Source organism: Mobula hypostoma, unplaced genomic scaffold (genome assembly GCF_963921235.1).
Source record: "Mobula hypostoma unplaced genomic scaffold, sMobHyp1.1 scaffold_36, whole genome shotgun sequence".
Taxonomy (NCBI): Eukaryota; Metazoa; Chordata; class Chondrichthyes; order Myliobatiformes; family Myliobatidae; genus Mobula; species Mobula hypostoma.
In genome coordinates, this window is record NW_026948187.1 from 4,686,889 (window position 1) to 4,758,977 (window position 72,089).

Sequence of the window (72,089 nt, forward strand, 5' to 3'; positions counted from 1 at the left end):
TGACCCTCAGCATCCGGGTCATGCCCTCTTCTCATTACTGCCACAAGGGAAAAGGTACAGTAGCCAGAAATCCCCTTCTTTGTTTAATATTTTCTCTTGATATACAACTTCCTTAGATTTTCCTTAATTTCTTCTGCCAAATCAATATCATTCCCTTTTATGCCCTTCTGATTACCTTTCAGAGTACACTTCTCCAGTAACGCAGCTGTTCCAAGTCGTCGAAGATTTATCAAAATAGTTAAAAAGGTATTGAAAAGACAAACTGAGCAACAATTATGTATTTAAATGAAATACAGAACAAATTGAAACACTACCAATACTTCTGAAGTACTCCCGAACTCTCTATTAATTCCCCTAATACTTAAGGCGGCTAACATTGGTTTGCCATCGTTACCTCCGACTGAACTTGCAAGCTAACATTTAGAAATTCTGCAAGAGGAAGACTGTAAAGTCACTTTGTAACTTTGCCTTTTTTTTGAATTTTCACCTTACTTCGAGAATAGCTCGCGCCATTACTGCTTATGTATTAATACTTGATCATACACTTCTTGCACGATATTACATCTGTTGCTTCTGCGTCCCCAGCAGTTTTGTAAAAGTGTAATTTTTGTGAGGGGAGCGGCCACTGAGGGGCCGTGCACTGTCTGACTCTCCCCTGGTCGCTCCTGGTGCTCACCAACCGTATCACCCCCTGCACCTTATCTGGCTGAAGCGTCCTGGGTAATCTGCCTTGTGTTAACCTCCACCTCCATTTCTTTCACACAGTCAGTCAGGAGCGGCAGCAGGTGCAATTCCTTCATGTGAGGTTATTGGGAACACGGACCAACTCTCTGATGTCCTATATTCTGAGGCAGAGTATGTTACTGCCGTGACTGACCTTACAGTTACTCCAATAGGGAGAGGGATTCTGAAGGAAACCTCTGAAATTCGACATTCCAGAGTACAACACATTATTTCCTATTTCACTGCCCACATTTCCAGTTAGTCTGTGTTCTGCTGAATCCTTTGGAACCTTCTTCGCTATTCACAACTGCACCAAATTTTTGTCTCAGCGCAGTACTTAACTGTTTTTGGTCTCGAGAGCACTTTGATAACAGGAGAGCAATATTGGCTCATTCCCAGTCCTCTGCAACATCATGTGTAATTAAATAAGACTAACGAGGTCTCTGTGAAGGCGCCAGCTCTCTGATTTCTTGGCACACTCACTCAATAACCTGGGATATATCCCATCTACTCCTGGTGATCCGTCCATCTTATTATTCTTTGAGTGTCTCATCACTCCCATTACCTTGTTAGCAACTTGCCATGAGATATCAACATATGCTTCCTGATCTCTCTATCCTCGGTGACAGTCTTCTTAATGAATACTGACGGGAATTGTTCACTTGGTGCTTTCCCCACTTCCTCTGTCTCCAGACATACGTTCCCTCCTCTGTCCTTCTGTTGTCCTATCTTCCTACGTTCTCTGTGGTGCCCCTTATTTTAAAAGTTTCTACAAAGTACTTCGGTACTCCTTCAGGTCTCAATCAGCAAAATAATTTCCCCTCACTCCGCCATCATTCAGCACTGCTGAATCTCTGTCTAATTTGCACATTGCAGCATACTTATCAGCGGCTTTGCTGAATTACAACCTGCTTTCCCACCAAAATAAAGTCCTGATCTTACTCACCCTAACCTCACAAGGCATGCTTTATGAAGTTCAATGTTCCAGGTAAGTTTATTGTCAAAGTACATGTGTGTCAACGTTTACTACCGAGATTCATTTTCTTGCGGGCATGCACATTAAAACAAGGAAACACAACTGAATCAATGAGGAACAGCACACATCAAAGTCGGATAAAACGCCGATGTGCAAACGACAAAGAACAAAACAAATTATGTAAATAAGAAATAAGATAACAATTAATATGAAGTAAATATCAATCACTTGAGTTGTGGAGACCTTTGATGTGAGCTCATGGTTCGGGTGAGTGCAATTATTCCCCTCTAATTCAAAAGCCTGATCATTTAGGAGGAAAAGCTATTCCTAAACCCGGTGCTGTGGGAATTGACGTCCCTGAAACTCCTTCCTGAAGACAGCGTCCCTAAACAAGCATCACCTGGACAATGGGCGTCTTTCATGATGAATGCTGCTTTCCTGTGACATCTCTCCTTGTAGGTGTTCTTAGTGGTGGGGAGGACTTTACCTGTGATGGACTATCTTTATTGTCACGTACCCCGTGACGGGTTAAAGAACCAGCAGAAATAGAAAACACTTTGGAGTCCGGTATTGCTATTAACTAATGATGTTTGTTAATAACTACGCAATACTGTAATATAAATGCAGATAAATCAAACAGGTTAGCAATGATTACATATAAGTAAGTGTGCAATGTATATGAAAACAAAGCTTCTTCAAGTCTAGTGGTAAATAAATAGTCTTACGATAATGAGTAAAGTTCAGTTCAGTTCGAGGTATTGAGTTGAGTAGTGATGGAGAGAGAGAGAGAAACAGGGAGAGATTTGAATTGTCAGGCGAGCTGACGCCGTCGATCTTCCCGTTGTCCTCCGAAATCCTTTAAAAGTCATCGACTGTGACCGCAACAAAGGGGGCCGTTCTTCTGTGGTGGAATCATCAACCCAGGAAAGAGTTGGCCACATGGACAACTCCCCACCAGTCACTCCCTTTTCACACTGTAAGAGCCACCAATCGATCCGCCTGATCGATCCTCCAAAAAATTAAAAAAAAACAATTTCTTTCTCTGAGCACAACGACAAAAAAATAGATACGTGGTGAGGCTTTAATCTCTTCCAGGGAAGATGGCCGTTGGCTCTCAAAGAGCTCATCCGCTCTTTGTAAGGTCTTGTTTTTTTCAGTCCTGCTGAGTGTTCGCACACCCTTCTCACCAGACTAAGTCCGGTGGTGGAGCCAGCCAAGTCGCCGACAACTCGACCACGGCCCCTGGCCGAGCGCCGGGCGCCCGCACCCGCCGAATCTCTCCGAGCGTGATGACAAGTTAAACTACATCTTTCCCTGCATGTGGTCTGTGACATCCAGTGAACAAAACCCAACGAGTGATTTACGACCTTAATGCTCGTTGATCTCATTCCCTAACTATCATCCCTTTGAGAATATCACCATGCACACTTCTTCCTCCATGTCCTTCTTCTTCATGAAGTCGAATGAATGAAAAGTATTTATTTGGTGCCTCGCACGCCAATTCTGGCTCCGGGCATAAACTCCCATTTTTATCATTGAGTGGTCCTGCGCTCTCTCCAGTATAATGTTAATTACAGAGTATGCATAAAATGCCTTGGGATTTCCGTTAATCCTCCTCACTCTAGTCATTTCCTCGTCACTATTCAATCTCCCGAATCACAGAGTGATTGTATTGTTGGTTCCCTATGTTCCTTCGAGACGTAACATCAGCTTTTCATAATTTCAGATGTCCACAGCATCTTCCTCTCTCTCTCTCTCTCTCTCTCTCTCTCTCTGTCTCTCTCAGTCTCTGAAGTAAAGTCAATGGAATTGTGTCTTTTTATGTAAATCAGTAAAATTATGCTACTGGAAATAGTTCATGATGTCAGATAGGAGAACCTACAAGTTGAGAAGGAGGAGAAAACGAGGGTCAAAGAAAGGACGGGTAATGAGGGGTGCAATGGTGGTTATTATCGACGAAAGTATACTCCATGATGAGGCAGTTCTGTTTGAACCAGGAAACAGGGGTAAATGATTCGCCACGACATTCAATGCAATCGGGGCGTGAGGTAAGGTGCAAAGTGGATCCCTCTGGGACGCTGAAGCCAGTGATGCCGTCGAAATCAGCAGTAAACAGTTGGGTTGTTACTCTAAGGCAACACACAAAGATCTTAATGGAGCTCAGCACACCAGAGAGCAAATGTAGAAAAGAGTAAACTCTGATTGTGTGTGTTGTTTTCTATTTCAAGCATCTGCAGGTTTTCTCGTGTTTTAGTTTTATAGCACAATGCATAACATGGTTTAAATTTACCCACAAGTGGCGGTACAGAATAAGAAACATGAAGGCAACATTTATTTCTAACGTCTAATGAGTTTCATAATCGGAATCAATGGGTATTTCAGAATATTCCTGAGCTCCTTTCGAAACTTGCTCTGCGTTAAGGCGTAAATAAAAGTGTTGGTGCAGGAACTCATAATCTGCAGCATTCCCGATATCTCGTCTGTGATGTAACGGGGGTCAGTGACAGAATAATAAACAAACCTCTTTGAAACCCGTTGATAGATGTAAAATACCACTCGTGTTACCCATAAGAATATAAAACTACCGGTTATACTAAAGAGCAAAATGATGGATTTGCGTCGGTTCTCCATCTCCTGGTCCTTGTCATTCTCTGCACACTTTCGTTCCCGGAGCCTCCTGCGGGCTCGACCGGCCGCTAGAATCCGCCTGACAGTCTGAATATTGAACAGCAAAATCAGAAAAAAAGGAACACAAGGAGTTAAAAAATGGTAAATCATAGCAAATGCCGCCCATGAGGGAGACTTTTTGTAGCTCGATGTATAAACACAATACCAGGGAACACCATCAATTATTACCAAAGGCTCGTATGTAAAGCCCCAGGGAACACACTCCAAACAGGCCAGCACACTCACTGTCCCGATAACCACAGCCGCAGTTCTGTCGGTGCAATATTTTGTTTTCAGCTTCTCATAGCAAATAGCCACAAATCGATCGACGGTGAAGGCTACAGTCAGCCAGACAGAGGTCGCAGTGCTCGAGAAAATTAACCATGCACCGAGTCTGCACACGGGAGTGATGAACAGGAATGATCGGGGAAAATAAATCCAAGTAGTCCACGTCAGCAGCGGTTGCGAGATAACGACCAGGAGATCGGCCGCGGCCATTCCCACCAGGTAGCGAGTGACACATTTGGACAGACCGCACTTTCCCCGGGACACTATCACAACCGCCAGCAGGTTCGCTGGAAGAGAGACACAGAACAGCAAGTTTGAAAAATACTGAGCAGAAGCCAATGCAGCAGTGGGAGGGGATCCTGTAATATTTCTATTTCATTGTTGCATTTATTGGTGGAACGGTCTAAAGAGGGCACAGATCTATAGGAGCAGAGAAGGATTTCACACAGTAAAATAAAACCACTGTTATCTGTTTACGGATCCCTTACTGATGACCGAAATGTGAAGTGGCAACGGAAAACTAAAGCTGTTCAATTATCTCCACAGAGTCCACACTGGATGGAGAATTTTCTCCTCATCTCATTAGCATGAAATGAATAAATCCGGACTCTGATTGCGGGATTCTTCCATTAGACAATCATCAACTTCCATGGCTCTCCCTGCCAGCGACAGGACAGCTGAAGGACAGAAACAATCTGGAAATGCTAGAAATACTCAACCAGGAAGAACAGAATATGTGGAAAACCGCAAAAAGTGTCTCGTCTCAGAAATGCTCTGAGAGAGGCCACTGACACCTCTGTTAAGTTATCTCTTTCCATTCCAGCTGAATGAGGCTTAGTGCTTCCAGCTTTCTCCGTATTTCCTATTCCAGCATCTGCCACCTCCCTGACTTCACAACAAAACATTGGCTGATGCCATAATTACAGCGCGATCTGAAAGAACCTAAAAGACAGATGTGAAACCTCCGATTGAAACCAGCACAGAGAACAGGGGAAAGGAATTCATCGTCAAGTAACTGACGCTGTAGATATAACAGAATACATTTCGCAGAATTAATAACTATGAAGAGACAAGTCGGTTATGGTAAATGGGTCAGCAACGACTTCATAGTGTTGTCCATCAACTGTTTCACATTCAGTCACAGCGCACACTTTAATTAAAAATCCATAAGTTTGAAGCTACAACATGGAACTGCTCGCAAGTGTTACAACCAGTCGATGGTTTAATTATTATACCTCACGCAACCGCTCACATACAAATGCACACAATCGATCTTTTTAACCTCCTGCGGTTGTTACAAACACAATATTTGCAATATTACTGTAACCGCTACCAAACCAAAAGCATAGAAACGCGAACAGTAACACTGTTGAACAAAAGCAGCTGAGAAAACTCTGCCTGACCCGTGAATTCCATAGATATTAGCGGAACCGCTGAATTCCAGCAGCGGTTTGTTTATAGATCCAGATCGCAAAATCCACATTTCCTCTGTTTCCATTCCATTCCAGAAATGCGGCAGACTTGGACTGCACATGTGGCGGCGGAATCCAGCGACAGAAAGAATTACAGCATTGGAATTCAACTTTAGTTCCCACCTACAGCAGCTGATACGGCGGCTTACCGGGAATTCCAAAGGCTGAAATAAAAGGATAGTAAATTTCCCCTATCCGTAAGATGACAGGATACCCCATTTGAGTGACAGTCTCATTCCTGCTGCACGGGAATTCACAGCTCCTCCAGAAACTTTGAGCTGTTGCATTCAAAATGTCCTTGATGTATACGACGAATCACTCTCCAGGGATGCGGTTATACCCCTGAACAACATCATTAGTCACAATTACCTGAACAAACACTTTAATTCAACACCAATGCCTCTGATGTAAATATTAGGCCATTTTCAGAGAAATATAGCAAATTTCTTGAGCACTACGTCAGCAGTAACTCATTTGGTGAAAATAATGCCGGATTTTCCTGAATAACGATTCTGCTACGTCGTGTCATCGCCTCAGAATGGAGGAACATATATTCAGGACGGAGAGGAAAAGAGAATTTCTTTATTCAGTGATTCTTTCTCTAGTTAGAAGCTATAACAGTGCAGGACAGGAAGACACCCTTTGGTCTGTGATGTTGGGCTGACATAATCAAGATAGTGGTGCCAATTAAACTAATCCATCTGCCTACATGTTGTCTGCAACCCCCCCCCCCCGCCCCACACTCCCATTCCCTGTGTGCTTCTTTGCCTGTCTAAGGGCCTCATGAATGCCACTGTTTTATCCACCTGCAGCACCACCCCAGAAATACATTTCAGACGCCCTTAACCCATTGTTTTTTTTTATTTTGTTTTTAGTAACTTCCTACACATGTCGTTGGTACGTTTTCCCCTCTCACCTTCACTGCATGCCCTTTATTTTCTGTCTTGAGAAAGATACCGGCTCTGACATATCAGTGTGATGCTGGAGACCTGGATGGTTACTGATTGGTGTTTACAAATGGAAGCACACAGATTAAGTTATTATAGCAAGTCATCATCCCCGCAGTGCTCTGCATCTGAAGTGGAAAGGTTGGAAACGGTTTGATTGTTTGCCAGAAGATTTGATGAAGAAAGTGAAATTTCATTCCGGCAAGTGTGAGGTTTTGCAATTTGATATGACTTTGAACAGCATTGATGTACTGAGTGATCAACGGACAGAAGTTGTAACACAGTTAGACACAATTGCAAAGGGCATCTGTGGGAAGTTTTTCTTCATTGTTCCGAACACAGAGTAGTAAGAGTCGAGAAATCCAACTTGAGCAAATGTAAAAGCGAGGGGCAAAACAAAGCGCCAATTAGTACGAAGAAAGATGAATGAGAAGCTATAAAAACCCTACAGAGAGCAAGTAAAAAAAAAAGGTGGGAAAAACTCAGGCTGCAAACTGCATCAATGTGGATAGCAAAACATTTTTTCAAGCATGTCAGAAAATAAAATCGAGATGATATTGGATACAGGAACGCAAGAAAATGAGGATAAAATGATAAGGGGCAAGGCGATGGCAGATGCACTAAATGAGCATTTTGCACTAGCCTTCACTGTCAAAACACCAGCAGTGCGCCGGATGTTCAAGGGTGTGAGGTGAGGGAAGTGAGTACAGTTAAGATAACATGGGAGGGTGTGCACAGGAAGCTGAAAGACCTAAGGGTACATAACTCTACTGGACCAGATGAACCCCACCTCAGGGTTCTGAAAAATGAAGCGCTGGAGATTGTGTAGGCATTAGTAACGTTCAGCAGAGAGAAACTTATAGATCAGTTAGGCTTCATTAGTATTTGGGAAGATCTCGGTGTCAATTGTTAACATGAGATTATGGAGTACTTAGACACACAGTGCAAGGTAGGACAAAGTCGGCATGGTTTCCTTTAGGGAAAATCTTGCCCGTCGAACCTGTTGGAATTTGTTGAGGATATTAAGCATTCGGTACCTAAAGGTGACACAATGAATTTGTGGAAGGCAGCGAGTGCCCATCCTCCTAATCTGTCTGAGTGCCTCTGCAGCCTACCGGGTTCCTGAACACTACCCTTCCCTCCACCGATCTCTGTATCATCTACCGTCTCAATCATTGAGATACAACATAAAAAAGGTCCCAACCCCAGCCCCTGTTGAACGCGCACTCGCTGCCTCCTACAAATCAGTTAATGCTGAAACATGCCAGTAACTTTCCTATAGTATAATCGGACCTTAACCTGCTAAGCAGCCTCATTTTCCCTATCTTGTTTTGTGTGTCCAAGGACTTCATTACCTCATCCTTAACAAATGACTCCAAAATATTAGCAGCCACTACTGTCCAGCTAACTGATCTACAATTTCCTTACTGCTGCCATAGAAACCATAGAAACTACAGCACAGAAACAGGCCTGTTGGCCCTTCTTGGCTGTGCCGAACCATTTTCTGCCGAGTCCCACTGACCTGCACACAGACCATATCCCTCCATACACCTCCCATCCATGTATCTCTCTAATTTATTCTTAAGTGTTAAAAAAGAACCCGCATTTACCACCTCCTCTGGCAGCTCATTCCATACTCCCACCACTCTGTGTGAAGAAGCCCCCGTTAATGTTCCCTTTAAGCTTCCCCGCCCCCCTCCCCATGTCCAACATGTCCTCTGTTTTTTTTCCCCGTTGCCTCAGTGGGAAAAGCCTGCTTGCATTCACTCTATCTATACCCATCATAATTGTATCTACCTCCATCAAATCTCCCCTCATTCTTCTACGCTCCAGGGAATAAAGTCCTAACCTATTCAACCTTTCTCTGTAACTGAGTTTCTCAAGTCCCGGCAAAATCCTTGTAAACCTTCTCTGCACTCTATCAACCTTATTAATACCACTCCTTGGCTTCTTCCATTGAGCCAATGTCTAATCCAATTTACCACCTCTCCATGTATCTGTAGCAACTGAAATTTCCTAACTAACCTCCCATGCGGGACCTTGTCAAAGGCCTTACCGAAGTCCATGTAGACAATATCCACTGCCTTCCCTCCATCCACTTTCCTGGTAACCTCGAAAAACTTCGATAGATTAGTCAAACATGACCTACCACGCACAAAGACATGTTGACTCTCCCTCATAATTCCCTGTCTATCCAAATGCTTGTAGATTCTGTCTCTTAGTACTCCCTCCAGTAACTTACCTACTACTGACGTTAAACTTACTGGCCTATAATTTCCTAGATTACTTTTCGATCCTTTTTTTAACCAACGGAACAACATGAGCCACCCTCCAATCCTCCAGCACCTCACCTGTAGACAGCGACATTTTAAATATTTCTGCCAGGGCCCCTGCAATTTCAACACTAGTCTTCTTCAAGATCTGAGGGAACACCTTGTCAGGTCCCGGGGATTTATCCACTTTAATTTCCCTCAAGACAGCAAAGACCTCTTCCTTTTCGATCTGTACAGTTTCCATGATCTCACTACTTGTTTCCCTTAATTCCATAGACTTCATACCAGTTTCCTTAGTAAATGCAGACGCAAAAAAAAACTATTTAAGATCTCCCCCATTTCCTTTGGTTCCGCACATAGCCGACCACTCTGATCTTCAAGAGGACCAATTTTATCCCTTACAATCCTTTTGCTCTTAATATACCTGTAAAAGCTCTTTGGATTATCCTTCACTTTGACTGCCAAGGCAACCTCATGTCCTCTTTTAGTCCTCCTGATTTCTTTCTTAAGTATTTTCTTGCACTTCTTATACTCCTCAAGCACCTTATTTACTCCCTGCTTCCTATACATGTCATCTAACTCCCTCTTCTTCTTTAACAGAGTTGCAATATCCCTTGAGAACGAAGTTTCCTTATTCCTATTCACTTTGCCTTTAATCCTGACAGGAACATACAAATTCTGCACTCTCAAAATTTCTCCTTTAAATGTCTTCCCACCTACCGATCACATCCTTGCCAGAGAACAACCTGTCCCAATCGACGCTTTTTAGATCCTTTCTCATTTCTTCAAATTTGCCTTCTTCCAGTTAAGAATTTCAACGCTAGGACCAGATCTATCCTTGTCCATGATAAAATTGAAACTAATGGTGTTATGATCACTGGAACCAAAGTGCTCCCCTACACAGACCTCCGTCACTTGTCCTAACTCGTTTCCTGACAGGAGATCCAATATTGCATCCCCTCTAGTTGGTCCCTCTATATATTCATTTAGAAAACTTTCCTGAACAGATTTTACAAACTCTAAACCATCTAGACCCCTAACAGTATGGGAGTCCCAATCAATATATGGAAAAATTAAAATCGCTTACCACCACAACTTTATGTTTCCTGCAGTTGCTTGCTATCTCTCTGCAGATTTGCTCTTCCAATTCTCGTTGATTATTGGGTGGTCTGTAATACAATCCCACTTATGTGGCCATACCTTTCCTGTTTCTCAACTCCACCCATAAGGACTCAGTAGACAAGCCCTCTAATCTGTCCTGCCTGAGCAATGCTGTAATATTTTCCCTAACAAGCAATGCTACTCCCCCACCTTTCATTCCTCTGCCTCGATCACATCTGAAACATCGGAACCCTGGAATATTAAGCTGCCAGTCCTGCCCCTCCTGTTCACTAATTGCTATAACTTCATAATTCCACTTGTCAATCCACGCCCTCAACTCATCTGCCTTCCCCGCAATACTCCTAGCATTGAAATATATACACCTCAAAAGATTTTTACCACCACTCACAACCTTTCTATTAGTGGATTTGCTTGAACTTTTAACATTTTCACCCCAGCCACACTGTCAGCTCTGGCACTCTGGTTCCCATTCCCCTGCAAATCTAGTTTAAGCCTCCCCAACAGCACTAACAAACCTCCCTGAAAGGATATTGGTCCCCCTGTAGTTCAAGTGTAACCCGTCTCTCTTGTACAGGTCCCACCTGCCCCAGAAGAGGTCCCAATTATCCTGAAATCTGAAACCCTGCCCCCTACACCAGTTCATCCTCCAGAGCATCCTATTCCTACACTCACTGGCATGTAGCACAGGTAACAATCCTGAGATTACCAACCTCGAGGTCCTGCTTTTCAACTTCCTACGAAGCTCTGTATACTCACTGTCCAGGACCTCCTAACTCTTCCTCGCTATGTCATTGGTACCGATGTGCACCACGACATCTGACTGATCACCCTCCCACTTCAGAATGTCATGCAATCGATCAGAGACATCCTTGACCCTGGCACCCGGGAAGGAATAAGCCATCCTGGATTCTCTGTCACGACCACAGAACCTCCTATCTGCACCTCTAACTATCGAGTCCCCTATCACTACCGCTCTCCTCTTTTCCACCCTCCCTTCTGCACTGCAGAGCCAGACTCAGTGTCAGAGTTCCGGCTACTGCAGCTTGTCCCAGGTAAGTCATCCCCCCCAACAGTATCCAATGCGGTATACTTGTTGTTGAGGGGAATGGCCACAGGGGAACCCTGCTCTGCCTGCCCTTTCCTCTTCCCTCGCCTGACAGTGACTCAATTTCCTGCCCTCTGCTCCTTTGGCGTAACTACCTCCCTGTAGCTGCTATCTATAATCTCCTCATTCTCCCAAATGATCCGCAGGTCATCCAGCTCCTGCTCCAGTTCCCTAACGCGGTTTGTTAGGAGCTGCAAACAACAGGAATTCTGCAGATGCTGGAAGTTCAAGCAACACGCATCAAAGTTGCTAGTGAACGCAGCAGGCCAGGCAGCATCTCTAGGAAGAGGTGCAGTCGACGTTTCAGGCCGAGACCCTTCGTCAGGACTAACTGAAGGAAGAGTGAGTAAGGGATTTGAAAGCTGGAGGGGGAGGGGGAGATCCGAAATGATAGGAGAAGACAGGAGGGGGAGGGATGGAGCCAAGAGCTGGACAGGTGATAGGCAAAGGGGACATGAGAGGATCATGGGACAGGAGGTCTGTGGAGAAAGACAAGCGGGGGTGGGGGGGGGGGATGCCAAGAGGATGGACAAGGAGTATAGTCAGAGGGACAGAGGGAGAAGGAGAGTGAGAGAAATAATGTGTGCATAAAATTAAATATCGGATGGGGTACGAGGGGGAGATGGGGTATTAGCGGAAGTTAGAGAAGTCGATGTTCATGCCATCAGGTTGGAGGCTACCCAGACGGAATAGAAGGTGTTGCTCCTCCAACCTGAGTGTGGCTTCATCTTTACAGTAGAGGAGTCCGTGGATAGACATATCAGAATGGGAATGGGATGTGGAATTAAAAGGTGTGGCCACTGGGAGATCCTGCTTTCTCTGGCGGACAGAGCGTAGGTGTTCAGCAAAGCGGTCTCATGTCTGCGTCGGGTCTCGCCAATATATAGAAGGCCACATCGGGAGCACCGGACGCCGTATATCACCCCAGCCGACTGACAGGTGAAGTGTCGCCTCACCTGGAAGGACTGTCTGGGGCCCTGAATGTTGGTAAGGGAGGAAGTGTAAGGGCATGTGTAGCACTTGTTCCGCTTACAAGGATGACTGCCAGGAGGGAGATCAGTAGGGAGGGATAGGGGGGACGAATGGACAAGGGAGTCGCGTAGGGAGCGCTCCCTGGGGAAAGCAGAGAGAGAGCGGGGAGGGAAAGATGTGCTTAGTGGTGGGATCCCGTTGGAGGTGGTGGAAGGTACGGAGAATAATATGTTGGACACGGAGGCTGGTGGGGTGGTAGGTGAGGACCAGGAGGACCCTATTCCTAGTGGGTAGGTGGGAGGATGGAGTGAGAGCAGATGTACGTGAAATGGGGGAAATGCGTTTGAGAGCAGAGTTGATAGTGGAGGAATGGAAGGCCCTTCTTTTAAAAAAGGAGGACATCTCCCTCGTCTCCTTGTCAGGAGCTGCAGCTGGATGCACTTCTTGCAGGTGTCGTTGTCAGGGACACCGGAGGGCTCCCTGACTTCCCACATCATGCAAGAGGAGCATTCCAACATCCTGCCTGGCATACTCTCTACTCTAAAGAATCTGAACAGAAAAAAAAACTTACCGGAACCTACCCTGGCCTCTGCCTGTTGAGCCAAAGCTGTTCCACTCTGACTCATCCACTCCGACGATGGCCGCTGTCTGTCTGTCTGTCTGTATCTTGTTTTACGGCGGTTGGCATCCAGCTTAATGGTGCATTACCGCCACCCTCTGCTCCGGGATGTGCACTTGAGATGACCGCTGTATATGGTGGTCTGCTTTTAAACCTTGGTCCGCTACGTCACGCACCTGCGCAGTGCAGACCCTTCTCCCCGAGCAGTGTTTAAAACAGACACGACTTTTTCTACCCGATTTCTTCCACTCCCTTCTTCAGCTGCTTGCTTCGACTGAAACAAGAACCGTTGAAATGTTCTCTTTTTAAACCTTGGCGCGCTACGTCACGCGACTACGCAGTGCAGACCCCTCTCCCCGAGCAGTGTTTAAAAATAAGCACAACTTTTTTCTACCCGATTTCTTCCACTCCCTTCTTTAGTTGCTTGCTTCGACTGAAACAAGAACCGTTGTAATTTTAACGCAAACAACAGGAATTCTGCAGGTGCTGGAAATTCAAGCAACATACATCAAAGTTGCTGGTGAACGCAGCAGGCCAAGCAGCATCTGTAGGAAGAGGTGCAGTCGACGTTTCAGGCCGAGATCCTTCGTCAGGACTAACTGAAGGAAGAGTAAGGGATTTGAAAGTTGGAGGGGGAGGGGGAGATCCAAAATGATAGGAGAAGACAGGAGGGGGAGGGATAGAGCCGAGAGCTGGACATGTGATTGGCAAAGGGGATATGAGGGGATCATGGGACAGGAGGTCCGGGAAGAAAGACAAAGGGGGGGGGGGTGACCCAGAGGATGAGGAAGAGGTATATTCAGAGGGACAGAGGGAGAAAAAGGAGAGTGAGAGAAAGAATGTGTGCATAACAATGAGTAACAGATGGGGTACGAGGGGGAGGTGGGGCCTTAGCGGAAGTTAGAGAAGTCGATGTTCCTATAGATGCTGCTTGGCCTGCTGCGTTCACCAGCAACTTTGATGTGTGTTGCGGAGACTGAGATGTTTATCCGAGCAGACAGCCGGTATCTTTCTCAGAGCATCAAATACCGAATACCAGAGGGCATGCAGTTAAGGTGAGAGGGGAAAATATTCAAAGGACATGTGCAGGAAGTAATTAGAAGAAAACAAAACAAAGAGTTGTGGGGTTCTGGAGTGGAGTTCGGGGTGGTGCTGGAGGCAGGTGAAACAGTGGCATTTATGAGGTTCTTAGGCAAAGAAACACACAGAGAACGAAGCGATGTAGACAACATGCAGGGAGATGGATTAATTTAATTAGGCATCACTGGCTCAATTACGTCAGCCCAACATCACAGACCAAAGGGTGTCTTCCTGTCCGGCACTGTTATAGATTCTAACTCGATGAACAATCACAGATCAAGGACATTTTCTTTTCCTCTCCGTCCTGAATTTCTATTTCTTCATGATGAAACTATGACTCATGGTAACAGAATCCTATTTCTGGGGAATCATCACTCGAACCGGTCTGAATAACCTCAAAGAATCAATCAATTCTCCTCATAAATTCCAGAGAATACAGGCCCGGCTCACTCAATTTCTCCTCACACGACACCCTGCCATCCCTGGAGCCAGTGCAGACAGTGTGAGGAATAATCCGGCTCACTCAATTTCTCCTCACACGACACCCTGCCATCCCTGGAGCCAGTGCAGACAGTGTGAGGAATAATCCCTGCACTCTCAGTGCTACCGGGATGTCTTTACTGAGGAAATGCGACGGGACAAGCAAATAATATTCAAGATGCATTCTCACCAGAACCCAATTAGACACCTTCTCTTCCCCAGTCATTCTGCTTCATAGGACAAAAAGAGGCTTGTTTCCCTTAATATTTGTTGTACCTGAATGTTAACTCTCAGTGAATTGTTCAAAATGCTCCTCACGCCCCTCTGAAAGATGACTTCCGTCCCCATGTAAAAATGGCTTTTTCTACCTTGTTCCTCTCGGAATAGTTGGCCTTGGGTCACCCCGCAATTTGTTCATCTACCAGGTCCTCACTCATTCACTTCTGCCTGCGTCCCCAGACCCAATCTGTATCCTTCTCACTACTGATCCTGCCGCACAGCTCTGTAACACCAGCAGACATTGATAACATCGCACATCCAAATGAGTGATGTAGACTGTGAACAGCTGGGGTCTCAGCTCCAATCCCTGATTCACCCTACTCGTCACAGCTTCCCAAACCGAAAGTGGCCCATTTGTTCCCTCTCTCTGTCTTTGAACTGCTGACTAATTCTAAGTCTACGCAAGCATACTAGAACCTTACTTGCTGATCAGAAACTTTGTAAAATTCCACCAACACCACATTCATCAGTTCCTAATGTTTCAACTGTTTGTCATGTTCTGAACCCACACCGTCTCTGACACCGCTACTGCTGCAGTCCTCCCAGCACCGTGTGTGGACGTTAAGGATCAGGGTCAGTCTCTCTACCTGTAGGACACTGTGGTACAGAATACAATGAAAACAATGAACAGATGTGGTTCAGTGTAACAAAGGAATGTGTATCCGGCTTGGGCTCAGTATGGGACTGAATGCCTTCGGTCTGAGTCTGTGGAACTGATGAGTTGTCAGTATCCCTTTGCTCTGAAACACACCTTTGATGTGAGAGATTCTCTTTACTTTGTGTATCGGCAGGGAGGAATATTTTAGTCTTTCACTGAGGGAAGAAGAAGGAAATTGGTCGGTGGGAGAGAGGCAAAATTTAGACGGTTCTATGAAGTGGATGGCTTATGAAAGTCAACCTCTCCAGCAACATATCAGAATGTTTGAGGAACTCAGCGAAGTTTCTCCAGCACTTAGTGTGTGTTCACTATCATTCCCGGGATCTATTCGTATCTGTGTTTCTGTGTGTGTGTGTGTGTGTGTGTGTGTGTGTGTGTGTGTGTGTGTATGTGTGTGTTGTGTGTTTGTTTGTTGTGTGTGTGGGTAGCCAGGCGGGAGTTGAAACACTGAAAATGGGAAACCGCAGGGACAGAAATTAGGGGTCGTACGGTGTCGGTGAAATCTGATTGCAGATTACAGGACAGATGTCAACAAAATAGAGATAACACAGAGAAGGATTACTAGAATGTTGCCAGGGTTTCATCACCTAAGTTACAGAGAAAGGTTGAACAGGTTGGGTCTTTATTCTTTGGAACGTATAAGATTGATGGGAGACTTGATATATATATTTAAAATTACATGAGGGATAGATAGAGTTGACGTGGATAGGCTTTTTTCCATTGAGAGTTGGGGAGATTCAAAAAAGAGGACTTGAGTTGAGAGTTAAAGGGCAGAAGTTCTGGGGGTAACATGAGGGGGAACTTCTTTACTCCGGGAGTGGTGGCTGTGTGATACGAGCTTCCAGCAGAAGTGGTAGAGGCAGGTTCGATGTTGTCGTTTAAAGTTAAACTGGACAGCTATACGGACAGGAAAGGAATGGAGGGTTATGGGCTGAGCGCAGGTCGGCGGGACTAGGCGAGAGTAAGAGTTCGGCACGGACTAGAATGGCCGAGATGACCTGTTTCCGTGCTGTAATTTTTATATGGTTATATGGTTTTATTAATAATTAACCAACAAAAACATGAACCCTGTAAATATGGCTGCTCCAACAGAAAGCTCAGATTTTGTCATAATTTCCACTCCTGACGCAATACCAAATAATTTTGATATATGTCTCTTCAATCTACTCAATATTTACATCAGAGTCAATGGTGTTGAATAAAAATGTATGTCCAAGTAATTGTAACTAATGACGTTAGTCAGGGGTATAACTGTATCTCTCGAGACTGCTCCTTTGTATAAATCAGGGACGTTTTGAAAGCACCAGCTCAGAGTTTCTGCCGGCGCTGTGAATTGAAAAGCAACAGAAATCAAATTCTCACTGAAATGGGTTATCCAGTCATCCTGAGAATAGGGAGAGTGTACTATCCTTTTATTTCAGCCTTTGGAATTCCCGGTAAGCCGCCGTATCGGCTGCTGTAGATGGGAACTGAAGTTGAATTCCATTGTTGTAATCGTTTCTGTCGCTGGATTCCACTGACACATGTCCAGTCCCAGTCTGCCGCATTTCAGGAATGAAATGGAAACATCGGGAATGTGGATTTCAGGATCTCAATCTAAAAACAAACCGATGCTGGAATTCAGCGATTCTGGATTTCAACGGATCAGGCAGAGTTCTCCCAGTTGCTTCTGCTGAATAATGTGATGTTCGGGATTACCTGCTTTTGGTCCGGTAGTGGCTGCACTGAAATCGCAAATAGTCTGTGCTGCTCCCGGTGTTTATACCGATGGATTGTCTGCATTTGTATGTGAGCGGTCGTGTGAGGTGCAATAATCAAACTATTGACTGGTAGTAACTCTTTGGTAAATGTGAGGAAACTCGAGGGTTTTTAATAAATGTTTGCGCTGTGACTGAATGTGAAGCAGTTGAAGAACAATTCAATGAAGTCGTTGTTGAGCCAATTATCACAGCGGACGTGTAATCAACATTATAAAATCTATTATATTATATCTACATCTCACACTGATTCAGTTATCTAAAAGCGACATTGAGTTGGCTACTGGACGATGAATTCCTCTCCCCTGCTTCCCTGCGATGGTTTCAATGGGAGGTGTCATATCCATATCTCTCTCTCTCACGTTGTGTGAGATTGCGTTTTAATTGTGGTAACAGTCAATGTTCTGTTGTAAAGTCACTGATGGCAGATGCTGGATTAGGAAGCAAACGTGGGAAATACTTTAAACACTTAACCCCAATCGGTTTGAATGGAAAGAGAAATCTTAACAGGTTTGCAGGGACCTCTCTGAGTACATTTATGAGAAGAGACACTTTAACTGTTTTTTTTCGACAAATTTTCTTTTGTCTGGATGAGTGTTTCCAGAATATTCCGTTCTTTTGTACCGTCCTTCGATTGTCCTGTCAGGGAACACCATAGAAGCTGATGATTGTCTGTTGGAACTATCCCGCAATTAAAGTGCTGATGTATTCATTTTATGTCACGAAATGCGGAGGCGCCAGTAGAAAATGTTCCATCCAGTATGGACTCTGAGGAGATAATTCCCCAGTTTTCACATCCCGCTGCCACTTCGCATTTCGGTCATCAGTAAGGAATCCGTACACAAAATATATTGATTTTATTTTACTGTGTAACGTCCTTCTTTGTCTCCTCCAGATCTGCGCCCTCTTTGGAATCTTCCTTCACTAAACGCGTCAATGACATGGAAGTATGACGGTATCCGCTCACATTGCTGTACTAGCCTCTGCTCAGTGTTTTTTCAGCTTGCTGTTCCCTGTCTCTCTTTCAGCGAACCTGCTGGCGGTTGTGATTGTGTCTCGGGGAAAGTGCGGTCTGTCCAAATGCGTCAATCGTTACATGATGGGAATGGCCGCCGCCGATCTCTTGATGGTTATCTCCTATCCGCTGCTGACGTGGACTGCTTGGATTTATTTTCCCCGATCATTCCTGTTCATCACTCCTGTGTGCAGATTTTCTGGATGGTTAATTTTTGCGAGCACTGCGACCTCAGTCTGGCTGACTGTCGCTTTCACCGTCGATCGATTTGTGGCTATTTTCTGTGAGAAGCTGAAAACAAAATATTGGACCGAGCGGACGGCGGCTGTGGTTATCGGGACAGTGAGTGTGCTGGCCTGTTTGGAGACTGTCCCCTGGGGCTTTGTATACGAGCCCTTAGTAATAATGGATAATGTTCCCTGGTATTGTGTTCATACATCGAGCTACAAAAGTTCTCCCTCATGGGCGGCATTTGCAATGTTTCACCGCATTTTAACCCCTTGTGTCCCATTCTTTCTGATTTTGCTGCTCAATATACGAACTGTTAGGAAGATTCTAGCAGCCAGCCGAGCCCGCCGGGGGCTCCGGGGAAGAAGGAATGGAGAGAATGACAAGGACCGGGAGATGGAGAACCGACGCAAATCCATCGTTTTCCTCTTCAGCATATCCGGTAGTTTTAAACTGTGCTGGGTAACACGGCAGGCATTTTATATCTATCAGCGGATTTCAATGAGTTTTGTTTATTATTCTGTAACAGATCCCCGCTACCTTACTGAAGACATATCGGGAATGTTGCAGATTCTCAGTTCCTGAACCAACATTTTTATTTACGCCCTGACCCAGAACAAATTCCGAGAAGAACTCAGGGATATGCTGAAATACCCAATGAATCGGATTGTGGACCAAATTAAACGTTGGAAATAAATACTGTAATTTATTACAATCAAGCTGCATTCATGATCCTTATTTTGTAAACCCACTTGTGTATAAATGGAAACAATGTGATGAACAGAGTTATAGAACTAAGACGGGAGAAAATCTGCTGATGCTCGAAGTAGAAAACACCGCACACTATTCGGATTTACGCTTTTTCTCTATTTGCTGTCTGGTCTGCTGAGTTCCTTTAACATTTTGTGTGTGTTGCCTCGGAGTAATAAACCAGTTTCTTACAGCTGATTCTGAAGGCATCACTGACTTCAGCGTCCCAGTGAAATCCACTTTGCACCTTACCTCACGCCCCGATTACATTGAACGTTGTGGCGAATCTGTTACCTCTGTTTCCCGGTTCTAACACAACTGCCTGATCATGTGGTATACTTTCGTCAGGAATAACCACTGCTTTTCCCGTCATAACCCGTCCTTTCTTTCACCCTTGTTTTCTCCCCTTTCTCAACCTGTAGGTTCTCCTCTCAGTTATCATGAACTATCTTCCAGTAGCACAATTGTAACTGTCTTACATATGACAACAAAATACCATTGTCTTTACCACAGCGAGAGAGAGAGAGAGAGAGAGAGAGAGAGAGAGAGAGAGAGATAGAGAGATGTGGGGGGACGGATAGGAGGGAGATATCCTGAATGCGAGAAATATGTGAAGATAATGTAAAGTTTGGGGTGCTGATATTGTACTGGGTCTCGGGGGAACACGAGGAATCAAGAAGCAAGTTAAATTGTGAATTGGGAGAGTGAATAATGACGAGGAAATGACTAGAGTGAAGAGTATTAACGGGAATCCCAAGGTATTTTATACATTGTAAACACCATAAACATTGTAAACACTGTAAACACTGTAAACACACCACGATTAAATTGAAGCTTGTGGTGAATCTGTTACCCCGGCTTCCCGGTTCTGACAAGAAGGCCCGATCTCGGAGTACATTTTCATCTGTAGCTATAATATCCCTCAAATTAACTGGGATCCTTAGTGTAGAAGCTCAGAGGAGAAGAATTTGTTCGTTATTATCGTGTAAAGACTTAGCGATATTTACCGTCTGTACGACGTCAGTCTGTGCAGATTTAGCATGTCACCTGAAACTTAGGCCAACTTCTAGAGTAGTATAGTGGAGAGTACCCTGACTTGTTGCTTCGTTGTCTGGTATGGAAACACCGAGTTCCTTGAATAGAATAAACAATGAAAAGTTGTGGATGCAGCCAGTCCATCAGATTTACATCCCTCCCCACCGATGAAAACATCGGCAAGGAGCGAAATCACAGGAAAGCAGCATTCATCATCAGGGACGCCCGTCACCCAGGTGATGCTCACTTCTCGATGCTGTTATCCAGAAGGAGTGACAGGAGCGTCAGGTCCCATAGCAACAGGTTCATCAATACTTCTACTCGTAAATGATCAGGCTCCTCCAGCAGAAGGGATAATTTAACTTACCCCAGCAATGAACTCACATGGGAGTTCCTTGCCCTTCCATTCGTCTATTGTTGTAGAAGGTACTTCACAACGCCCATAGTCTCACCAGTGCCCTCTTTGTCCTATCCCTCCTCTTCCTCCCAAGCCCATCGGTGCCCCCCCCCACCCCCGCGAGGAACATATGTACACATGTGGATTCTATATATATAGTTCATTCAATGAGTCAGCCTTTAGAATTAAATCATACATAAACAAGACGATATAAAACAGTCCGTCTACTGTTTCAAGGTTAAATACCGCTATTGCCATCTAGATCACAGTCGATCCCTGGATTGTGTCCGTGGACATTGGATGTCCTTTCGCAGCCATTCTGTGTCCGGCAGTAGCCACTGTCTCACCGCATCCCTGACGCTCACATTAACCAGGGATTCGCCCATTTTAAGTCAGTACGTCACTCCCAACTTTGTGCTCATTTCTACCATCACTCCCTTTCCAGCAGCCACTTCAAGTGACGCCGCGGGCATTTGGAGTCAATCTGGGCTTCTTCTCGTCCCTAGAAGTCAAATGTGATTGTTAACCGCAGTGGTTCTGAGATCCACCTGTAGCCTCTCTGTGTCACAGCCACAGATTCGGCAGCGCAGTAGATACGGCAACTGCGCTTGTGGACATGCACGTGTCAACTAATTATTAACTCATTGTGGTAATATTTAACACCATACCCGTCTTCGTAGTGCTTGTTCGAGACTTGGACATAGCTAGGCTTTGATATCTGCATTCCACCTTGGCTGTAAAATCGGACTGTGGATTCAACTGAATCTGAAGACGAGCGGTGCTGTATTCGTTTTATTCTTGGTTGTTCTTTCGAGCCGCAGTGTAGGCTTCGTTTTCCGTTTGAGCATTTTGGTCAATGATCCTGTTTGGCCGAGCGGTTATTGTTTTCCTTTTCCCTTTAACACTGTTCGCATTAAGGTCTGTGAAATATCGACCGGCTCCAGTGTCTCTCACTCCGCACTTGGGTCATATCCGAACCGGGTGACGCTCTGTCTCTTCCGCGTCCCTCCTTCCCCTGCGTCCCCGCCTGTCTCAGCGACTCTCCCTCTTCCACACCGCTCTACGTCTCCGCTGACTTTTCGATGTGTCATTCACTCATTCACTCCGTCTCTGCCGCTCACCTTTCTAAGGCGTCACTAACTCCTTGATGCCCCTGTCTACACATCCGACGGGTTCTCTTTCAGCCAGCACACCTCTCCCTTTGCCTCGACAAAACTAACCGTAGTGACGGTCGTTTTCAATCGATGTCTTACTCCTTTCTTTCCAGGCGCTCTTTTTAACCAAGTGATCATTAACCCAACCAGCCCATCAGACACTTTCGGTCAGTCCGTCACTCCTTCCCAATTGATCATTTTACACCGACCCGTTACCCTCTCTTTCTTCTCAATGTGTCACTCCGTCTCCTCTGGCCATTTTACCCGGTGGGCCTCTCCTTCCCTTTTTGCTCGTCACTCTCTCCTTTCGACCATAATAACAAAGGCGTCAGTGATCATTTCATGGCGGCCCGCCACTCCCTTTGGATTTCAGTGAGTCGCCGCTTTCTTGACATCCGTTTTCTGTCTCTGTATTTTCCATTTTCTTTCTGTCTATTTTCCCTCCCTGGTGAACATTGTCACCCTCCTTCCTAGTGACGATACTAACTCGACGCGTCACTCTCTCCCTGGTGACAATATTAAATTCTGGCTTTTTAACTCCGTCCCTAGCTCCAACTTTTAATCAGCACATAACTTCCTCCCTGGTGTTAGCCAGAGGAAACTACAGTCTAACCAAGGACAGGACACGCAGGCAAACCAGTTGTCTTTGCTCCCCCCTATTTTGCGGACTCTGAATTGATTCTTACTGTTGGATAATCTAATAGGAGTAATTGAATGTGGATACAAGCAACAAGGTATTGGCCTGCTAAATCTGAGGCCGTTCCCATGGGAGTAGGTACTTGTTATGTAAAATGCCAGACCTACCAAAGAAGCAATCTGTATTCTCGTGAATCTCTGCCTGGGTTGCCTCATTTAACTGTATTGGACCACTCAGAGTGTAAAGGCAGAAACACACAAGGCTGGGGAGAGCAGAATCACGAAACAATGTTGGTTGTAGCCCTGTACAATGACCAGTAAGAAGGTCATCCAGGTAGTTCAGGTGACCTTGAGTCAAATGGACGGAGATCCAACAGCCCAGTTAATGAGGGACAGTATAAGACTCAGGAACTGCAAATACGCAGGGGAGATAACTCTCCAGCAACCAGAGACCTACCACCGCGGATAAGGTGGATCCCACGGACACGTGGTGATCGGGACCACAGGCAACGCCTGGACAGCCTAGTCACCTTTTCCCAGGTAATAACTTTTCTCTTCATTCAAGTAGGGTGCACGCCTGGAAGATAGTTTGTGAACCCGCGCTTTTTAGTTCAGACAATAGCAGGTACTTTTCGGCAAACACGGATTCTCTGTGCCTCACTGATCATTATTACAAAGGGTAATTCTTGTAACAGAACTGGAGTCCCTGTTGGGGTTCGAGAACAAATCTCTCTGTTCAGCGGGAGAGTCGGGTCGGACCACGCAGGTGAGGTACAGAGAGATCTGGGACTGGGTAGTTAGCAGTTGCTTCCACCTCCAACCCACCAGGAAGAAGAATGTTGGAAATTCAGCAGGTCCAAAAGACTTGGATTGTTTTGAATGGAGGATGACTGGCAGAAAATTTAAACAATTACAAAAATCAGTCGTAATTGCTAGTTTAATGGATGATTTGATTAAATTACGAGAAAGTGCTAAGGCAGAATGGCACAGATTAGAAAGAGAAAACGAATGTCAACATAAAGCAGAAGCCGAGCGAGATAGGTTACAACAGGAAGTCCTGGAATATCTGCAAAGAGCTGACGCCGAGAGAGAGAGGTTGGAGGGAGAACACAAAAGGCTCCAAAAGGACATAGAAACCTACTATTTGAGATTGCCTTGGAGCCCTTGGCAATCGCTCTTCGTGATTCACCCAATATTTTTGGCATTATTCGTGGGAATGGGACGCATAAGGTATCATTATATGCAGATGACCTGTTACTATATATCTCTAATTCAGAGAAATCCATCCCTGCAGTAATATTATTACTTGCCAATTTAGTAGTTTTTTTTTCTGGTTATAAGTTGAATCTTAATAAGAGTGATCTTTTTTTCCATTAAATATTCAAGTTCCAATCTATTAACAATCACCATTTGGACTGGTTACAGATTATTTTACTTATTTTACTGTTAAAATTACTAAGAAGCATAAGGATCTATTTAAAGTTAACTTTTTACCCCTCATTTATCATGTTAAACAATTGCTTACCAAATGATCACCATTGTCCTTATCATTGATTGGTCAAGATGACTATTTTACCTAAATTTCTGTATCTATTTCAGGTGGTACCAATCCTCATCTCTAAATCCTTTTTTTGATATTATTGATTCTAAAATTTCTTCATATATATGGCAGAATAGAAATCCTAGATTAAGTAAGAAATATTTACAGAAATCAAAAAAAAGGATGGCGGTTTGGCGTTGCCGAATTTTGATTTTATTACTGGGCAATTAATATTCAATGTCTGATGTTCTGGACACAAGATTTGGATGAAATTCAATGTCCACGATGGGTGAACCTCGAGTGTGAGTCTGTACAGGGGTTCTCATTGGCTTCTATTTTACGGGCTTGTCTTCCCTTTGTACTTAATAAACTGAATAAACAGAATATTAATCCAATAATTAAACATACAATACGAGTATGACTTCGATTTCGTAAATTTTTTGGATTGAATAAATCTGTCCTAACAACTCCTATTATATCCAATGTTGTTTTCTTCCAACCATCCAGAACTGATCAAGCTTTTCTTTTATGGAAAACGAAAGGAATAATATGTTTTCGTGATTTATTCATAGATAATTATCTCATGTCCTTTGAACAGTTGTCTAATAAATACAATTTGCCTAGATCACATTTTTTTTGAGATATTTACAGATTAGAAACTTTTTGAAGGTTATTTTACCTACTTTTCCGATATCACAGCAAACTGAAATATCAGAAAATATTTCAGGATTAAACTCCTATCAGAAGAGTTTAATAGCAATTGTTTATGATTTAATTACGAAATACCTTTAGGTATGGCTGATAAAATTAAGAATGAATGGGAAAGAGAACTTCAGGCATCTTTACCTATAGAGAAATGGAAGAAAATTATCCAACTAGTTAACACTTCTTCAATGTGTGCCAGACACGTTTTGATACAATTTAAGGTGGTCCATAGGGCCCTTATGTCTAAGGATAAGTTAGCTGGCTTTTATGGTCATATAAATCCTGTGCGTGGCAGATGTAATTCTGAGGTAGCTCCCTTGACACATATCTTATGTTCTTTCACGCTTTTGGAAAAATATTGGAAAGACATTTTTGATATTATTTCAGTAGTTTTGCTGATTTATTTACAACCCCATCCTATTACTGCAATTTTTTGTACTACCAGTGATGGACTCCAGTCATTTATCCCCTTCAGCTTGTCGTTTGATTGCATTTGTTACATTAATAGCCAGAAGATCTTTTTTTTTCAATGGAAAGAATCTAATCCCCCTACTACATTTCAATGGTTTTCCCCAAACTATAACATGTTTAAACTTGTAAAAAAAAGAGTGGTACTATCGATCCTTCGGTTAAATTTGAAAAAAAAAAAGAACAAACCTGGAGACCATTTATTCAATATTTTTATATGATCTAAGCTGACCTTTTCCAAATCCTTTTTAATAACTTTTTGTTTGTGTATAGAGGAGCGGAGTTAATGGCAAATAATGATTTTAACCGATGAAATATGGTAGCCCAGTCTATGTTTTGTTTTGTTTTGTTTTGTTTTTAGTGTAGGGGGTAAAACAAAACTTGTTTGATTTTTTTTCATGTTCAGTTATTAAGAGATTGGGAGGCTTAAATTAAATATATTACTCGGAGTCTGTGTCTGTGTACGTTAACCGTTATCAATGTGATCCCGATCTCCTTGTATTATTACCATTGTTATGTTTATCAATTTGAAACTCAATATAAAAGATTGAAACAGAAAGAAAGGAGGTGGAAACCTTCAGAGAAAGGATTACTGAGTTACAGTACCAGAGAGGTACGGGCCTGATGCATATGAAACAGTTTCAGTTGAAGTGTGAGAAATTACTTGAAGAAAATAAAAGTAAACTAGATGTCAGTGATGCGCCACCAGCAGTCTGATCGTTCCGTTTACTGTATGTTGAAGTGATAGGTCACTTTGAAGGAGGAAGTCCTGCCAGTGATCTCACTCACTTTCGAGAAGTGTAAAGAAATTAATTGCTAATCTTCACGCTCGATGGTGAAACTTTGCTTTCATTCACGAAATACCTGAACCTATAGCATATTGTTTGCGCGAATTCACGGTTCAGGAAACAGTCAATATGACCAATTGGAGATGAAGGGAATTCCCCAGCTGACGTCATTAGGATTAATGCAAAGGTTTTTTTCAGCGTAACATGGACATGCAAACGCTGGTGGAAAGTGCTGGTACTGCAGGGGTACAATATATGCAATCTAAACGGAGAGCAGAAGCTCTAAACGTAGAGACAGGGCACAAAAATAATACTCCCTGTCGATATTCGTCAGAAAATCCGTCTTTACAGTTGTAGTGTTCTCTAAAAGAAAGCGGAAATTCTACCGCTGTTCTCCATAAATAATTATCGATATTCTTATGTCCGTAAAAAAAGAACAAATTCCCAGGGCTGAGAGAGATCTTATCCCATGGCGTGTGTGGTAGTCTGGGTGGAAATTTCTAAAGACATGGAGACACACAGCACAGAAACAGGCCACTCGGCTCGTGTAGTCATGCTGAACTATTCTGCCGAGTCCCATTGACCTGCACCGTGACCGTAGCCCTGCACTCCATTCCCAAACTTCTGTTGCATCTGTACTACCCAAACTTCTGTTGTATCTGTACTTACCCAAACTTCTGTTGTATCTGTACTTATCCAAACTTCTGTTGTATCTGTACTTATCCAAACTTCTGTTGCATCTGTACTTATCCAAACTTCTGTTGCATGTGTAGCCGAGTAGGCTTGTCCGCACGTTCGTCTAGGGAAATCAGCTTTCGGCCCCGCCAAAACACAGCATTCAAACTTGGGTGGATGTTGTGTAAGTACCCCAGTACAAACTCACAACGCAAATTTCAGACAGTACGCAATAACCGAGTCAATGATTACACTTTATAACTCTGATTTTGTTGTGTGGTTATTAGAGAAACAAAATATAAAAGACAAAAGCGCCACTCTTATTAAAGTTAACATTCCGTGCATAAAATCCTCCTTTAACGACCTCCACCGAAACGCCGCCATTCTCCGGACGCTCGAATTCCCATATTCTCCGTCTGCTGAACACCGAGCGCTCCCCGCACTCGTTCTTCCTCTTTCCTCGCCTCGACCGAAAGCCCGCGAGCAAACTCGGTTCCTAGACATACAAGATAGAATAACATGTCTCCCATTGGTTAGTTTCCCGTTATCTGTAAGTATAACCCAAACATCGCAGCTACAGAGAAACCAGTACATCAGCAGTTAGCATTACAGGGAAGCCACTACAGTAGTCTTAGCAGTTAACATTACTGAGAACCCCACACATGTTGTAATCAATCCTCTGCTCGTTAGTCCCGAAGCCAGCCTGTTCCACTCTCACCACCCGCATGTTCCCCTTAAGAATTTCACCTTGCACCATTAACCTCCGACCATTAGTCCCACCAAGCCTCAGTGGGAAAGAGCCTGCTTACTATTACCCTATCCAACCCCTAAAAATCTCTATGAACTCATTCAATTTCATTGCTATCTTTCCTTCCGAAAGGTGACCAGGACTGCACACAATACGCCTAATCGGCCTCACTGACGTCTTATTCAACTCCAACATAACATCTCATCTCCGATACTCAATACCTTGACCTATGAAGGTCAATGTACCAAAAGTTCTCTTTACCACCCTGTCGACCTGTGATGACACCTTCGAGAGATTTTAGATATCGATTCCCGGATCCCTCTGTTCCACCGTACTCATCGGTGCCCCAACATTCAACGTGTAAGCCTCTCAAAGTGCAATGGCTCGCAGTTCTCTGCATGAAATTCCATCTACCACTTTTCAGCTCAATTTTCCGGCTGATCCAAAGACTCTAAGTGACTCTAACAGATTTTCCGGAAGTCTGATAAATTTAGAACTCACGCCAATGACATTAAATCTGTGATAAGTCTGAAGGAACGAGCTGTTCCAGAGTTTTAAGTCTACAGATCCCCATAGGTAAAACACCAAAGAATATGCGCTGTATTTCCCCCGCGTTTCTTTACCCAGACCGGGGTGAGAACAGAACGGCGTCCTGGATGTAACAGATTCCCGGAGCCACTGAACGATGAATTCCCAGCCCAACATTTCCATATAAACTGAAATGCATGCTTCCTTTAATTACACGAGACACGGTGCATAAGAACAGAGACATGATATTGTTGTACATCGTTCTACTCAATTATCTGTGCAATCATTGGAGTTTCATGGAATAAAACGCCAGACACAGTTCCACTGTATCTCGGTACACGTGAGAGGACTAATCCGAAACCAGCACGAAACCGATGAGCCGGATAGGTGTGTGACCGCTGTAGCGAAACACCCTGAGGCTGAGAGGATCGCCATTATCGAGAGATGATAACCAGTTTGTAATATATCCCACGCAAGGAGGCGTCAGCATCCAGGCACCACAGATGGTTCTGAAGTACAGCGAACACAGAGAATATGGGATCGCTTTGTTCCTCACCGGGTGAGTTGCTGCAGATCTGAAACCGATTGCGTGAGCGCCCGGCGGCGGCAGAGAGTCTGACAGAGCAGAAGGATCTGGGTGAACATTTGGGTAGAAGGGGCGTAAAAGTTTCGCCATCCAGTTCTAGTCAGGGAGAACACCTTACCGGAAATGACGTGCCGCCGTTTCGTACTCTGTGAACTTGCGAACCTGTGATATCCAAGTAGCCGTTCACTTCTCACTGTGGTCCGGACAAGGGAACTCCATGTGAGCGGCCTGATCTGTCCACGGACTGTGACTCCCCCATGGTGGGGAGACTGATTCAGATATGATCTCCAGGTGGATGGAATTGGAAACGGTTTAATATTGTCACATGTACTGAGATGCTGTGAAAATCCAGTCCTGTGTACAGTTCAAATCATTATATAGAGCCGTGAAGTAGAATAAACGGAAAAAGGTCAAACAGTTACAATTCTGAATAAAATGTAACAACCACAGAAACACTGAACAACAAGTCTACAAAAAAGGAGGAAAATCACAACGCAATAAATTGGGAGGTGAAGAGTCCATATTATCGTACTCGGGATCATTTCAACAATATTTTATCAGCAGAGCAGAAGACCTGCCCGAGCCTGTAGTTATGTGTTTGCTGTACTCTGTACTTTTACTCGTGCTTTCCTGATTTTTTCCAGAAAACAGCTCCTCGGTCAGTTCTCCTTCCTCTCTGCTCAGAGAGACACATTCAGTGATACAGTTTCGGTCTGATCCGGCCTCTGTGATGGCGGCAACCCGTAGAGTTTCGGCTCTCTTCAACCAGCCGCGTTCGATAAAACCTGATAGCGGTCGTGCTCTAAAAAAATATTGTTAATTTTGTCACCACACAGTGCCGTAAAAACGAACAATGTAGCTGGGAAAGACAGACAAAGCTGGAAGATCTGTACCAACACCTGTTCTTTTACCCAGGCCCTGCAATAGCCCTGTCGGGAGAGACTGCAAATGCAATGCAAATCCCTCGACATGTCTGTGTTCGGATGCCGCTACTGCCAAGGTAATACTAAAAATAACCGAGAGCAACTGCACCCCACATTGCGGATTGGCATTCGCATTTCCCCAACATTAACATCGATTTTTCAAACTTACGTTCACATTGTGATTGCATGATGTTTCTGGAATGCTGGAATTTATCAGAGCGATACCCGGGACAAGAGCTAATTACCAGTATGACCTGCGAGCTGGGTGAACCGGACCGTTCGCACTCACTGTTAAACGGGAGAGGTTTCGGGAACACAGGAGAGGTTTCACGCTGGAGCGGAGCAGTGCGGCTGGAACAGGCGAACAGTGGGACTTTGACGGCAGAACGGTGGGTCACCACGATGGCGCTGATCTACACTAACAAATGTAGGTCGTTCCACTGGGGAACAGAGGGGGGATATAAACTGGTGAATGCAGGAAAAAACGATTAAAATGATCGTCAGTGAGCCAGTGCGAGTAATCATGCTGGCGAGGAATGAAATGTAGAAGGAGAAGGCCTGGCTCCATTGGTGCAGAGATTGCCCGCAATGGGTGGTGAATTATTTGGGCCAGGAAGGCAAACATCACTAATTCATGACATCCTTGGAGCAATGAGAGCCAGGGGATGTTTTATCGCGTCCTTCAGTTGCTCCCTGAACTTGGTCTGGGTGACGGCGTAAAGAGCCGTGTTTGTGCAGCAGCTCAGAATCTGCAGCATCGAGCCCAGTCCTCGCAGAGAATCAGCAGGAAGCGTCACGGCAGAGAAAGCAGACAGTCGGTTCCACGCAGAATACACAGTGAACGGTGCCCACAGCAGGACGAAATTGCCAGAGATGATCAGCAGTAAAACGAGCTATTTTCTGCGGCTCTCCATCTCCGGGTCTCTGGCACTCTGTCCCTTGTCAGCACGCCGGAGTCTCCTGCGCCCCCTGCTGGTGACTAAAACGTACCGGATGGTTAATCCATTCGTCAGGAGGACCAGCAGGAATGGGATTACAGGAGTGAGAAGATAATGAAATAAGTCAATTGACATTGCGACAAATAAAGGCACATAATCTGCGGTATCTACACAAATAAATGGAGCGATCAGCATTGCATCATACCCCGAGAGTCGAAAATACCAGTAAATGTTCCTTAAACAGCTGATCGCAGTCACTGTCCCCAGCATCACAGCCGCAGTTCTCCCGGTGCAATATTTTGTTTTCAGCTTCTGGCAACAAATGGCCACAAACCGGTCAAATGTGAAAGTGACGGTGAACCAGACCGAACAATCGGTGGCGGCGTAAAGCAGGACGGCGTGGATTTGACACACTGGTGTGTCCGCAGCCCAGATGAGAAGTTCAATTGGCACGTAAATATTCGGAATCTTGCTCAATATCAGGGCCAGGACAACAACCATAAGATCGGCCGCTGCCATGGCAACTAGGTAGCGAGTGACAACTCTGGAGAGACCGCACTTTCCTCTGGACAGGATTAAAATCGTCACCAGGTTCACTGCGAGAAGCATAAAACACAATCAGTGGAGACACATCCGGAAGCGTTCTCTATTATCATACAATTTATCGGATTTGTTCTCTGTGTCTAGTCACATGAGTGAATAAATGCTCCTCGGGTAGTCTATCAAGAAAATCAATGATTAGAGTCAAATCGTAAGTGAAATCAGTGAAAAATCAACCGCAATATTTTCGGGCCGATATCACACAGGAAACAGCAGTGAATAACACAGATAACAATCACTGGTAATTGGTAACTTTGCATATGTTGAGGGGAAAGATGCAAATGGAACTTCAAATACGAAATCTACAGAATCTTGAATTCCATTAGATAAATTTCCTCAACAATGACTGTTTAGATCAAGGGCAGGCTCCCTCCCCTGATCATTATACGCTACTCTGCAAAAGTCTTTGGCAAACATATATATAGTTAGGTAGACTAAGCGTTTTGCACAATACCGTATTGTCAAGGTAGAGCGGAGAACCAGGTTGCAAATATGGCGGAAGAAAATGATGTTGAAAATTATTGTCAATTACAGAATGTCTCCCCGGTTCTTCTCGCTCCCTCCTCTCTCGCTCCCACTTTTCCCAACTACGATTCTCTCACCCTGACCCCTTCCCACTCTTAGTCGACAAACGACACCCATATCAGAATCAGATTGAACGTCACCATCTTAAGTCAAGAGATCAGTTCCTTTTTGTGCGGCAGCAGTACAGTGGAATACACACAATTACTACGGTACGGTGGAAAGGTCTCGGGCATCCTCGCTATGTATAAAAGACTGTCACTGGTCATCCTGTCAGCAGTAGTTCCGATGAATTCACTTAGTGTGCGAGTAATTCCGAACAGCGGAATCTATCCAAGTTTCAGACAACCCATTAACCGATTTGAATCCGCTGACCTAAAGCTCGGAGAAGCTGGTCGACTCTCTGACACGTTCAGCGGGAGACCAGGTTTTGCTGCAGCCGATGCTATGTTCAGAAGCCGAAAGTTAACTGGGCAAATGATATTCCTTTGTTTTTTTTTTCCCCTCCACAGTTCTGTATCCCCTTCAGATCCTCCTGCCCTTATTAAAGAGATTTTCCTCCATTCCTTTGCATTTTATTTCAGTCGTGGTAAAAGAAAAATGCCTCCCGGCAATAATGACCCTCTTTTATCCCCAAAGCAATGCATCGCTGTCAGAATCTCATGGCCTGTTCGTAATCTTTCAGTGCGCAGATTTTTTGTTCAGTTTTTGTTGCTTCAGAACACTGACCGAGTTGACAGTCAAATGTAAACGCCGACGATAATAAAATCATCAGTTGTGGACGGTTTTGAATTACAATAGGAGAATGGAATCGGTTTCGTACCAGGACTACTCTAAAGTACTGAGATCACAGTCAATTTTCACTGGTCAAACATTCAAAAATAAAACACACAGGAAGGACAGTGGCATTTTATAATTGTTGAGTTCCGATCATAGAATCAAATCCGATACTGATATCGATTGGACGAGGAGAGCGAATGATTGTGAGGAGACTTTAACGATAATATAGTAAAAATGAGATCCCTTTCCCTTTTTTTTTGAATAAAATGCCTATGTATTTCAAGGAAGAATTCTGAACTTCGAATGGAATTGCAGAATTCAGTCCATACAGACAACTACATTTTCTGCTGCACAGTGTTATTTAGATGAATATTGTTTGAAATAACCAGAGAATAAGAGAGTCGATAATATTCACCATAATGTAACTTCTCTCAGGAGAAGACAGATAATAAGCAGTCTCTCTTTATCATCATTATAACCCAGTTCGGCGAAAGCCTCAGAGTGACGTTTGAAAAGCGAATGAAGGACTGTTTTAAATCACGTGAATTACCACAGGAAAGGGCAGAGATGAGACAATTCAGACATTTGCTGATAAATTCCGATAATGCGGAGATGGAGCTGCAGTGGGACGAATGCCAGTGGTGAACCGTCAGGAAAGGACCACGGATTCCCTGGACAGGCCGAGAGTTTTAGAATAGACAGTCGGTTCTGGGAGAAGTGGGAAGGCGGAATGTTCAGTTCGATGACGTGGCAGGCACGTACGAAGCTTGGCGGCGCTGGGTGCTCAGTGACGTTGGCGGGTAGTTGATAGTCAGACCGGTTGTCTGCGAGAATAATCCGCACTTGGAAGTCAGATTAAATTCCGTTGCAAACACGAGGAGAGGAAGCAACTTGATTCAAAACCCGATATTTTCGAACGGAAGATGGAGCGACTGAAAGGAATCAACGCTTCCAGCGGCAAAATATCATAGCCACCTTCATGAACTGATGTGAGGAACGATTGAACGGATTTACCGATTGGATCAATGGCCCTTACAGCCGCACAATTACAAGAGCCACAGTGAAGAGCATCGTGGTAGAATTTGAACCTTTGCAGATTTCTTACCTGCAGTGTGCAACAGTAGCAATAATTTCAAATGGGTGATAAACATTAGAAAGCAGTTAAATATTGTTGTATAGTTGAGCTTTGAACAGACACTCACCGGGAAGAGCAATCATAGCCAGACCAGGGTAGTAAATCACTTGAATGACTTTTAATGCGTGAGCGATTCGAAAATCCAAGGTCATCCATTCATACTTCGCAAAGACATATTCTGTAGCCCAGAAGGCATTCTTAGGATTTTCTGCCGTATTCCACGATGCTGTTCCCGGACTCTGATCCATTACGGAACCAGCATATCTGCCTTCCGCAGAGTGTGCTCTCTCTGTCCCGCTGTGTGGATCGGCGAACCGCTGTGAGTGCCGGAGCGGCTGTTCAGTGAGAACTCAGTGATTCCGATGCTTATTAATAGGAGAGGGGAACTCCCTTCTGACGCCTGAACCCTCCGTGGAAATGACGATATTGGCATTTAATGAAATGACAGATCCAGTTAACCCCTTTTGCACAGCAGCTGAGTAGCAGGTGTGGAGAAATATTCTCAACTAATTACGAACATTGATGTTTGATCCGTTCATAATTTGTGCCGAAGCAATTCAGCAGATTTAGCGAAAAACTGAAGCAAAGTAAAATTCTAAGCAAAAAAGAAAACTCGTGTAAAGAAAACAACTTTTTAAATAAAAAAAAAACAAAGTTTTATAAATATGTAGCACCGCATTGTGATTGCAGAGTGGCATGAGACTTATGCTTAGAGAGAGAGAGAAAGTGAGAGAGAGACAGAGACAGAGAGAGACAGAGAGAGAGAGAGAGAGAGAGAGAGAGAGAGAGAGAGAGAGAGAGAGGGAGGGAGCATTTGTATTCTTTATTTTGGTTGCTTTTCAAGTGTTTAATGAACAGTTGTCATATCATCAGAATAAATTGGTTTTGTCCATAAACCTGTGCGGGAGAGTTTTTAAAATGCAAAAGTTGTTTCACTGCGGCAGTCCCACTTCTTGAACTCACAAGTCCGCGACCAGTGGGATGAACGAGCGTCACAAACTGAGCTCTTTCTTGGTTCCAGTGGGGAACCGTGAGGTGATCTGTGCCTTGACATGCCCTTCGCTCTCCACGGAGCGTTACGGTACCGCATTCCTCCCCGGTGGTTCTTGCTGTGGATCTCATTCGCTCAGCCCGTCGGAGCTCACTTCTCATGCTGGGGCCAGGCATGTTCCTGTCTCGCCAGGCCTGGTGCCGACCCTCACCCGGATTAGACAGTCTGGCAAATCGGTCCACCGGGATGTGGGCAGTGTCGCATGTAATCAGCTACTTGCAGGCACATTTGAGAGATGAGTGTTGGATGGGAACCGACGCTGAGTGACCTGCCCCGCAATGGATACGACAAACTCCTTCACCAGATGTACCTGGACCTCTCCCTGGACACCCTGGATGCGGCCTCCGTCGTCAAAGTGGATCACGCATGTTGCGACCTGACTGTCTAGATATAGAAGTCTGGCCAGGGCAGTGCAATATGGAGAGGAAGCTGTTCCCCGTGCAACAGCCTCCCCCTCTCTACGCATCTGAAGGACGCGAAGAACGGCAGAGAGCAATGCAGATTTGTCCCAGCAGCGTCAAGGATTTGACGGTTTGACGGTCAGCATTGAGCTCAAAGTAGGACTGTCTTAGGGTCTCCAGCTCCGCGTGTTTCCATCGGGGTTTACTCCCGTAGCCTTGCTCATGAGTGAGTGTAGCCGCAAGACAGCGGCGGACTGAGAGCGGAGTTTTCCTTCATCTGCATGAGCTTCCAGCCATGGCTGACGACCGCCATGTGCTCCTTCTCCTGTCAGTAGAAACAGATCCAACGGGGTTGGTAGCTGCCGTGAAGGCCAGGAGCTGGACGGTTGTCAGAGGTTATCCTAGGTGCACGTCATTACAAGCGCTCAATATGTAGTGGGAGCTTGTCTCCATTACCACCGCCGACTAAAGCAATCTTAAGGAACCGTCCTGGATACCCTGTACCTCCCAGTGCATCCTCGCAAATCAGCGGCTTTATGAACTTCAGTGGGTCTCCTTTCTTTGTGAATATCTTTGTTTGTGAATATCATGTTTCTGAATCAGAAAATAACCAAGTAGGGATTTTAAAATATTTGTTGACAACCCGCACACGAACATGCTTCATTCATACAAGCATGACCGCGGCGTGGCGTGTAATGCTGCTCTACTGGGTATAGAGTGGAAAAGCGAGCGAATGCGCTTTAATACAAGTTCATCTGTCACTGACGTAAAGCAGATTTGGACTTAAGAGAAAAAAAAAACACACACACAAAGTTGTGACCGTGCTAATTTCGTCACTCATGGAAGGTAATACGAAGCGTAACTGCGAGAGGCTGGGGATTGAAAATGAAGGATAATTAAAGCGCTGAAACAGTGAGATAACGAGGTCAGTCGGACACACCGCAGGTCCTTTCTCCCTCATTGTCCTTGCCGACTGAGGTTGGCCCATTTGCCCACTTCGCTCCAACCTCCGTTAATCGTTTACTGTCTTACACTGGGCAAGCACATTTTGAATGCAATCACTTCATCCGAATGATCGTTCCATTAACCTAACTGAAACCGTTACCCACCTTTCCCAAGTAAGTGTTGGCCTTTTTCCTAAAATTAAGTACATTTGCGCATGATTGGTGAAGATCTGATCAGGAATGATTCTGCAGAGGCAACAACCATATCAGTGTGGTCAATGACAGACCAAGATTATCAATAACGTCGCTGGCCTGGTCCATATGCCGAGTGGGTGTTTGGACAGACCCATCTAGCTGTTGCTCCCGTGTCTACCCACCTGCCGAGCTCAGTATATTCGGACCTGGGAACACCTCTCTGTTATTCGAGTAATATCTGGACTTATATTTATGAGAGGACATTTTGAATAAGCTCGCGTCTCCGCTGTTTATCGCTTGTCTAAATCGACCCTCCTGGCATCTTGTCGATGGTTCCCCTTTCAGGGCATTTCACGGCGGACTACGATCAAAGAAACGCACAGAGTGATTGTTCATCTGTTGTGTGAATTTATGCGGCAAAAGTTCAAACTGAAATCTTCTCTCTTTAGAAACAGTGTTTGAAATGAGGAGCGTTGTTGTCATTATATTACATCAATAATAGATAAACAAGTAAACGAATTACTTTGGATGTATAGTGATTTTTTTTAAGATCGTGCAAAACACAAGTAATACATGTTAAAATGTGGGATAGTAAGCACGGATTCAGTGTGCATTTAGGAATCGGATGGTAGAGGGGAAGAAGCTGTTCCTGAATTGCTGAGTATTTGCCTTCAGGCTTCTGTACCCCCAACCTGATGGTAACAGTAAGAAAAGGGCATGAACTGGGTGATAGGGGTCCTGAATAACAGACGCTGACAAGAAGATATCCTGGGTACTTTGTAGGCTAGTTCCCTCTTCTGGCAGGGAAAGTGCTCAGACGAGACCAGAGAGCACGGTGTCGGCCTTGCAGTGAAGAACTCGCTGCTGAAGATGAGAAAGGGACGGAGCGGATTTTCTCACTTCGATTCCACACATCCAACGGGCCTGTCAACCTTGTCAGCGTCTATGCCCCGACCCTCTCCTCTACACAAGACGCAAAGGACGAGTTCTACGACCAGGTCTCAATGATGATACAGGATATCCCAAGTCAGGAACAGTTGCTGCCACTTGGTGACTTCAACGCCAGAGTGCGCGCCGAGCACGACTCCTAGCCAAGCTGCCTGGGGCGGTATGGGATTGGCAGCATGAATGACAACGGGCAACGACTACCTTTCATCCGTCAGGCTGCTGAACCAATGTGGAAAACTTCAGTGATAAACTGATTCCACAGCCTTTGGATTCACTTTCAAGGACTCTACAGTTCATGTTCTCGGTTTCATATATTTATCTATCGCACTACAGTGCCTTCTATAGGTATTCACCCTCCAACCTTTTGGTCACATAATTGAATATTACAACCAGGGATTTTGATCAATTTAACCGAGCTTTGCATGCTCCACGAATTGCGTGTCACCAACACCTACTTCTAGACCAAAGCTCAGCCCAAAGTTTCTTGGCGGCATCCCCGCTCCAAACACTGGCACCAACAAGACCTGATAATCACAAAACGCTGTCACCTGAGAAACGTGCTCATGACTCGCTCCTTTCAGAGTGCCGGCTGTGATACGGGTCACTCTCTGGTTTGCTGCAAGATCAGACTTCGGCCGAAGAAGATGCACTGCGCCAAGCCTCCAGGCAAGCAGCGCATCGATGCCAGAAAAACACACACCCGGACAAAGCTGCAGAGTTCATCAAGTCACTGGAGGATGCTCTCCTTGCAGACCCACCAGAAGCAGATGCTCGGCAGAGATGCGACTCTCTCAAGGACATTATCCACAACACTTCACTCAAGGCCTTAGGGGAAGAAACGGGGCAAGACACAGGACTGGTTTGAAGCAAGCTGAAGTAATTCATCGCTGTCATCGAAGAAAAGTGTGTTGCACTACTCCAGCACAAACGCGACCCCACCCAGGCAATACTGCAAGCGCTAAGGACAGCAAAAAGCAAGCCCCTGAAACGGTCAGACGCTTTGCAAATGACTACTGGCTACAACTATGCGAATGCATTCAGTCATCATACGATACAGGCAACACCCGTGGAGTGTACGAGGGGATCAAGAAAGGCATCGGGCCAACCCAGAGCAAGACAGCACCTTTGAAAACCATAACAGGCGAGACCATCAATGACAAAGGCAAGCAGATGGAGAGATGGGTGGAGTATTACTCTGAACACTTCTCCAGAGAAAACAGCATTTCGGACAGCGCGCTAGACGCCGTGGAATGCCTGCCTGTCATGGAGGAACTGGATGCACTGCCGACTGCCGAAGGGCTGAGTAAAGCCATCGACAGCCTGCCCACTGGGAAGGCACCAGGATTGGATGGCATTCCACCATAGGCCATAAAGTGCGCAAAGGGCGTCCTGCTAAACCACCTGCACGAACTACTGTGCCAGTGCTGGACAGAGGGAGCAATGCCGCAAGACATGAGAGACTGCAACATTGTCACCATATATAACAACAAAGGGGACAGGAGCGACTGTAACAACTAAAGGGGAATCTCCTTGTTGAGCATCATTGGGAAGGTCTTCGCCCGCGTGGTCCTGAACAGACCGCAGAAAATAGCCGAAAGGGTATATCCCGAGTCTCAGTGCGGTTTCAGGTCAGAACGCTCCACAATCGACATGATCTTCTCCCTTTGACAGCTACAAGAGAAATGCAGAGAGCAAAGACAGCCACTCTTCGTCGCTTTAATTGACCTTAAGAAAGCCTTCGACCTTCTGAGCAGAGATGGCCTGCTCAAAATCCTCGCCAGGATTGGTTGTCCCCTGAGGCTCCTCAGGATAGTTCAGTCATTCCACACAGACATGAAGGGCGTCGTTCAGTTCGATGGCTCTTCTTCAGAGGTCTTCAACATCCGCAGTGGTGTGAAGCAGGGCTGTGTGCTTGCCCCCACCCTGTTCGGCATCTTCTTCGTAGTCACGCTGAAGCACGACTTTGGAACATCAGCTGATGGTGTCTCCCTCCACACCAGATCGGACGGGAGGCTGTTCAGTCTGTCCCGGCTGAAGGCAAAAATTAAGGTTTGCGAAGTTCTCATCAGGGATATGTTGTTTAGCGAACGACACGGTACTGGCAACACACTCTGAAGAGCAACTGCAACACCTCACGGACAGCTTCTCAAGAGCCTGGCAGGACTTCAGCTTGACCATCAGCCTGAAGAAAACCAATGCGTTGGGCCAAGGCATTGAGCACCCCCCGCCATAAACATCGACAACTACGAACTGTAAATAGTTCACGAGTTTACGTAGCTTGGCTTCACCATCACGGGCAGCCTCTCCCTAGACCCCGAGATCAACGGACGGATCGGACGAGCAGCCACAATATTCGCCAGGCTGACAAAGGAGGCTGGGAGAACAGAAAGATGACGACGCACACCAAAGTTGCAGACTACAGGACCTGTGTCCTCAGCACACCGCTTTACGGGAGCGAGATGTGGAGCCTCTACTACAGACAAGAGCGGCGTCTCAACGCCTTCCGCCTTCGCAGCCTGAGACGCATCCTGGACATCAAGTGTATTGACAGAGTCACCAACAATGAGGTCCTGCACCGCGCCCAGATACCCAGCCTCTTCACCCTGCTCCAACAACGCCGTCTCCGCTGGCTGGGCCACGTACACCGCATGTCCGACAGGAGGATCCCGAAAGACCTGCTGTACGGGAAACTGGCTTCCGGCAAGAGAGCACAAGGGCGGCCCCATCTTCCTTTCAAAGACGTCTGCAAGAGGGACAAAAAGCGCACTCTTCAGACCAAGATAACACTGGAGGACAGCGCCTTCAAGTACTGTCGCTGTCGTCTAGATTGAAGCACACGGAGACGGTTGGGGCTATCCAGCTAGTCCTTTAGGGAGGTGGATGGACAACCCACAATTGGTGGTCATCTTCTACAGGTAAGGAGCGCCGTGAGCTTGTAACGCAAGAAATACGAGAGGTAGAAGAGGAGAAGAGGTTATCTAAAACTGCTGCCCTAGCCAAACAAGGGGCTTGGACCTGGTGGGAAAGTTTTGAACAACGACATCTATCTTGGAATGTTCTGTGGCAGATGGAACCGCTCCGCATTTCTTTTCTATGCAGAGCAGCGTTGCTCCCAACACCTGCCAACCTCAGAACCTGGCATGAAGATAAGACAGTCTGGTGTGTTGCTTGCGGCGAGAAGGGAACACTTCAACATATTTTGAGTGAATGCGGGGTCAATATTTCCAGCTGTATGTACACTTGGAGACATAACAATGTTCTCAAAGTTGTAACAGAAGCAGTTAAGCAGAGAGTACTGCATCACAACTTATCTCATGCCCCATGCTGCACAAATCATTTGTGAAAGAAGGCTCCAAGTCAAGGGCGTACAGTTCAGGCTCACGATCAAGCATACTTTCTTCATCCAATGATTGGTGTGTCAAGGCCGACCAGGACGGGAAAGGCAGTTTCCCGGAGCAAATATCTTTCACCACATTGCGTCCAGTTATAATTGTACGGTCTGACACCAGTAGAGATCTGGCTATTGGTGAACTCACAGTCCCCTGGGAAGACAACATCGATGTAGCCCATGAGCTCAAGTTAACTAAGTATGCAGAATTAAGATCAGAGTGCAGAGACAGAGGGTGGAAGTTCTCATGCTATCCATTCGCAGTAGATTGCCATGGCTCTATTACGTTCACTTTCCAGCAGTGGCTGCGTGACCCAGGCTTCACCATAAGAGAGATCAAGCCAACCAGCAGGGCTGTAGCTGAAGCAGCAGAGACAGGATCGCCATGGGTGTGGACCAAGTACGTCCAGAGGGGAAGATGGTCGGAGAGTGTATCCATCTTTTGCAAACCCTTCAGTAGTTGCACAGACACCTGAAGAGCAGACTATCTGTTGGATGGAAGCGACCAACAACTCTGATAGAGGCAGATGCCAAGTTTTGCAGCTCACCAGTGGGAGGTGGTGCTTTAGCTGGCCCACCACCTCGAGGGAGTTTTCATCATAAGCGGGCCGAAACTCCTGCAGACAGGTAGCAGATCAACTGGTGATCCCACTAGTGATAGCACAGGATAGTTAACATGTTAGTCCAAGCGCATTGTCAACTCTTGGAGGAACGGATAGATTTTACTGAATGACATGGCGCGCTGGAGCTACACAATGGCCTGCTTTTTGTGTGTGTGTTTGTGTCGCTGGGTTGAAATAATTGAGTAAACAGGCCCTCTGTGTTTCTATGGGATGTCCCACTAGGTGTCGGAGAGTGTATCCATCGGTGGTTGCAGCCCAGGTTTTCCGAAACTGCGTTGAAATTTGTCTGAGTGACCAAATGCAGCATTACTTTTGTATTTTTGAAACAAAGTAGTTATATGCAACCTGTATTTTATTCATAAAACAGTAATATTCTATTTTATGTTCGAATTTAATTTTGTCATTCAAACATATATTCTACTTACGGATATAGCCACATGGAATAGTGTCACTCTGTGGCCAGGCTAACAACAGTCACACAGAGCAGAAGCCACATATAACACATAAGAAAATAAAGAACTATAATGTATCAGTAAAATACAGCCACACAAAACCCGAGTCCATGACTGTTGCAAGATTCTGCAGTCGAACACTGTACACCTCATCTGCTACCCAGTGAATAATGGGGTGGTGGTGGTAGGGGGAGAGGGCAGCACCGGCATCTGTTCGGACGCAGCCGCGCAGCACCTCTGCTGGATCGTACCCAATGTGACCGCACTCCGCTGCAGGGCTGTAAACAAGCGATACCGTGGCTTGAGGGCCGGCGGTTGCAATGACCGAAGCCACTCAGCCACCCCTGCTCTCCGCCAATAAATCAGGGAATTGGAGTTACAGCTTTCCACATTAACAATGTCCAACAGGGTCTTGCGATACAAAGAAAAGCTGTTAAGATATCACGTGCTGTTTAACAACACAGAGCCTTGTGGCACTTACTTCCCCGACCCCTCTCTCACGCAGGCAGCAAGACGATACGCACTGTCTAGCTCCTCCACTTCCTCGGCCAACCAGCAACTCGATGACGGGGTAACACCGCGGTACCTCAAGTTCTTATTTGAAAAAGCATGTTGTGATCTCTAAAATACATTTACAAAGGTCAATAACATCTTCGATTGCGCCACCATCTTATCTGCATATTCTGTGTGTTGTCTGAATCAAAAGGACCGTCAAGGGACGGCAAGATTTCCATTGCATATTTACCTCCCCATACATGTGTACTTAGTAATAAACTCGACTACACCCCACCATACTCAATGAGAATGATGTGATGATATGGACCAAAGTAATCGAGGTGATATAGGCAAATTTATTGATAGGGAACTGGTGCCCTGTGTGAGGAATATGAAGTCAGTCACTTCTATAGAAGAGACAGAAATTGTAAGGGAATGAGATGGTGAGCGAGGTATTGCAATAGAGTGGGGACTGGGCGGGAGCACATGTGCGTTATATTATGAGGGAAAAAGAGTGAAAGTGGTCTCACACAGTTATTTCAGGCTGTACTGAGATTACATCTGTAATATGATATAAAATCCTGAACTCTCGCTTACACACGGGTTATAGAGAGAAGAGATGAAATTGGAGGAACAAAACGAGTAAGACAGTGTCTGCAGAAGGCAATACACAAATACACGATCGACGTTTCCAGTCGACATCCCCTGCCCCTTCAGGATTATACGTAAAGGGCAGATGGTCAGCATGGAGAGGAAAAGTGGTGCAGCAAGGAAAGGACAAGAGAATCTAAGTGAGCAGGTGTGATAGTCCGGATGCTCCTATGTCACAGGGATCGGTGTTTGGACCATCGTTATTCATTATATATATATATATATCAATGATGTGCTTATGATCAATACCTATGCAGATGAAACATAATTGGAATGTACTGTTGATACTGCGAAAGCTTATTGTAAATAATCGGAGGACCTTGATCAGTTCGAGAAGTGGGTGGAGACGGGCCGAATGGATTTCAATACAGATAGGTGTGAGATGGTGCATTTTGGAAAACAAACCTGGTTTGGACTTGCGCTATGAATGGTGTGATGCAATAGAATGACCTGGGGTATAAATGCAAATTTCGCTTAATGCGACGTCACCGGGTGGTGAATTCTGTCAGTCAAGTTGCCCTTCATCAGTTAGGGCATTGAATAATTTATTAGTAGGACATTGTTTCATTACTTTTTATTGAGATGCAGCCATCCGCTCTGCTCATTAAACCGCCCGTGCTCACACGAGCCCAATCTCCAGCCGGTACGTCTTTGGACGGTGGGAGGAAACCGTAACACGCTGCCACGGCGAGAATCTACAAACTCCATACAGGCAGTCGCGGGAATTGAACCTATGTCGCTAGAACTGTAGGGTGCTGTACTAACCTCCACACTACCTGTGCTTGTAGTACTATGTGCAATTCTGTTCTCCGTATGATGGACACGACTTGGTTAGACCGGAAGGTGTGCATAAGAGTTTTAAGATGAAGTTGTCAGTACTAGATGGTATTAGTTACAGGGAAAGGATGGCCAATCCATGCCTCTATTCCTTGGAATATAGGGGAATGAGCAGCGAATTTACAGAACTGTTTTAAATTATGAAGGACAGCGATAAGATAGATAGAAACAGACATTTCCCGAAGTCAGGGGAAACGAAAAGTAGGGAAATATAATTACTGTGAAATATGCTAGAGAGATTCAAGTTTTAAATGGTGACACCTGCTACAGAAAACTAAGAAGTTTCTGGAGAAATAGAGAACCGTCTGTAATGTAATTTCGGGATAATTCTGTTACAAGGGAGCGCTGGAAGCGGACCCAAAAGCAAGACATAGACACTGGAGTTCTAGGAACAGGACTAGGTTTCTCAAGAAAGCAAGGGAAGACACGTCGCTGGACATGGACACAGGCCCTGGACGAGACACGGACACTGGGCCTGGGCTAGGACATAGACTAGGAAAGCGGGACCTGGACAAGGAACTTGGAACTATGAGCCTGGACTAGAACTCTGAGCCAGAGACTGGACAGGGACCCGGAATATGGGTATAGACTCGGGCTTGGAACCGGGATCCAGTCGAGGACTCTCGACTAGGAACAAACTAGACACTAGAGAGTACAGGGAATACGAAGCCTGGGCTGGGACTGGACGATGTACTTGGACGTGACGTCGGCAGGACGAGGGACTCCTGGGCAAGACGGGGTACTCCTATGCAGGGCAAGGCTCTCGGACAAGATTTGGCTTGGCTCTTGGACTCTGATTGGATCGGCTCTTGGGTACAGAGCCGGAACTCCTCCACGGAGCGCAGGGCCTGAACCGTTTCTTGGTTGAATGGCCGGGACCCTTTCTTGGGAGCAGGACGTAGGGCCGGGATTCTTACGCAGCACACAGAGTCAAGTCCCCTCCACAGAACACTGAACACGAAGAAACATTTCTCCACTCAGGGTAGTGGCAAACGGCCGGACTTATCCAGAGGAGGTGAGGACACAAAGAGACATTTCTGAACACAAGGTAGCGGCAAACGGCCGGACCCACCTAATGAAGGCGAGGACACAAAGAGACATTTCCAAACAACGACAGACTATTCGGTATCTTGGCACAGCAAGCCCCCGGTCTTGCTCTGGCGGTTGAACAGGCAATGCTTCAGGAGCAGGTTGTAGGCGAGGCTTCAGGCGAAGGTCGCAGGTGAGGCTTCAGGCAAGGCTTTAGAAGGAAGGGAAGGGAGCAGTCCTGCAAACAATCCCTGGTTTGCAGAGATATTTATGTGCCAGACCGAAATGAGAATCAGCTGCCTCAATTAAAGCACCGAACAGAACAAGGGAGAAAACAGGAAAACCCGGAACAAGGATCGATGGACCGGACCGTGAACCGGAATGCGGAGTTCACGGACCGGTCCATGACAGTATCAACCCGCCTCCCATGGCAGCCTCCTGGCGACCTAACTGGCTTTCTTGGACTAAGGACGACTGGGGCGGGTGAATGGGGTATTCAACAAGAGGGAACCCAGGATGGTGAGAGTAAAACAATAGTGTCTGGGTCGCTTGGCCCATGCTTGGATGGACTGTTCTGTTGCAAGGTGGCGCTGGTAGCGGAACCATAAGCAAGACACAGACACTGGAGTTCTAGGAACAGAACCACGTTTATCTAGAAAGCAAGTGAATAAAACGATGCTGGAAATGGACACAGGCCCTGTACGAGACAAAGACACTGGACCTGGGCTAGGGCATAGACTAGGAAAGCTGGACCTGGACGAGGAACTTGGAACTAGGAGACTGGACAGAGACCCGGAACATGGGTCTTGAATCTGGCTCGGAACCCGAATCCGGGCGAGGACTCAGGACTAGGATGAGACGAGACACTAGATAGTACAGGGAATGCGAAGCCCGGACTGGGACTGGACGAAGCACTTGGACGTGACTTGGGTAGAACGAGGGACTCCTGGGCAGGACGAGGCTCTTGGACTCGGTTTGGCTTGGCTCTTGGACTCGGCTTGGTTAGGCTCTTGGGTACGGAGCCAGGACTCCTCCACGGAACGCAGGGCCGGGACATTTTTTTGGATGCAGGGCCGGGTACCTTTCCTGGAGGCAGGACGTAGGGAGGGGACTCGTACACAGCACACAGATCCAGGACCCCATCCTTGGGAACATCTAAAGGTAGCGGCAAACGACCGAACCTACCTGGAGAAGGCGTGGACACAAAGGGACAATTCCAAACAACGACAGACTGTTCCTTATCTTGACACAGTCTTGCTCTGGCGGTTGAACCTGACGGCGTTACAGGCGAGGACGCAGGCGAGGCTTCCGGAAAGGCTTCAGGCAGGGCTTCAAGCAAGGCTTCACAAGGATGGGGAAGGGAAGGGAAGGGAACAGCCCAGCAAATTAATCCCTGGGATGCAGAGGTATTTATATGCCAGACCGAAATGAAAATCAGGTGCCTCAATTAAAGCACCCAACAGAACAAGGGAAAAAATAGGAAAACCCGGAACAAGGATCGATGGACCAGACCGTGAACCGGATTTCAGAATTTACTGACCGGATCATGACAAATTCACTGAACAATTATGTGTATGTAGTCGAATATATAAAAATACGAGAACACAGAGGAAAATTAGGCTACAAGAACAGTAACAGTTCTACACCCCAATCCAAACAGATGTTAAAATCTGAATTTCGGCAGAGGGAACAGATGCAATTACGTTGTCTAAAAGACAATTAGTTGGGCATATAAGTAGGCGAGGCCTGTAAGGATATGATTCTGATGTGGACTATTGGGGTGATATCACGTGGGTCAATACAAGTTTGTCTGACATACAAAGGCCGAACTGTTGTATGTATATATGACTTTTGCATTTCAGTATCGTTGAAATATTAACCGTGTTCCCCTCATATGAAAACTGATTACTTCCTCTTCGCTCTTCAATCTGTTTCAGGGTCTGAGCGCAGGTCTTTAGTCCGACCTTGATAAAGGACTTCAGGTCTCAGCGGGAATAGAGACAAGGCCTGAGTGTATGTAGATGTGAACATTACAATGAACTAGCATCCCCTGTCTCCGATTACACACCCCGCCCAGTCTTCTGCTGTTAAGCAGCCGCGCTCCTGGTTTACCACTTGTCCCAGCCAATTTAGCGAGCCCTTGCTTATCGCTGTGATATCAGCGTGTCCTGTTAGGACGGACCCGGATATATGGTCTTCTGCAGATATTCGGGGCTGAATTGCACAGACGTGAGGCTTTTTTTTTTGGAAACTGATAGTGATACTTGTTGTCTTGGGGATCTTGTTTACCTTCATTGCAGCAGTGACGTTAAATTGCTGAAAAATTCAACAACTGGCTGGAAGACCTCAAAGCCAGACCCCGCAGCATACACCACCCCCACCCCCACCCCCCCCCCCACACACACACACACACACACACACACCCACCCACACACACACACATTAAAGGAAGAGTTCGTAATATGAGCTCAGTGAGTCACAGCACCTCAGATTTTATTGACAGTCCGGAACATCTCAAAGGTTTGATTGTTCAATACAAAAGTACGGAAGGGCATGAATGCAGGACGGCAGGACTTTGTAATCCCCTGAATGAGTTATGTTCAATACAATATAAGGGAAAGGAAGAGGGCCGGATCTGTTCCCAGACAGGAAGATGAAGAAAGGATTGCTGGAAAGTCTCGTAGTTGGTTGGGGTGCTGACCCAGAGTTCACGCGGAGACTAATTCTGTGCCCCTGTGAGTGGCAGGAAACTGATAGGCCTCAAATTGAGAGTATGCAGCGGGTACAGTTGAAAACAATAAAAATAAGGCGCAGAGTTAAATACAAGGAGAAGCTCGCGGGGTAGTAAAAGGGGACAAGGAATTACAATTAACACATGACAATTTTGAAAGGCAGCGAGACCAAAGGACATGGCGCTGTGTGGCTGGAAGAAGTGGAAATGAATTGCATGAAAATACAGTTGAGGCTTGATAAGGCATTAGTTAGACAACATTTCCAGTACTTATGTTACCTTTATTTAAGAATAGATGTCTATCATTGCAGAGGCGCAGAGGAGAGTCAGAGAGAATTCTGCAAGTTGAAGTTTTAGCATATGAGGAACTTTTGATAGCTATCGTTCTGTACTTTGTGGGGTTTAGAATAATGAGTGGGGGGTGGGGGTGAGAAGGAGTCTCATTGAAAAGTAGTGAGTGTTAAAAATCCTAAACAGTAGATGTGGAGGGGATGTTGCCTATAGGGGGCGGGAGAGCACAGCCTCAAAATAAAAGAGCATTCATTCAAAGCAGCGATGAGGAATAATTTATCTCTCCAGAGGGTGGTGAATCTGTTGATTTCAGTGCCAGAGACGGCTGTGGAGGCCAGTGCCTAGGAGGGGTAAGTCGATCGGTGGTGAGGAGGGAATTTTTGAAAAAGTTGGGCAACTGTCTACGGAGGGCTGGGATCTACCGGCCCTCGAACCATAGGGTTGACTCCACACTGTTCCATGTGCGCTTCAACAGAGATCTTGTACTGATACTGCAACAGTGCCCGACTCTCTCCCCGGTGCTAGGGCAGGGAACCCGGGAAATGTGATTGGACCCACAGACACCCCCTGTTCCAGACGTCACAATGTGCCCTGTGCAAGGTGAACCTGAACATCATACTTCAGCCATTGCATCAACTCTCAATGATCATCACGCCTTTCTCCCTGTCCACAGAGTGGAACACCTAGCGTTTTCCACACGTGGAGTGATTGATCATTCTATGTCGGTACCACACTGTAGGTGAAACCCACCTCTCCTGCACCCGATCGTACCTTTCATCGTGTACCGGCCGGGTTGAAAGCAAGCTGACTGCCCAGCATTTGCTGTTCGCAAAAGCCTACCGGCCGAATAGTCTACCAATCTTACCCCAGGGAAAGACGGCTACCGTGGTCCGTGGCAATTCTCGCTGGCACTGCTCCTCGTGCATTATTCGCATTCGGCGGAATATAAACAACTCTCTACGAGGTGTGGGTCCACCCGCAACGGCTTATTTATAGAAAATATGTTTCCGTTTAACTTCTGCACCAAAACAACGAATAACACCGGCACTAGCAAAATTAATTAACACATATTAATTTAAAATAGTCCAATCCTCGGCAAGGAGAACTTTTTTTTTCTTGCTTTGCCTACTGTCCCGGAACAACTTTATGGTATCAGTGGACGTTTAGGACAGTCTGAGCCCGTAGGAAAGAGAGATTCGAGAGACTGAGCGTCAGTACGGTGATTCCATTTAGTAACAGTATTAACACAAGCGTCAGGGATTGTTGTTGTAATCAGTGATGTCACTGGATGACGAGGGGGCCGGAACCCACATGCTGATAATCCCCATGATAAGTGTAAACATCGGCAAGAGTAAGGATGCAGTTAATCCGAAGATGCTGCGTGTGTCTCGGAAGGTCATTCTGCGGCTCTCTCTCAATATTCAGATCCGCAGCAACAAGCCCATTTTATTATTGATATCAACCGAACAGATACGGAAAATAGGTCCTACGTTTACACCTGCCCCTGCGACGTATGGGAACAAAGAGTGCGATCTGTTAAAGTTCGCAGAAGGGTGAATTTTAGTGGGAACTGCTCACGTAATGTTTAAGCTTCGAAAGGGCGCAGAAAAGATTCACAATGATGTAATTGGAACTTGGAGTATGAGGTAAAAGGGAAGTATGGATAGTCTGATATTTTTTTTGTTCTGGGGTAGAGCCTGAAGGGTGAATATATAAAGATTTATATAAACCACGATTAGACAGCATAGTGTAGACAGTCAGCATTTCTCCAACCGAGTGAATTCCAGGACTAGTGGTTATATTTTTATGCGCATACGTGACGTTTTAAAGTGGTTCCCGAGCAGCACAATTTTTAGTGTGGTGGGCACAAGGAACGAGATGACAGACAAAATAGTTCAGGCAATGTATTTGGAATGTCTCTTTGGCATTTGGACAAGACATGTTTTGAAAGTTTGAGAGGATTGTTGTCTAAACACAGGGAAATAGGAGTCATTCAGGAAGGCACCCGCTTCGTCACGTTCAATCCTCATGACAATGAGCTGTGTTAAATCAGGCAGACAGTTCGACAAGATTGAAGGGCATTGAAGCTTGTGGAAGATAAATGCGAGATTGCTTTGCCTGAGTACCCTTTAGACCAGGTGAGAATCAGCTTCTCGCGTCCCGTGTTAATATCCTGAATATATCTGTTTTCACGCAATCCCGGCATTGTGGGGTGGGGTTCTCGAGCGTACTGTGGAGTGTTGGTGATAGTATTACCTCCCTAAGATATGAACCATATTGAGGTTTAATTAAAAAGTGAATGTGGGTCATCTGTACATGATTTAAGAAAATCAATTTGAAAAGCAATCCATCGTGTGCTTCTTTATTAGTTTTCACAGAAGGTACTCAGATACTTAGGTGTTGATCTCTGTCTTCTGTAAGGGCTAATTTCTATAAACTGGATATTGCGGGGTTTGGAGGCGGTTGTGCAGTATTCGTAAAGTTTTTGCCCCTCTTTTTCGTTGTCTCAGATGATACATATTGGCAGATCGGGAAATATGGAATGAGAATGTTATTGACTGTAACTCTCTGCTGCTTTACAGAGATCCAGTGTTGGGCTCAAATAGTTTGGTTTCTTTAACATTGAAATGATTCATGTCATAATTCAATACTCTATTCCATCCGGCCAATTCCACGCAATCATACATTTTATTTGTACGTTGAGCTAATTCTTATCAGATACGAATGAGATACTTTCAGTTACCGAGCATCGCGATGTTTTAAATGAGAATTTTTACCTTGTTATCAAAATAAAAGCGCAGATTCTTTACAAAATGTTTCCTGTTGTAGGACCTGTGCGAGCTGGAGATGAATTCTACTTAGGGGAGAGAGCCTTAGATGAACTTACATTTGTCTTGGTCAATGCCCGTATCAGCGTCCAAGGAGACATTATCAACGACTTCAACTCTCCCCTGAAGTTAGTTTGGGTCGTTGCATAAGTGCACGTGTTTATACAGGAACTCATGTTCGTGAGCAGAGTCCCGGTTTGAGCAGCGAAATATCGGGCAGAGTAATAGTCGCGATCAGAAAACATGGTTAGATTAACGATAAAATTGGTCACTGTCGACGGCAGCCAAAATAGCATGAAGCTGCCCGACACACAGAACAGTAACATGATGCCCTTTTTTCTGTTCTCCATTTCCGTGTCACGTTCAGTCGTACTTTTATGGATTCGGAAGCCCCTCCGAGATTTGCTGGCCACTAAGATAAGCCTGGCTGTCATCGCATTAAATAGAAATATTAAACCAAATACGCACAGCAAGTTTCGAAAGGATTTGAATCTGCTGAACGCGACAAAAGTTGGAGAGTTTAAGATGTCCAATTTCGGGAGAATACCCCAAGAAATATTTCCAACTATTTGTTGAGGCTGCAATGCAAACAAGAAGGGTATATTCTCCAAACAAGCTACTGCCAGTATTACTGCCGCCAGAATTCTGGCAATCTTCACTCTGCAGTATTTTGTTTTAAACTTCTGACAGCATATGGAAACATATCGATCACCGGTGAAGGCCACGGTGTACCACAGTGATAGTTCCAGAGTGACTGCCACCAGGTAGACCGTGGCTTTAAGGACTTCCGTATAATGCAGAAATGAATTTGACAGGCGGAATATTAAAATCTCATAGACAAGGACATTGATGAGAATGACCAATAAATCTGCCACAGCCATCATCGTCATGTAGGCAGAGATGCATTTGGAAAGACCGCATTTTCCCCGGGAGAGAATAATAATTGTTAACAAATTGGCTGCAACAGAAAAAAAAAACACAACAACAACAGAATAAGACGTCACTATAGGAGGAAGACAAGTGAATATTACAACTTGTTTTTGAAATATGTTCGGATGGGATTCTGTTTAGTCCGTGCACACCGATGGTCTGAGAGTGAGCATAGGCAAGGCAAAAAGACACTTCGCATTGTGATCTTCACCAGCTGGAAACGGGCTGCAAAAATAGCAAGTGTTACTGGAAGCCTGGGTAATGTGCTGCTCTTCATGAAGACAAACCAGGCTACCATTGCATGCCGAATAGTCGGGCGTGAGCTTCTCGGTACAAAAGAAAATGAGCTGTAAATACAGATCTATCATTCATTTAAAGTGAAACAACTGGTGAATGAGTGACACGGTGAGCTTTTTTGCACATCACCCATCACAAATCAGGACTTTGAGCACTGCGGTTGAGTTATTGAGTTAAATTGTACAATACATAATTGAAGCAGAATTCCTTGTATTGTTTACATTTCTAGTCACCTTAGTACGGGAATTATATTAAAATTACTGACAGAGTTCAGAATATTTACAAGGATACTGCGGGGACAGAAAAATCTTTGTATACATTAGGGATATAGTTCGTGTAAATATATTCCAGCCTTTTCTACTCAGGTTGTGTGAAACTATTTTGAAGGACCTCAGGATTAGCGTGGAAGTTGAAATGTTGCTGGGGTAATCTGAAAGAAGTTATTTACTCAGAAGGTGCTGCGAGTATGGAAACAGCTTCCTGCGGAGTGGAGGATGCGGGATCTATTGTACCACGTAAGATAAGTTTGGATAGGGCCAGGATGGGAAGGAGGTAGACGAGTGTTAGTCAGGTGCTGGTTGAGAGGACAACAGAGGTTCAGGTCGCTAAGGCGGGCCGAATGGCCGCTTTTTGTGTTGTAGTACACTTTTACTCTCTGACAGGGACGATGAAAAATACATTACCTACTGAGCGAAACACTACTGCTCTTTCAGGAACGGTATCCCTCCGATATTTTTGCATAGGACATGAGGAGACGCCCTCATGTGTCCAGAAGAAAGTCTTCTCAGCGGCCATGTAGACAGGTAAGGATACAGCGCCCATTGAGCAGCTTGTGTAATGGATACATTGTGGTGCATCTTCTGATCATACTTCATAAAAAAAAAACGTTGTCCTGCAGAGGGCCATTAGCTGTTAGACAATGTATTAATACGACTTACCGGGTAAACCAAACACCACTAGAAAAGGGTAGCAACCGTATTTCATCTGTAGGATCGGCGGTCGACGCATTTTCAATTGCTTGAATTATCTCCCGTTGTGCAGTTCACATCGGCGTATGACTTGGATCACGATACCCTGCTAATTTATAGGAAACACGAATTCTCCGTCACGGGTAAGCGGGTTGTGCAATAAATGACGTTACTTGCAGCCAATGAACAAACAAGGGTTGATGTTCCGCTCCAGTGACACCTGGTCTCCAGTTGACAGACTGTGCAGCTGGATCATGAAGCTCCTTCACTCACATTCCACAACAGAACAGTGCCACCCCTCCCCCAGGGAGTGACGTCAGCGCTCCCCTCGCCTGCCGAGAGCATCGCTCCAGCCCCAGCCTTTTGCTGTATCACAGTCATTCAGTGAATAGGTCCTGCTCCGTTCAATAACTGCAATTGTTACACAGCTTCTGCTGATTCCTACTGACTATAATATTACTGATGTTGCGCTTGCCTTTATATTTCACATAATAATTCTTCAACAACATTTATCATGATGCGTCAAGTCTAATCTCAATCTGTTAGTCTTCATCTAACCGTATAGGTTGTGATTCCTTCCTGAATGTGACATCATTTAAACCAAACAATTGATGCAGCATCCCGGCAGTGGTGTAGTGACCCTACTCTAACATTACTAATGATGCATTCTGTTATTGCTGGTGGAGATTCACGGTTATATCCAATAAGGTTACTCCAAACAAGCAGATATAAATCATCTCCAACAGGACTGAAGATGCTAATATTTAAGCGTTTAGAGTCGCATGTGCATCCACATTACTTTGGTGCGGGTACCAAAGCATCTTGCACTGATGGAACTTTTCATCAGAGAGATTGCAAAGTTGCACCTTTACTGGGCAATCGACATTACCAATGAAATAGAAGAGGTTTCCAGTGAGATTGTCTTTCTATTAGCAGAGCTTAGTATGACCAGAATATTCGCTACGATATTCAGGATTTAAAGAGCCATGTGGAAGATTGTCTTACACCTTTTCATCTGCAAAGTCTATGGTCGATAAGGAACTTCCGACATGACGCTCTACTGGGGGTAGGGAGACACAAAATGTTGTTTATTTTTTCGTTATGATCTTAAAAAATATTATATAAAAAATTACCGGCTCAATGGTGGGACCGGGGATTAATCTGCTTGAGCGGAGCAACGTCGGCGCCTCAGCAGGTGCCAGACTACAAGTGCGAGTAGGGATGCAAATTGAACATTATCAGTGATGCCCACTTCTGAAAAGTACATTTTGTAAATTAGATGAATTGGCGCAGTGTGGTAATGAACCACAATATGTATGTGCGCTAGCAGACACTGTATGTAATATTAAGCGAGAGTACGTCAACAACCATGCAGAACGGCCACTATTCGTGAGATCATGTCCATAGATGGTCCACGTACAAATGTGTGCCAAGGAGAACATCGGAGTTCGGTCGATGATGTGTGATATTCTGTTTCCTTTCGGAGCTGAGGTAAATCAAATGTCAAGTCCATCTCAATGCCGGGGATATTTAAATTCAGCAATTCACTACAAACATATCAGATAGTTTTGTAAATAAGCACGTTCGCCAATATGAGCACAAGCCACTGAAAATGTCCTTCATCATTTAAATCAGGCAGAAGGCAGCAGTGGTTGGCTGCCAGTGAGTAGTGGTGTTCCTCAGAGGTCAGTATTGGGAAAGCTACTTTTCAAACTGTTTCTCAATGATTTGGATAATGTAATTGATGGCTTTGTGGAAAGGTTTGCAGACGATACAAACATTGCAGGAGGGGTAGGTAGTGTTAAGGAAGCAATGTGATTACAGCAGAACTCAGACAAATTGCAAGAACGGGCAAAAATGTGGCTGATGAATTACAGCGTGGAGTAAAGAATGATCATCACTGTGGTACAAGAAACAACAGTGCGGACTGTTATCAAAATAGGGTGAAAATCAAACATCAGGATGCAGAGGAGCTTAGGAGTCCTTGTGCAAAACTTGCAGAAAGATTAAGTTAAAGGCTGAGTCTGTGGTGAAGAAGGCAAATGCAATGCAAGCATTTACTTCAAGAGTAACAGAATTTAAAAGCAAGGAGATAACGCTGAGCCTTTATAAGTCACTAGTCAGGCCGCTCTTGGAGTGTTGTCATGAACTATGGGCCCCATATCTCAGAAAGGATCCGTTGTTATTGGAAAGAGTCGAGAGGACATTCACGAGAATGTGTCCGGGAGTGACTGGGTCGGCATATGGAGAGCGCTCCGCAGTTTTGGGTCTGTGTTCACTGAAATTTAGAAGTATACACTGAGACCTAAGGAATTTTGAAAGGACTAGATATGGTGGATGTGGAAAGGATGTTTCCTATGGTTGGGGTACACAGACGAGGGCACATCGACAACGTTGATAGACCACTTATTGGAACAGAGGCAAAGAGGATTTTTTTTTTTAGCTGTAGAGTAGTGGATCTGCGGAGAACTCTGCCACAGACTGAGGTGGAGGCCAAGTCCATGGTGATATAGTGGCATGCAAACGTTTGGGTCAAAATTTCTGTTACTGTGAATAGTTAAGTGAGTAGAAGATGAACTGCTCTCCAAATGTCATAATGTTAAAGACAAATCATTCGTTTCAACATTTTAAACAAGGTGGGTGTATTATTTTTGTTTTGTGCAATTTTACCGTGAAAAGGGGAAGGGAGAACGATGCAAATGTTGTAGCACCCCAAGAGATATGAGCTCTCAGATAACTTTTACCAATGTCTCAGACCATAATTAGCTTGTTAGGGCTATGGCTTGTATACAGTCATCGTTAGGAAAGGCTAGATGATACAAATTTCAAAGCTTCATATATACCCTGACTCTTCGAACCTTGTCCCAACAATCAGCATCCATGGGCTCCTTTAGGTAGCTGCTAAGCACACAGAAAATTAAAATAAATGATTTCCGCAAAGCTGGAGAAGTCTGTAAGAAGATAGCAAAGCGTTTTCAGGTAGCTGTTTCCTCAGCTCGTCATGTAATTAAGAAATGGCAGTTAACAGGAACGGTGGGGGTGAAGTTGAGGTCTGGAAGACCAAGAAAATTTTCCGAGAGAACTGCTCGTAGGATTGATAGAAAGGCAAATCAAACCCCCGTTTGACAGCAAAAGACCTTCAGGAAGATTTAGCAGACTCTGGAGTGGTGGTGCACTGTTCTACTGTGCAGCGACACATGCACAGATATGACTTACATGGAAGAGTCATCAGAGGAAAACCTTTCCTGCGTCCTCCCCACAGAACTCAGCGTCAGAAGTGTGCAAAGGAACATCTAAACAAGCCTGATGCATTTTGCAAACAGGACCTGTCGACTGATCAAGTTAAAAGAGAACTTGGTGGCCGCAATGAGCAAAGGTATGTTTGGAGAAAAAAGAGTGCAGAATTTCAACTGTTAAGCACGGGGGTGGATCAATCATGGTTTGGGCAGGTGCTGCAGACACTGGCACGGGAACATTTACTGGTGGAGGGAAAAATGAATTCAATTAAAATCTAGCAAATTCTGGAAGCAAACATCACATTTTCTGTAAACAAAAAAGCTGAAGATGAAAAGAGGATGGCTTCTACAACAGGATAATGATCCTAAGCACACCTCAAAATCTACAATGGGCTACATTGAGGCGCAAGCTGAAGCCCTTGGCATGGCCCTCACAGTCCCCCGACCGAAACATCATCGAAAATCTGTGGATAGAAATCAAAAGAGCAGTGTGTGCAAGACGGCCCAAGAATCTCACAGAACTAGAAGCCTTTTGTAAAGAAGAATAAGCGAAAATCTCCCAAGCAAGAATTGAAAGACGCTTAGCTGGTTACAAAAAGCGTTTACAAGTTGCGACACAGGGTGCCCAAATTTTTGCTTCGGGACCTTTTCCTTTTTTGTTATTTTTAAACTGTAAAAGCTGGAAATTAAACAAAAAGTAATCTTGCTTACATATTAAAGAAATGTGTCGTCTGTTTGGAAATCAGGTCATCTTTTACTCGCTTACTTTTATACCTGCGGAAGATTATAACTTTATTGTGGTCGATCTGTGCTCAGCACTTTTCTCCTTTGTACAAGGACAGCCAGTATTTAATTGCCTTATAAGAATCTGCCACAGTTTAACACTTCCTTGCACATTTGGCGATAAGAGGGCACAGGGTGAATTTGGAGAAAATGCAGTTTTGCCAAGATACTGTCCAGCACCACGGATTCCAGCTCAGTGAAGGTAGGCGAAGTTTGGGAAGCAATCGAATGAAAGCAATAAAGCAGGTCCTGGTCACGAAAACGAAAGTGGACATTTTTACCTTTCCTGGGAATGGAAGGCTGCTGTCGAGAGTGACATCACGAATTCCGGAAGAAGGACAGATTATTGCGTTCTGCTGTGTTGCAAACGCTGCTCCCCTCCATCATGGACTGGACACCCACCCAAAAGGGAGAAAACCTTCCATAACCTCAAGCGGGCTTTAGTCTCAGCTCCCGCTCGGGTTACCTAGCAAGAGCAAGCACTTTCAACAGTACAGTGTCATGCAACATTTTGGGACCCCGGTAAAATTTTCTGTTACTGTGAATAGCTGAGCGAGTAAAAGATGGAATAATTTCCAAAAGGCATAACGTTAAAGATGACACTTTTAAAAAAAATATTTTAAGGAGGATTACTTTTTTTTTTAATCTCCATCCTTCACAGTTTCACACTAACAAAAAATGAAAAAGCTCTAAGCAAAAGTTTGGACACCCTGCATGGCTGGGCGAGGCATAAGGACAGGACTAGAACACGAAGCCTTGACTTGGACAGGACGAGATTCTTGGAGTTGCCTAGGACAGGACAAGGTTCTTGGACAGGACGAGAGACTCTAGCACAGGATAAGGGAATCCCCAGCACCGGGCTGAGCGAGGTACTCCTCGGCTGGGCGAGGCATAAGGACAGGACTAGAACACGAAGCCTTGACTTGGACAGGACGAGAGACCTCAGCACAGGACAAGGGAACACCAGCACCGGGTTGGGCGAGGTACTCCTTAGCTGGCCAACAACACGAAACCTTGACTTGGTCGATGGAGAGACAGGAGCGCAGAGCCTTGGTCGAGGGAGAGACAGGAACATGGAACACAGAGCCGGAACCCCTCTTTGGGAAAGGACGTAGGGCCGGGACTCATTACACAGAATGCAGAATACGACGGGACGGTTCCCAACAAAAAAAAAACAAACGGCCGGACCTGCCTAGCGAATGCGTGGACACAGAATAATCAAATACAAGTATTTTCTTTAAAAATCCCGTGTTAAGAAAGAGTTAAATTAGTCAAAAATCACATTTGATCCTCCCTTGGCGGGCGTAAAATGGGAGACAGAGAACAACGGTTCTGAAACAGAGCGGCATTAGCTTGGAATGTGGAACTTTTATAAGAGAGAAAGGACTATCAGCCTTCTGTGGAAACGTGCTCTCATGTGAGACAGGAGTAGCAGCTAGACAAGAAAGGCAGACATGGGGAGGGAGGGAAGACAGGGAGTGAAAGTGAGAGAGGGAGACAGATACAGAAAATAATGGGATTAGCTGTTGGGAACTGTGTTCCCTCCAGCACAATGTGGATCAGATCAGTGAGAGGCCGATAATCGTTCTTTGCACATAGTCCTTCTGTGCCTTTACAAGTGGCTGACTGGTAGTTATCATGTCATCCTGATATATTCGTGGTTTAATGATATTCGGCATGTGAAGGTTGTCTCAATTTGCTGCGAAATCCTGATGCTGTTGAATCAGAAAGGAAGAAGAAAAATAAAATATTTTCGCTGTGTATTACCAATCCCTTTACACGGTTCTATTGCCCAAATACTATCCCGTCGCGCAGGGTGAGAAGGCTCTTCCGTTTTGATTATTTCCACCACCAGGTGTAATGAAGAAGATGCTGATTATGATTTATTCTCTGTATTTGTTTGTGCTACACACGTGGAGACTGAATCCGCTACGCAAACGCTAAACTTAAAATGGTCAACATTTGTGCACCCAAATTACATTATTGCATTGTTCAATCCCTTTGCTGCGTCGTCCGAGCGAGAAAACAAGTTATTTCTGTTGGTGATCATTTCATACAGTTTCCCATCTGCTGTGCACCGGGTTATCTATACAGAAATCATATCAAATACATGACGACAAATTGCAATCTATTGGCATTAGAATAACGACACATCAGTTGCACTTTTAAGGTAAAAGCCGATATATTGGTTGGGCGGTGATCCTGCATTTGCGGTTAGCGGTGAAGCAGCAGGACAGTAGCACCTGGAATAACTGTCCACCTGTCTTGCTAGTTACGCTGTCATATGGGGTAGTAATGTACAAAATACAATGCTGCATTTATGGTGTCTTTGACCCAGATAATCGCGATCTTCTGACTGCAGGGGAGTTGGATAATTCTCTAGTTGAATTCAATTCAGAGGAAGAATTTAAAATATGGGCGTCTTAGGAATATATTTCAGTGATCGAACAGGACACGCTGTAAAATTATCACTGCGGCCACTATTATGGCGCAAAAGACAACATTATCATCATGGTCAACTGTGGGCGTTGAATAGTAATGACGTCGGCAGCTTGGCCTGCAGTGAGATCATCATCTCAGCTCAGTGAGCGGAGATCCGGAGAAGCAACGACAACATCAGCGTGAGCACTGACCAACTTTGAAAGTGTAGAACAATCTGCTTATTAAATGCAAGAGCCCGGAATCTTTCTGAAGTGCCAGCATTACACTCAATGTGTCTGCTTCGTATCCACTGTTCTGCAGTCCCAATCCAGGGAGTGGCTCTCCATGAGGTCGGAGAGATGAGTTTGAGTGTCAGTGGCTGAGACTTTGGACAGATTCATCAAGCCTGTGCTTCTCATCCGTCCCCATTTACAGAAAACTCTTCCTTTCCTTCTTTTAGAGCAATGTTTATAAATCATTGCAAGATCTTTAAGAATAGCGTGTTTTTTTTTAATACAAACATATGGCCTATTCCATAATTCTGGATGTGCCAAACAGCAACGGGTTAACTACAGCTATTTCTGACTGCAATTAACCTGATTTGTGATGTGCATTAATTCTCTTTGTTGTTATACACAGCCAGGTTGAATCAAAACAAACCTGAACATTTATTAGCAACATTCTTCACAATACGTTTAAGTGTTTATATATGTGAAATGTGTGCTTATATGCATACATGATATTTCAACAATTATATTTCCTATGTCATTACCAATATGCGGGATCAGAACAAGATGCTGCTGTATAAAGCTGTAACTGATGCAGACTCGATATTACTATATTCCCCCGTGTGTTGCATTATCTGCACCACTGAATAAAAGCTGCAGTTCCTTTCATACTTTCGGTTCTTTATCCACTTCTCCACTGAACAATGTCCAAATTATTTTTTGTGCAGGTAAACCAAATAAAAACATGTAATTCGCCCCTTTCCTCCGTCAGCCTGCAGGTCACACCTGATTATGGTTAGTCCACCTCCTCCGTCCACTACTACCCCTCCACCCCACCGATCAGGGTCAGGTGTAGATGTGGGAGTTGGTGGAGGATGGTCCTATGAGCAGATGCGGAACATCACAGGTCCTGGTTACGCGACCATTGACGCTGATTATCCCTGGTGTCCTCGAAGACGGGGCGATTTTTTTTTGCCGTTTTTCTCATTCACATTAACGATCAAAATAAGATTGCATTTGAGATTGTGGAAGAGATTCTGGGGAGGGTACTACAAGTTACACCATGGGTCTAATGTCCTAACGGACAAGTTGGCTCGAATTTTTCTGGTCAGTTTATTTTAATTTGGCATGGGACAGGGTACCGCCGTTATAGTCCTGAAGATGCGGCAGTTGTTTGAGAAACAGGCAATTTGTAACGAAACCGCTCGAAGGGAAAGGCTGATGATGGATCAAAATTGCTATCAAGAAGATGAATTCAAATTAAAAAGGCGGGAGAAATTGAAATGGGCGAATACTAGACTGATTGTGTTATATTTGAGTGCGTGTTGATTACTGGATATTTGTAGAAGAACTTCTAGCAGAGCTACATATTGGAATACGTGTGTAAGCTGTGGAAAGAACAACTGAATCATAGAAAGAAGATTATAGCTACGAGCTTAATGTGAGTGATACACATTGCAGCAAATGTCCAGGAAAGAATGTGGAAGGGGCGGTGTTGCTGTGTTCGTTAAAAATTAAATCAAGTCATTGGAAAGAGGTGACAGAGGGTCGTGAGGCTTTGTATCATTGTGGGCAGAGGTAGCGAACTGTAAGGTTAAAACCCCTTGATGCGATTTTTAGAGAGACCTCACAGACAAGAGTAGTGATGTGGTATACAAATTACAACGGGAGATAGAACTGCATGCCGAAAGGGTCATATAACAATCGTCATGAGGGATTTAATATTCAGCACGACTGGGAAAATCATGTTGGTGCTGGATTCCAACAGTGAGAATTTGGAGAATGTCTACGTGATGTTTTTTTTTAGAGCAACTCGAAGTTAACCCACTACGGTATCAGCTATTCTGGAGTGGGTATAGTGTAATGAGCCGGAATTAATTGGAGAGATTCATCAAAGAACGCTTTGAGAAAGTGATCACAATATGATCTAATCCACCCTGGAATTTGCGAAAAAAAAAGAGCTGAAGTGGGATGCATCAGAATTACAGTGGAGTAAATGGAATTATAGCGGCAGGAGAGAGGAGATGGCCAAAATTGTTCTGGAAAAGGACACTGGCAGCAAGGAACAGCACGGCAGCAATGGCTGTCATTTCCGGAAGGAATCTGGAAGACACAGGATATATGCTTCCGAAAGAGAAGATGTCTTGTAAAGGAAAGATGGTACAACCGTGGCGAACAAGAGAAGTCAAAGCCAACATAATAGTCATAGCGTAGGTTGCAATACAATAATTAGTGGGAAGCTAGATGATTTTCTAATGCCAACGGAAGGTAACTAATAAGTCATTAAGAAATAAAAGAAATTATGGAAGCCAATAAAATTAAAGAAGTTAACAAAATTTCTTCAGATACACAAAGTGTATATGAGAGGCAAGAGTGGATATTGGACCCGCTGGAAAGCGATGACCAAGAGGTAGCATGGGAGATAATTGAATGGCGGACATTCTGAAAAAGTATTCTGCATCAATTTTCACTGTGACACTGCCAGCATGGTGCAAGTTCCAGTTGTCAGGGGTCATGAAATGAAACCAACAGTCTGTACAATAATTCCAAAATTAGAGTTGCTAAATAGATAATGTTCTACATATCTACGAAGAAATATCCTGTCACATTACAAATACTTCAATGTAACCTGAATCGTCATGGCAACAATCCTTCAGTAGTCACTTTAGCACAGTAGCACACTAGCCAGTGCACCAAGTTTTTTTTTAATTTGCGGATGTTGTGAACTCTTAATTAAACGGAGGATATTATACACATCGTTTTAAAGGGAATTTGGTGCACGATATTGCTGACGAATTTAACACCACTTTATGCTGAGTGAAGGATTACCCCCTTAGTAATAATGATCAGTTAGGCACAGACACATTCTTTACTTACTGTATCAGTTGAAAGACAAGTGAATTTACACAACCGAAAACCTTAGTGAACACGTAGTAATTTCCCAGACACCACACCCCACCCCGCACCTCACCAAGGAACGACCAAAGAATGTAAACCCTGGGGAAGGAGCCTACGCTGGCCAGGTGCTCTTCATTGACCTGATCTCATCTATTGTAATTTTTTTTTTGTTTACTTCAGCTCCTTTGCATCCGAAGCTTTATTTTGGAAGCTGCGCTAACTGGTGACTGAAGATAATGGTAGCATACCGCCAACGTAACCTATCTTGCTTGCTCTATCATGTAACGAGGTTCACTCTCAGCGCGGCTAAACTAAGAGAACAGATGACCTGATATATCTGCCGAACAGGTGCCCGGCACCCTTCAATTGCCAGTGGGAATTTCATTTTACTCGTGTCCGGAGCCTCTCTGCCCACACGACGCCCCCTTCGACCTCCCGCCCACCCCCCCCCGCCCCCCCAAAAATATACTTCCTCCCGTGGTGAATTTTAGCGAAAACTGCTCAGATGACTAGCTTTGCACCGATCCTTCTGCAATATTCTGCATTTTAAACAATGATCCTTGTTGATATCTGTTTTTGACAGCTTTGAGCATTGCCCTGATAGATGTGTCTCAACAGCCGTGAGCTGAGAACCGTAATCTTTATGCTATGTCTGAATGTCCCTTTATGCTCATGCACCAGAGTTCAATATGATGTTCTGAGATTTTATCTCTGATGTCACCCGTCCTTCACCATCGCCCACTCCAGCACACTTTCAATGGCTTCACTGGAACAGCAACTCGGAAGTCGTTCAGCAAACATTTTTGTGCTGATTGTGAAGTTGTTGAATATCACCGCTCAGGGAATCATGACCCTGGGATGTAAGATTAAGGACTTGAATTTGAATTTAGTTCAATAATTTTCATTGAATAATATTGTCTCAGAAACATCGATATGTAAAGGTAATAGAATGCAGCCAACTATTGTTCCGTTTGTGCATTTTCGGCATTAATTGTTCTCTCTCTGATCAGTCTGCCCCTATCTGTGACTCCAACCCGATATCAATTCTCAAATATTGGGATTGTTTATTGTCATTCATCACCTACGAACATAATGGAGAACGGAACCATTATTACTCGATTCCGATGGAGCTTTAAAAAAAAAACAAAGTATAAAAACACAATAAATATAAATATAAACTTATACTATAAAATAAAATGTACAATGAGGTAGTAAAACATAGGGTTAATTTATATACGTGGACTGAGCGTATGTACTTAAATCGAGGCTAGTTATGGGAGTATCTGAACATCAGATGACTCTGACAGAAAATGATAAAGTAATAATCTGAACAACCTCTAAAATGTGCCGACAGCCAGAGCGTTATGCGGCATAATTGCAAAGACATTTCGCACAAAACATTAAACCGTTTCGAGCCAATTAATTCCCACCTATCGCGAGTCAGTGTCATGACGGGGGCGCTGGTTGCGGTCCCAAATGGACGACGCAGTCACTGAAGTACAAGGAACTGGACTGGACTAGAGTTAGGGAAGGGGCAGGACATCGACTAGGAACTGGTACAGGAACACAGACTTAGGCTATGAATTTGGCTAGGTAAGCTGGACCAGGAAAAGGAACTGGGAAATAGAAGCCTGGACTTGGACTCCGAGACACAGACTGTATAAGGACCCAAAACCTGCGTCTTGACTCGGGGCCGGACCCCGGAACTAGGCGAGGACATGACGTGGCTACAGGACAGGACATGGCTTGGGTTCTTCAAAACTTGGCTGCAGGACTAGATGAGGCTTGGGTTTTTTGAGGCTTGGCTACAAGACTAGACGAGGAACTCCTGCGCAGGACAAAGCACATAGACAGGACCAGAACCCGAAGCCTTGACGTGGTCTTGGGAGAACAAGAACACAGAGCCGTGGTCTTGGGAGAAAAGAAACACAGAGCCGTGGTCTTGGGAGAACAGGAAAACAGAACACAGAGCGGGGACCCCTCCTTGGGAACAGGACTTGGGGCTGGGGCTCTACACAGAGTCAGAACGCAGACCCGGGCTCGTACCCAGAGCATAGAAGGGCGGTTCACAACACAAGGTAGCAGCAAACGTCCGGACCTACCTAGTAAAAGCGAGGACACAGACAGTTCTGAACTCAAGGTAGCAGCAAACGGCCGGACCTACCTGGCGAAGGCGAGGACACAAAGAGACAGTTCCAAACAACCATAAACCGTTCCTTATCTTGACATATCAACGCTCCGATCTTGCTCTGGCGGTAGAACTTGACAGAGATACAGGCGAGAACGCCGACAAGGTTGCATGCAAGTCTTCCGGCCAAGGTATCCGCTAAAGGTTGCAGGCAAGGCTTCAGAAGGAAGGGGAAGGGAAGGGAACAGTCCAGCAGCCAGAGGCTTAATCCTGAAGCTATTTATGAAGCCAGCCCAAACGAGATCATCTGCCTCAACGGAAACCGGGAAAAACTGGAAAACCTGGAATAAGGAACGATGAACCGGAACGTGAACCGGAATGCGGACTTCACGGACCAGACCATGACAGTCATAGAGAGATAAGTTAAGAAACATTTGGATATCTAGGCAGACAATCTCAGTTGGTATCATTCTGAGTTCATCAGCAATTACTGAGACAGATGGAAAAAGATTCGCTTCTCTGCAGGAGAATGTATCTCAGATATGCATCCACTGTTCATTCAAAATGCTTAACCGAGTTTAAAAGAGATACGGTAAGGTTGTGAGAAATAGGAAAGTGCAAACGAGCAACAGATATTTCCCTTTCAATGCTTCAATCATGAAGCGAGCCTCTGCTGAATCCGAGTTTCTCGTATATCTCGGAATATCTGCGGTACAGGGTCTTCGAAGGGTCAACATCTAAGTAGTAGTTATCGGATCTTGTTTAGGGTTGCACAATTGCTGAAGAATCTGGCAGAGGAGGGGATCTTCTCTTTCACTAAAACAATGAACCAATTACTCTGTGGTCTACGGCTTACTGGTTTATAGTACAGTTCCACGGCATCAAATCTGTTGCGAAGCTTTGCACTGGTGAATATTTATGCAAACCATTCATTTGCCAACTCCGCTACCACTTCCGACTCCAGGCACGTTTCTTTCCTGTGTCTTGTTGATGTTGAGTGGAATGTTGAAGTTCATCCTCTCTGTCTGTCGATTCATTCCACTTTGTGATTAGTGCAATCACTGTTGTGTCCTCTGCGACTATGATGATTGAGTTGATTAGCATGAACAGGAGTGCAGTCGTAAGCAAGGCTTCAGGCAAGGCTTCAGGTAAGGCCTCGAGCAGGGCTTCACAAGGATGGGGAAGGGAAGTTAAGGGCACAGTCCAGCAAAAAAATCCCTGGTTTGCAAAGGTATTTATGTGCCAGACCGAAATGAGAATCAGGTGCCTCAATTATGCACCCAACAGAGCAAGGGAGAAAACAGAAAACCCGGATCAAAGATCGATGGACCAGCCCGTGAACCGGAATGCAGACCTCGCTGACCGGACCATGACAAATTCACTGAACAATTATGTGTATGTAGTCGAATACATAAAAATACAGATCACGGAGGAAAATTAGGCGATAAGCACAACAACAGTTTTACACCCCAATCCAAACAAATGTTAATATCTGAAATTTCGCCAGAGGAGAGATCAGATGCAATTACGTTGTCTAAAAGACAATTAGTTGGCCATGTAAGTAGGCGAGGCCTATAAGGATGTGGACTACTGGTGTGATATCACGTGGGCAAATACAAGTTTGCCTGACATATAAAGGCCGAACGGTTCTATGTATATATGGCTTTAGCATTTCAGTATTGTTAAAATATTAACCGTGTTCCCCTCTTAGGGAAACTGATTATTTCCTCTATGCTCTTCAATTAGTTTCAGGGTCTCAGCTCAGGTCTTTCGTCCGACCTTGATTAAGGACTTGAGGTCTCTGCGGGAACAGAGACCAGGCCTGAGTGTATGTAGACGTGAACATTTCAATAAATTAGCATCCCCTGTCTCCGATTACACACCCCGCCCCGTCTTGTGCTGTTACGCAGCCGCGCTCCTGGTTTACCACTTGTCCCAGCCAATTTAGCGAGCCCTTGCTTATCGCTGTGACATCAGCGTGTTCTGTTAGGACGGACCCGGATACATGGTCTTCTGCAGATATTCGGGGCTGAATTGCACAGACGTGGGGCCTTTTTTTTTTGGAAACTGATAGTGATACTTGTTGTCTTGGGGATCTTGTTTACCTTGATTGCAGCAGTGACGTTAAATTAATGAAAAAATCAACAACTGGCTGGAAGACCTCAAAGCCAGACACCGCAACATACTCCACCCCCACCCCCCCTACACACACACACATTAATGGAAGAGTTCGTAATATGAGCTCAGTGAGTCACAGCACCTCAGATTTTATTGACAGTCCGGTACATCTCAAAGGTTTGATTGTTCAATACAAAAGTACGGAAGGGCATGAATGCTGGACGGCAGGACTTTCACCTGAATGAGTTGTGTTCAATACAACATAAGGGAAAGGAAGAGGGCCGGATCTGTTCCCACACAGGAAGATGAAGAAGGGATTGCTCGAAAGTATCGTAGTTGGTTGGGGTGCTGACCCAGAGTTCACGCCGGTAAAATTCGCAGAAGGGTGAATTTTAGTGGGAACTGCTCACGTAATGTTTAAGCTTCGAAAGGGCGCAGAAAAGATTCACAATGATGTAATTGGAACTTGGAGTTTGAGGTAAAAGGGAAGTATGGATAGTCTGATATTTTTTTTTTTGTTCTGGGGTAGAGCCTGAAGGGTGAATATATAAAGATTTATATAAACCACGATTAGACAGCATAGTGTAGACAGTCAGCATTTCTCCAACCGAGTGAATTCCAGGACTAGTGGTTATATTTTTATGCGCATACGTGACGTTTTAAAGTGGTTCCCGAGCAACACAATTTTCAGTGTGGTGGGCACAAGGAACGAGATGACAGTCAAAATTGTTCAGGCAATGTAATTGGAATGTCTCTTTGGCATTTGGACAAGATCATGTTTTGAAAGTTTGAGAGGATTGTTGTGTAAACACAGGGAAATAGGAGTCATTAAGGAAGGCACCCGCTTCGTCACGTTCAATCCTCATGACAATGAGCTGTGTTAAATCAGGCAGACAGTTCGACAAGATTGAAGGGCATTGAAGCTTGTGGAAGATAAATGCGAGATTGCTTTGCCTCAGTACCCTTTAGACCAGGTGAGAATCAGCTTCTCGCGTCCCGTGTTAATATCCTGAATATATCTGTTTTCACGCAATCCCGGCATTGTGGGGATGGGGTTCTCGAGCGTACTGTGCAGTGTTGGTGATAGTATTACCTCCCTAAGATATGAACCATATTGAGGTTTAATTAAAAAGTGAATGTGGGTCATCTGTACATGATTTAAGAAAATCAATTTGAAAAGCAATCCATCGTGTGCTTATTTATTAGTTTTCACAGAAGGTACTCAAATATTTAGGTGTTGATCTCTGTCTTCTGTAAGGGCTAATTTCTATAAACTGGCATATTGCGGGGTTTGGAGGCGGTTGTGCAGTATTCGTAAAGATTTTGCCCCTCTTTTTCGCTGTCTCAGACGATACAAATTGGCAGATCGGGAAATGTGGAATGAGAATGTCATTGACTGTAACTCTCTGCTGCTTTACAGAGATGCAGTGTTGGGCTCAAATAGTTTGGTTTCTTTAACCTTGAAATGACTCTTGTCCTAATTCAATACTCTATTCCATCCGGCCAATTCCACGCAATCATACATTTTATTTCTACGTTGAGCTAATTCTTATCAGATACGAATGAGATACTTTCAGTTACCGAGCATCGCGATGTTTTAAATGAGAATTTTTTTACCTTTTTATCAAAATAAAAGCGCAGATCCTTTACAAAATGTTTCCTGTTGTAGGACGTGTGCGAGCTGGAGATGAATTCTACTTAGGGGAGAGAGCCTTAGATGAACTTACATTTGTCTTGGTCAATGCCCGTATCAGCGTCCAAGGAGACATTATCAACGACTTCAACTCTCCCCTGAAGTTAGTTTGGGTCGTTGCATAAGTGCACGTGTTTATACAGGAACTCATGTTCGTGAGCAGAGTCCCGGTTTGAGCAGCGATATAGCGGGCAGAGTAATAGTCGGAATCAGAATACATGGTTAGATTAACGATAAAATTGGTCACTGTCGATGGCAGCCAAAATAGCATGAAGCTGCCCGACACACAGAACAGTAACATTATGCCCTTTTTTCTGTTCTCCATTTCCGTGTCACGTTCAGTCGTACTTTTATGGATTCGGAAGCCCCTCCGAGATTTGCTGGCCACCAAGATATGCCTGGCTGTCATCGCATTAAATAGAAATATTAAACCAAATACGCACAGCAAGTTTCGAAAGGATTTGAATCTGCTGAACGCGACAAAAGTTGAAGAGTTTAAGATGTCCAATTTCGGGAGAATACCCCAAGAAATATTTCCAACTATTTGTTGAGGCTGCAATGCAAACAAGAAGGGTATATTCTCCAAACAAGCTACTGCCAGTATTACTGCCGCCAGAATTCTGGCAATCTTCACTCTGCAGTATTTTGTTTTAAACTTCTGACAGCATATGGAAACATATCGATCACCGGTGAAGGCCACGGTGTACCACAGTGATAGATCCAGAGTGACTGCCACCAGGTAGACCGTGGCTTTAAGGACTTCCGTATAATGCAGAAATGAATTTGACAGGCGGAATATTAAAATCTCATAGACAAGGACATTGATGAGAATGACCAATAAATCTGCCACAGCCATCATCGTCATGTAGGCAGAGATGTATTTGGAAAGACCGCATTTTCCCCGGGAGAGAATAATAATTGTTAACAAATTGGCTGCAACAGAAAAAAAAAAACAGACAACAACAACAGAAGAAGACGTCACTATAAGAGGAAGACAAGTGAATATTACAACTTGTTTTTGAAATATGTTCGGATGGGTTTCTGTTTAGTCCGTGCACACCGATGGTTTGAGAGTGAGCATAGGCAAGGCAAAAAAGACACTCCGCATTGTGATCTTCACCAGCTGGAAACGGGCTGAAAAAATAGCAAGTGCTACTGGAAGCCTGGGTAATGTGCTGCTCTTCAGGGTGACAAACCAGGCTACCACTGCATGCCGAACGGTCGAGTGTGAGCTTCTCGGTACAAAAGAAAATGAGATGTAAATACTGAGTTATTGAGTTAAATTGTACAATACATAATTGAAGGCGAAGTCCTTGTATTGCTTACATTTCCAGTCACCTTGGTACGGCAATTATATTAAAATTACTGACAGAGTTCAGAATATTTACAAGGATACTGCGGGACAGAAAAATCTTTGTATACATTAGGGATATAGTTCGTGTAAACATATTCCAGCCTTTTCTAGTCAGGTTGTGTGAAACTATTTTGAAGGACCTCAGGATTAGCGTGGAAGTTGAAATGTTGCTGGGGTAATCTGAAAGAAGTTATTTACTCAGAAGGTGCTGCGAGTATGGAAATAGCTTCCTGCGGAGCGGACGATGCGGGATCTATTGTACCACGTAAGATAAGTTTGGATAGGGCCAAGATGGGAAGGAGGTAGACGAGTGTTAGTCAGGTGCTGGTTGAGAGGACAACAGAGGTTCAGGTCGCTAAGGCGGGCCGAATGGCCACTTTTTGTGTTGTAGTACACTTTTACTCTCTGACAGGGACGATGAAAAATACATTACCTACTGAGCGAAACACTACTGCTCTTTCAGGAACGGTATCCCTCCGATCTTTTTGCACAGGACATGAGGAGACGCCCTCATGTGTCCAGAAGAAAGTCTTCTCAGCGGCCATGTAGACAGGTAAGGATACAGCGCCCAGTGAGCAGCTTGGTAATGGATACATTGTGGTGCATCTTCTGATCATACTTCATAAAAAAAAACATTGTCCTGCAGAGGGCCATTGGCTGTTAGACAATGTATTAATACGACTTACCGGGTAAACCAAACACCACTAGAAAAGGGTAGCAAACGTCTTTCATCTGTAGGATCGGCGGTCGACGCATTTTCAATTGCTTGAATTATCTCCCGTTGTGCAGTTCACATCGGCGTATGACTTGGATCACGATACCCTGCTAATTTATAGGAAACACGAATTCTCCGTCACGGGTAAGCGGGTTGTGCAATAAATGACGTTACTGGCAGCCAATGAACAAACAAGGGTTGATGTTCCGCTCCAGTGACACCTGGTCTCCAGTTGACAGACTGTGCAGCTGGATCATGAAGCTCCTTCACTCACATTCCACAACAGAACAGTGCCACCCCTCCCCCAGGGAGTGACGTCAGCGCTCCCCTCGCCTGCCGAGAGCATCGCTCCAGCTCCAGCCTTTTGCTGTATCACAGTCATTCAGTGAATAGGTCCTGCTCCGTTCGATAACTGCAATTGTTACACAGCTTCTGCTGATTCCTACTGACTATAACATTACTGATGTTGCGCTTGCCTTTATATTTCACATAATAATTCTTCAACAACATTTATCATGATGCGGCAAGTCTAATGTCAATCTGTTAGTCTTCATCTAACCGTATAGGTTGTGATTCCTTCCTGAATGTGACATCATTTAAACCAAACAATTGATGCAGCATCCCGGCAGTGGTGTAGTGACCCTACTTTAACATTACTAATGATGCATTCTGTTATTGCTGGTGGAGATTCACTGTTATATCCAATAAGGTTACTCCAAACAAGCAGATATAAATCATCTCCAACAGGACTGAAGATGCTAATATTTAAGCGTTTAGAGTCGCATGTGCATCCACATTACTTTGGTGCGGTTACAAAAGCATCTTGCACTGATGGAACTTTTCATCAGAGAGATTGCAAAGTTGCACCTTTACTGGGCAATCGATATTACCAATGAAATAGAAGAGGTTTCCAGTGAGATTGTCTTTCCATTAGCAGAGATTAGTATGACCAGAGTATTCGCTACGATATTCAGGATTTAAAGAGCCATGTGGAAGATTGTCTTACACCTTTTCATCTGCAAAGTCTATGGTCGATAAGGAACTTCCTACATGACGCACTACTGCGGGTAGGGAGACACAAAATGTTGTTTATTTTTTCGTTACGATCTTAAAAAATATTATATAAAAAATTACCGGCTCAATGGTGGGACCGGGGATTAATGTGCTTGAGCGGAGCAACGTCGGCGCCTCAGCAGGTGCCAGACTACAAGTGCGAGTAGGGACGCAAATTGAACATTATCAGTGATGCCCACTTCTGAAAAGTACATTTTGTAAATTAGATGAATTAGCGCCGTGTGGTAATGAACCACAATGTGTATGTGCGCTAGCAGACACTGTATGTAATATTAAGCGAGAGTACGTCAACAACCATGCAGAACGGCCACTATTCGTGAGATCATGTCCATAGATCGTCCACGTACAAATGCGTGTCAAGGAGTACATCGGAGTTCGGTCGATGATGTGTGATATTCTGTTTCCTTTCGGAGCTGAGGTAAATCAAATGTCAAGTCCATCTCATTGCCGGGGATATTTAAATTCAGCAATTCACTACAAACGTATCAGATAGTTTTGTAAATCAGCACGTTCGCCAATATGAGCACCAGCCACTGAAAATGTCCTTCATCATTCAAATCAGGCAGAAGGCAGCAGTGGTTGGCTGCCAGTGAGTAGTGGTGTTCCTCAGAGGTCAGTATTGGGAAAGCTACTTTTCAAACTCTTTGTCAATGATTTGGATAATGTAATTGATGGCTTTGTGGAAAGGTTTGCAGACGATACAAACATTGCAGGAGGGGTAGGTAGTGTTAAGGAAGGAATGTGATTACAGCAGAACTCAGACAAATTGCAAGAACGGGCAAAAATATGGCTGATGAAATACAGCGTGGAGTAA

At 44.8% G+C, this 72,089-nt stretch overlaps 1 protein-coding gene and 1 pseudogene across 1 annotated transcript; both read right to left on the reverse strand.

Annotated features, from left to right (window-relative positions):
* Nucleotides 1-30,226: 30,226 nt before the first annotated feature.
* On the reverse strand, nucleotides 30,227-33,817 carry LOC134341555 (probable G-protein coupled receptor 139; annotated as a pseudogene).
* A 16,642-nt stretch (nucleotides 33,818-50,459) lies between these two features.
* On the reverse strand, nucleotides 50,460-52,668 carry LOC134341556 (probable G-protein coupled receptor 139). Its single transcript, XM_063039421.1, has 2 exons — nucleotides 52,599-52,668; nucleotides 50,460-51,391 (listed from the first exon to the last, which is right to left on the reverse strand). Exons 1-2 carry the CDS (start codon nucleotides 52,666-52,668, stop codon nucleotides 50,460-50,462), a joined length of 1,002 nt encoding a protein of 333 aa, XP_062895491.1.
* Between the last annotated feature and the right edge of the window lie 19,421 nt (nucleotides 52,669-72,089).

What these genes read in the sequence shown, in the direction of transcription:
- LOC134341556 (XM_063039421.1), bottom strand. Translation starts at nt 52,668, where the DNA reads ATGCGTCGACCGCCGATCCTACAGATGAAATACGGTTGCTACCCTTTT. An exon ending in AGTGGTGTTTGGTTTACCCG is followed by an intron (nt 51,392 to 52,598) that starts GTAAGTCGTATT and finishes TTTCTGTTGCAG; the next exon opens with CCAATTTGTTAACAATTATT.